The sequence below is a fragment of the Bidens hawaiensis genome, unplaced genomic scaffold (genome assembly GCF_021521415.1).
Source record: "Bidens hawaiensis isolate Kalapana, Puna unplaced genomic scaffold, B.hawaiensis_p1.1 tig00030905_1, whole genome shotgun sequence".
Taxonomy (NCBI): Eukaryota; Viridiplantae; Streptophyta; class Magnoliopsida; order Asterales; family Asteraceae; genus Bidens; species Bidens hawaiensis.
Genome location: NW_027495182.1, coordinates 650 through 72738, shown reverse-complemented (window position 1 = coordinate 72738; position 72089 = coordinate 650). Strand labels below are relative to the sequence as shown.

The window sequence follows — 72089 nt, the reverse complement described above, 5'->3', positions numbered from 1 at the left end:
GAACATCATGATTTTGAACAGGCGGGCTTGAAATAGGGGCATTGATAGAACTATCATCTGTTTGAGCTGACAAAAGTAACTATTGTGTTAGATCATGATTACAAAAGCACATTTATCACAATAATGATCTGAATCTTTGACTAAAAACAATTTAAGAGGCTGTGTGCTTTCAATATACATGCAACTTTTGATTCCTTTTACCAGTTCTTTTTTTAGCTAAAAGTTTTTAGTTGCCCCGTTTGAGATATAATCGACCCAAATCAACTGATTAATAAGTATATGGGAATGATGGGATGAAACAGTCACTTCAAATCAGAATAAAATGACTTCTGAAAACAAAGTTTATCCATCATTTTATACATTAATATAATGATGAATACAATATATTAAAATATAATCTAAATCATGCATTATGAAAAAAATTCAATAACTCTCAACCAAATTTTTTTCAGCCCATTTGACTTGTTTAAATAGTAGATCATTTTTTTTATCCAACTCGTTTGACCTGTTTAAGATAGAACACAACCAAAGTAACGATTCATACGTACATGTGTCAAATTGCATACAAAACTAAGAATTAAAATTTTAAAATGTTTATTTATTTTTTGAATGGCACTTAAGAATAGAACCAATAGCTTAAATCATCAAAGCTCCATAGAGGTGTTTTAAACTTTTAATTCAAACAGGTTAATTCGGCTAGAGTATCTCAAACGGGTCAAATTTAAACAAATAGCACCTCTAATAATCATCTTTGAACAATTAAATGTTGAAAGAATAACTTAACTTCATATATTGCAATATAGAAGACACAAAATTAGCAAGAAATGAGTCAAAACAATAAAAACCTGAATGAAAACATATGTTTTCTGATTCCCCTATTGTAGTAATATCAACATTTTCTTCGAGTGGACTGGATGACACAGCCTTCTCTGTTGCATCTTCAACCTGCCAAGCCAGCAGATGAGACAATTATTGTCAAGCTGTCAATTTTATGTCACTTCTCGAAACTAGAAGTGAGCCAGGTGGCACAGTGGCAATGTCAACTTGTTTATATAGAAACAAGTCAACACAGGCTGTAGTTATCAACAATTAGTCAAAAAAGTAGCAAAGGTTAATAAGCAAAATTTTAGGTCAAAAGTCGCCTAATGTGTATTTAAATACCTAGAACACCCTTGATTGTTTTTATTGAACTGAATATTTTGAGAATATAGTTTTTGTAATCATAAGTAATATGTTAACTATTTACACACAAAAAAGAGTGATATTATGTAATACATCAACCCAAATAAAAATATTCATTTGGATCAAACTTTGACTTCTCAAAAGTCAAAACCATTGTTGTGACTTGTGAAGCAGGTAAATGGAACTTACATTCTCCTCTATTTCTTGTTCACAGTGCATATTATCAGTAATGTCTTCAACATTTAAGTTAAGATTTGTAGAACATGCTGCTTTCTCTACCATATCTTCAGCCTGCATTTTTCAGAATCCATGGTATTTAACGCAGGCCTTGTAAACTATAAGAACAAGACGAAAATATGCAGCTTTCTTACTAAACGAAAACATAAATTGATTAATAATATAACCTAAACATTGATCCTTGAAAAGCCTTAAACCAATCAAATAGAAAACCAAGTAAAACCAATATCTAAATCCCAAAACACCACTCCTAAAATAAAACTCCAGAAATAAACAACCCCAAAATAAAGTACTTAACTAAACTGGCACAATTAAATTAAATAAAATAACAAAAGAATAAACAGATGAACAAAATGTCGCACACAAATGACATGCTATCACCTTAACTGAAAAAACTCAGAAATACCAAACATAAACCCGCTAATTAACCCCAAAGAAAAAGATAATGACTTTCAATCAATATTAACCCACTAACTAGATAAACAAGACGAGAATGCCCTTCATTTAATCAACCAGCTAAATTACCAAAATAGCACTGACCCAAATCGGGCTTCAGCCCCGTGCACACACCCATTTTTGAAGGTGACCCGTTTCACACTGGATCACATGTGAACACAATGATTAAGTCCAACAGAATATAGTAGAGGTAAGAAAATGCGAGTTATAATGTAACATCCTAAAATTTTAATGTTGAATAAAGAAAGTTATGTTTAGTGATTTCGCGTTATTGATTAATTAATATCGTGTAAGGAGCGGATCATGGACTTAGATTAATTGAGATGGGTTAAATGAGAATGGGCCTTAGGTCCATGGGCTTAAGGGATATAAATATCCCCTAAACCCTAAAACATCACTCATTCCATCTTATTCCCTAACACTCCAAAACACACCCACACCACACACACCGCCGGCGGCCGAGGGAGAGGAACGAGCGTGATCCGAGGGAGAGTGAGCGATTAGTTGTGATTAAACAAGTTAAACGAGATCCAAACAAGCACATAGTATGATTCTTGATCTTTGAAGTTTAAAGATCCAAGCTTTATAGTGTTTATACGACCGAAAACGGTTGGGGAGCGTAGTGGGTGATATCGAACCATAACAAGGGTGTTAAAATCGCCAAAAATGCTTGATAGAAACCAAACAGCGGCTGAACTGGGCAACTTCGCCTTCAAAGCGATAACTTCGCCTTCAAAGCGATAACTTCGCCTGAGGCCAAGTTCGCCTAACTGGTAACTTCGCCTGAGGCCAAGTTCGCCTAATTGATAACTTCGCTTACAGCTAAGTTCGCCTAACTGGTAACTTCGCCTGAGGCCAAGTTCGCCTAATTGATAACTTCGCTTACGGCCAAGTTCGCCTAACTGGTAACTTCGCCTAAAGCTAAGTTCGCTTAAGGTTTAACTTCGCTTAAAGCTAAGTTCGCCTAAAGTTTAACTTCGCTTAAAGTCAAGTTCGATTAGGAAATAAATTAAAAACCTAATGAAAAATGAGTTAAGACAGCTCGACCCCAGCCAGGGGCTCTGCCCCTTGGACCCTGCTAGGGGCTGCCGCCCCTAGACCCCGCTGCCAGGGGCGCTGCCCCCGGACCCCCGTTCGTTGTGGGTAGTAATTAAGACTAGAAAGATGATATGAGTAGTAATAGTTAATTGATATGTATACTTGTTATACAGTCAGTCGTGCACAACTGAAGAAAGGGATTACGATTAACGGTGAACGTAACCGTGTTCAGGTGAGTTCTAGCCCCATTTATGTGTCATGCTTTCGGGGCTGTGTGCATACTCGATATGTTTGTTAATACGCTTATTCTAAGAGAGAAGTGTATGCCTTATGTGAATGATGTGATATGCATGAATGATTGCTTGATGGTACGTGAACGATCTTCGGATATTGCACGTACTGTCAGGTTGTAACGCTATGTATAAGGTAAGTATGATATGTATGCTTATGTGTATGAACGTAATAAAGTTAATAAAAGAAGGAAATGATGGTTGTATGGTTGTATGGTTACGAAAAGGGTACCGAGCCCTAATAATACTCGAGGTATGATGTATGGTTGTATGGTAACGAAGAGGGAATCGAACCCTACTAATATTCGAGAACTAGGGAACCGAACCCTACTAATATTCGAGGAAAGAGGGACCAGACCCTTATAATATCTGTGATGTTAGGGACCAGACCCTTATAATATCTGTGATGTTAGGGACCAGACCCTTATAATATCTGTGAGGTTATAGGGCGAAAGGCTCTTTAAAACGTAGGATTTTGTATGTAAAGAAAATATGAATGAAAGTATGAAAGTATGAATGAAAGTATGAATGAAAGAATATAAGTTTATGTGTATTGTATAGTGTATGATTAACTAGAACTCACTCAGCGTAGCTGACTTTTAGTATGCACGCAGGTGAGTAGAATGAGGCAGCTCGCTTGAGGAGACACGTGGCACTGAATAAGAGGCTGGCATCGGAAGACTCAAGACGTTTATGTTAAATGTTTCGATTATTTTGAAAGACAAAATGATGTTTTAAGACAAGACGTGTTTTGTTATAAAATGTTTTATGAAAGTTTTTATATTCCGCGAAAGTTTTAATGAACTCTGATTTGTACGAACTGTGTTTATGAGTAAATCCGACGCTAAAGTAGGGCTACCGGGTTCGGGGCCTTACACATAACATATTGCGATGGATTGGCAATTTGGCATTTTCTACAAATATTTAGTGTCTTAACATGATTAAAAAAATCTATATCAACAAAATAGTAAAATGATTGAAACAAATTTTATGCATTAATAATACAACTGGGATGACTTGACCTGTTTCGACCTATTTGACCTGAAACAACGATCTATATATAACTGAGTCAAAATAGCAATACTTAGAATAATATATGAGAAACCTTACATTCTTTTGCATGTCCGCATCCGTTTCTTTCATATTATGCTGCTCACAGTCTGAGAGATCTTCCACACTGGCAGAAACTGGAAGTTCCTTGTCCATGCTGACATAAACTGGAAACTCAGTGTCCTTGCTGGCATGAGTTGAGGGTCTGCTAGTGATTTCAGAAGTTGTGGTAGCAGGAAAAAAATCAATATCACGGGGCAAAAAGGGATCATTTGAGTCGGTTTCATGGGATTTTGAAATAACTTTTCCAAATGCTGAAATTCCCTGTAATGGACTTTTAGATGGTGTAGGGGAAGATATGCAATTAAAGGGCTTGTCGGGTAATTTCTTTTGTTTCTCAATTGTGTTTTCTTTTAAATTATCTGATAAAGAACATGTATCAGGCAACATGTGCTGGTTTTTTAGAAAGTTGACTGAAGGCAAAATGTTAACTGTAGGATTATCATGGAAGTCAGGAAGATGTAAATCGTTTATAGCAACATGTTTGATATTCAAACGATCTTTCAAATAGAACGATGTCTCGTTTCCATCTAAATCAGCAATGTTTGACATTAAATCATCAAAAAGCTTGTTGACTCTGTCCTCAGCCTTAGTTATTGATCCTGTTCACACAACAAACAAAATGAACTTTAACTATATTATTTAATTTCCCAAATTAACTAGAAAATATACCATAATATTATAATCTCAAGTTAACATTTTAACAAGCTTTTACTATTTAATTTGTTTTATCTGTACATGATAAATCCAATAACTTTTCTTAATGGAGAGATGAGTTTATACTAGGTCTTTCTGTATAGGCAAGTAAACGAACTGAACGTTCAGTTCATTTACTTGCCTATACAGAAAGATCGAGTATAAACTCACTGAACGTTCAGTTCGTTTACTTGCCTATACAGAAAGACCGAGTATAAACTCATCTCTCGATTAAGAAAAGTCGTTGGATTTATCATGTAACTGTTCGTGAACCATTCGGTGGGAAGTTCGTTTATGTTCATTTATTTGATAAACGAATGAACAAAAACACGTCTCGTTTGTTCATTTGCGTTCGTTTACGTTCGTTTATGTTGGCTCTTTAATATATACATTTAAATTTTTACACCCGTTATAATTTAGTCTTGTTTTATTAACATTTTAGGCCGAACACATGTTCACATTTAATTTTGCTGGTTTTAAATCAGTTATGTTCATGCATCTATGCTTGGTTATGTCCATTCGTTTTACGTTAGTGAACAGGTCATTAATATTAACAAACGAACACAAACATGCTCAGTTTTTCTAAGAATAACAGAACAAGAAAACCCCTTTCGTTTAACTGTTCGTGTTCGGTTGTTTGTTCGGATAAAGTTAAACGAACAAACATGAACATGCTTTGTTTGTGTTTATTCGGTCCGTTTACATGCTCATGTCTGTATAGTATACAATGTAAAAAGTTCACATAACTTATTCCACTCATGTAGGTCAGCCAAACATCATAAAGAAAGCTGATTACATAATCGTTTGAAATTATTGTGATGATGTCAAATTCATGGTGCATTCAGTTATAAAACTTCAAAAGCATAAAAGCTCACCAGCGACTTCTTTTTCATTAGATTGGCAGTTGGGAGTGGCAGATTGCTGGGTGTCTTGTATAGGTTGAGTTTCAGTAGTGTCTTGCAGTGTTTCTTGAGAAAGCAATGTATCATTTTCAGGCTGACTGGAGTATACATGATGCTGATAACTTATCTTTCTCCTAAAGTATGAATTTAATGTTACACCATAAGAAACTTATAAAGCAACACAATTTAGTGAAAAAAAGATTAGGCTCAGTAATCAATAATACCGTGGTATTTCGGGACGACGTTGCCTAGTAGTAGTAGGTATTTTGGATTCATTTGGGTCTTCACCTCTCAGCCTCTTCAATTCTTTGTTGGTGTCTAAAAATTAATTTCAAAATTGTACAGATTAGCAGTGTGACATAACCAAATATTATAGAATCACAGAGATTAGTGAAGAATAATGTACTTTCAAACTTCTCATAGGCTGCAAAAAAGTTTTCAGGGTCAAGTAGCTGATCCATTTTAAAAGTTGGTTCTACGATTGTAGAAGGCTGGCTGTCAATAGTATTGCACATTAAACCAACTCCAGATTATATGTGTGTGTGACTAGTTATACAATAGCAATAGCTTCTAGATATGATAATTGTATAACTAGTCTAATAGTGTGTGCATAGAACTAACTGAACTGCAAGATACTATACCTGGTCTGCTAATGATAGCAGCATACTTTGAAACTGACAGAATTCAGAAATAGTAGCAAACTTTAATATCATTTACCATTATCAAAAAAACAAAAACCAGGCAAATTGTCTTGCTCTTTTTGGTTGAAAAACTGGCATGTTTATATGAATGATTAAGTGGTTAACAAAATAGAAAAGAGGTTATTAGTTATTACGCTGCTACATTTGGTGAAACAGTGGGATGTTTCTATGATTTGTAGCAAAAAGCAAACACATTATTATTACAGAATTTTCCGGCATACGCATAAGCTACTATTACAGTGTCGCTTACAATTTTCATAGTACGCTACTATAACTGTCAATAACGTAAGATTCTAAAACATATAGATATTTAAAGGATTAACCTTATTAGTGTGAGAGCACAACAAAGTAGTGTGTAAGTTTTACCTTGTATCAGGCTTCATTGAGAACTTAGCACGCTTCCGGGCCAAAGCTGGTCTATTCTTTTGAGGGTTTTCATTCTCCTTCATATTGGGCTCAAAATTGTCCTGTGTGTTTGGCAATTCTGAACCACCCGCTATAATTGATTTTGCTTCCTCAAAATGCTTATCAAGGTTTTGTGGTGCCTTAAAAACAGAGACAGACACTATCAATTTCAAATAACATTGTAATTCATACTACATTGTACATTCTGCAGCAGTTGCATTTTCACTTCCCTTGTGTTATTTAGTAGTCCCTACTCCCTAGTCCCTCCTTATCAAAATAATAGCAAAACGATTTTAAAACTTGTTAAAAACCTTCAACCAGTCAGCATTGACTTAAAAATTTCATGTATAACTTAAGTGACACGTTAAATGCTTTAATCTTCTATTAACTAACTTATGTATTGAACTACATTAATAACATGGTTAGGGACTGATACAGAATATTTTGTTTAATAGCCGTATATACAATAAGATCCTGCTTTTTTCTTTATTTTTACACCATCTCACCCTCTCAATTCCACATAACGAAATCTTAAAAAAAAGAGCATTTCATACGCAATTAGATTATTTTTGTCAACTGGAAGTTAAAATACACTCACTATACACTAAATGTCAAAGTAAAGGCACGTAAAGAGTAGAAATAGAATAATTAGTTGGCTAAAGTGTTAAACTATACATCTAAAGATGCCCTAGCTGTTTCTTCTAAGAATGTATAAACCATAAATAAAAATGAACTAAAATAGCACTTGTAAGGTCAGCATATGGCATTTTGCAGTGATATATATCTTAACCAAACCCAGATAAAAGCTTAGCTTGTTCTCAGAGTGTTACTATATGTAAATTTAACTCTTCAATCTCTAATAATGTCTACTGAGCATAACAATTAAAGAAAAACACAAGTGTGTGTGTGTGTGTGAATGTATGCCTAAATACACTCCTATATACATGCATACTGTAGGATAATTACTTGAAGTTAAAAGGTACTCATTATAAACTACATGTCGAAGCAAAAAAACTTATGTAAACTGTAGGATAATTAGTCGGCTAAAGTGCTAAACTAAATGTCTAAATATGCCGTAACCGTTGCTTCTGAGGATGTAATGATGCATAAAGCATAAATAAAAAATTAACTTAAAAAAAGCACTTGTAAGGTCAGCATACGGCATCTCGCGATGATACATATCTGTAAACAATCAAACACAGATAAACTAAAGTTTAGCTTGTTCTCGGATTGTAGTTGTTCAAGCTCTAATGCCTATTAAACTTAACAATCAGAGCAAAAAACATGTCTATACATATCTGTGTAACTTAAGCATGTATGAATGTATGCATAAATACACGCCAATACATCTCTACACATACATATACATCCGTATACTAGCTGTATGATACAAATCAACGTATGTCTACTCATTATAACAATATAATCACGTATAAACTGTGAGCCCTAAAACTCCGAGCAAAACACTTGAAACAAAACTAATCTGATTCTGCACAGCAATTTGTACAAATTATCAGTAAGCAGAAGATGAAATTGGAAACATAAGGTTAGCATTTACCAATGAAGTCATATGGTGGTGAATTGCTTGGAGATCGTTGGATTTTAAGGAGGCGTTGGAATGACGGAACCTATTAGGGTGTAGAGAGAGAATAGGCTGCCGTTGAAATGGATCAACAGGTTTGGAGGTATGCGCTTCAGCCATTTGTGTGATGTGATCAATCTGAAACCCTAGATCGTAGATGTAGGAATTGGGGGTTTGAAATTGGGGATTTGGTAAGGGAGATACGATTTCAACTTTTATCCAAGTTTCTTCCCATTTTGCCCCCCTACACACCTTGAATTTGAATTTTCTTTTTACCTGCTAAATTCATAATATCGGGATCCACCTATCTTTCGTTTCGAAGAAAACCCTTATCCAAGGCCAACGTTCGTGAACACTCGCCGAATACAAGACAGTGCGGCGAGATAAAAACCCGTTCAGTTCAGGAACCAACTAGTGAACTTCACCTACTCAACTAGTCTCTTATCATCACCCGATGCCGGCATAACTAAATAATGGGGGCATGAAGCCAGGAATCAAACCTGGGTCACATGAAATACCAAGTTTCTTCCTTAACACTCCACCAACAGCTCATTGGTGGTCATAGTCTGATTAAGTTGGTATTGACAAGAATTTAGACTGTTTTTATTTTTTTAAACGGCAGATTTCTTTTAAATCTATGTCGTATACGGGCAATACCTTTCCCTTCCAAGTTCCAAACGCAGTTGTTTAAGCGTAATATTCTTTATGTTTACATTTTTTAACCGATTTGCATTATTATAACTAAACAAACTCTGGCTTGACTTAGTCTGTTTTCGTCTGTGGAATAAGTTTTGTTTTAAAAATAAAAAATAATTGAAAAAAAAAACAAAACCATCTATGCAATAAAATTAAATAAAAATAAATGTGAAAGAAAGAGAAAAAACACAGCTATAAATAGTTAGATTTGGGAGTGAGAGCAAACGTGTAATTTTCAAAACAGCATGTGAAGTTTTTAATAAAAGTTAGATCATCCATAATAATAAATTTTTACATGGTGTTTTTATGTGTTTGTTCATCTTGCTAATTATTACCTATTATAAGTGTGATTTTTGTGATACATTTTTAAGAGTTGTTTTTTTTTTCAAGTACAAGCAAAAACACCCATTTTTGTTGGTGGTGGGCAATGTGGGGTAAGGTAGGGTATTGAATTAAAAAAATTGTTAATTTGTTTTTTTATATTTTACATGATTGTATTGAAAATTAATTTATAATATTTTATATACATTCATAGTTGGAGGAGTAGCTCCCTATTGAGTTTTGCATTGAATTTTCTAACCGAAATCTTTGGTTTTTAAAAATTATAATAATATATTTATAATTAGTAACATATTATGAAAAACTAGTCATCTGATTTTCCCTCTCAATCCACTATATATACAGCTTCTATCCTTCATAATCAATAGTTGATAATTTAAAATTAATTAAAATTTTTAAATTTTAATTATTATAATTTTTCCTCCATTAAAATATTTAAAAGATTTTTATATATTTTGATGAAATAAAAGATAGATAATTAAAAAATAAATGTAAAAGTTGGTGACGATGTAACAATGCTCTTGGGTGTTTTTAGGATTGCTTATTGTGTAGATTTCAGGGATTTTTAAAGAACTGTGTTTTTATAATGTGACAGCTAACTAAACATGTTTATTGTGTTTTTCAGAGTCCTTATTGTAGATGCTCTTGGTGTAAATGGTATAAGTTTTACAAAAAGTAAAAGCGTACAATTTTATATGAGCATAAGTAAAGGATGTATTTAGTAATTTTGTTTTTTTTCACCGTTATAACAACAACAACAACAACAACAACAATATAAAATGATAAAGATGATTCAATGCATATACATAACTAGAGTCAAAAAAAGTGAAAAGAAATATATAAATAATAAAAGTTAAACGACTGGTATAATTTCCACAGTCGGTTTCAAGTTATAAATCAGACAGAGTTTGCAAATCAATAAACCGCCAAAATAGAGTTGTTTCAATGTCAAAACGACACACTTGCTTTACTTTGGAAGGCTGAATTGCTTTCGACGGTTTATGAATACCTAACGAGGAATATGAACAGCATAGCAAATCAAATAAATGTACTAAATCTAAGTAAGTTATTTGGTTGGTTTTAAATTTAGTATTCAACTGTCTAGTTTGAAGAACTTTGAAAAAAGATCATTTACTTCTCCTTATCATATTGTATTTTGAAACCGACTATATCTAAATTAGTCGTTATGTAACGGTATAATATATGAGAAAACTGAAAAGAGAGGCTAAGAAAGTGTCAATAAGATTATTATCTTATTTGACAATTTAAAAAATGTTTTATAAGCTAACAAATTAAACTATCTTGTTCTACTTATACTAATTTAGTCAAAAGATGTAAGGTGATAAAAACGTCTTCTATTTTTCTAGTAATAGTTTTAACCTATAATATGTTGTGCCATCTCTTCAGCCAAGTGTGTTTATTTTAAAGATGTCGAAGCACGAAATGGAATCTGACCTGACTCATGACGGAGCTTCCACGGATTTCGAGATGAATGAACCGCATCCTGGTCTGCTGATCCTCTCCTCCGGCTGCTCGCGATCTGCAGTGGCGTTTTGGGGGTGTGGAGGTGACCGCTAAGAGATCTTCAAGATCTCTTGTTCACAGACACAAAAACTGGTGGTGGCACCTACTGAGCATGACCCCATGATAAGGAGGTGAAGACCTCCTTATATAGAGTCTCATGGCCACCATCATGATACCCTAATGGGCCTAGCCCAATTAGGGCTACCTCCACAAACCTCCTCAGCCCAATAACAAATGTATTAGCCCATATAATAAAACAAACCAAATATAATAAATTTAGGATTGTAAACCGGGTTTAATACCATACCCCTACAAGCCCCCCCAAGTCCAGCGTTGCTCCTGGGCGCGCAAGCGCTTAGGTGGAGCGTTGGACTTTATAAGGTGTTAGGGCGGTTTTTTCCCTTTTATTCGGCCTTATCTTTATTGTCTTGAGTCTGGGAGATTTTCTCCATGATGGTGACGCGTTGTGATCCTTAAGATAATGGTGGTGTCGAGTTATAAGGATAATAAAGCTTTGCGCGCGAGAGGCGTCTTACGAGCTGAGAAATAAAGCCTGCGCGCGAGAGGCGTCTTACAAGCTGGGTAATAAAGCATGCGCGCGAGAGGCGTCTTACAAGCTGAGCAATGAAGCCTGCGCGCGAGTGGCGTCTTACGAGATGAGAATAATAAAGCCTGCGCGCGAGAGGCGTCTTACGAGCTGAAAATAATAAAGCCTGCGCGCGAGAGGCGTCTTACGAGCTGAAAATAATAAAGCCTGCGCGCGAGAGGCGTCTTACGAGCTGAAAATAATAAAGCCTGCGCGCGAGAGGCGTCTTACGAGCTGAAAATAATAAAGCCTGCGCGCGAGAGGCGTCTTACGAGCTAAGAGTAATAACTGAGCTGGCGCGTGAGGCGACTTACGAGCTGTAATAATAACTGAGCTGGCGCGTGAGGCGACTTACGAGCTGTAATAATAACTGAGCTGGCGCGTGAGGCGACTTACGAGCTGTAATAATAACTGAGCTGGCGCGTGAGGCGACTTACAAACTGTAATAATAACAGTAGCCTGCGCGCGAAGCGTCTTACGGGTTGTAATAATAATGTAAACCTGCGCGCGGGGCGTCTTATGGGCTGTAATAATAATGAAAACCTGCGCGCGGGGCGTCTTACGGGCAATGAAAGTAATGATAATAAAAGCTGGCGCGTGGCCGACGGGTTTATGAGGATTCCCAACCTTCAAGTATGGCGGGGAGCCGTATGGGAAATTGAGGATTCCCAACCTTTAAGTATGGCGCGGAGCCGTATGGGAAATTGTGAGGATGCGCGCGCAAGCGTTGCTCCTGGGCGCGCAAGCGCTTAGGTGGAGCGTTGGACTTTATAAGGAATCTGACCTGACTCATGACGGAGCTTCCACGGATTTCGAGATGAATGAACCGCATCCTGGTCTGCTGATCCTCTCCTCCGGCTGCTCGCGATCTGCAGTGGCGTTTTGGGGGTGTGGAGGTGACCGCTAAGAGATCTTCAAGATCTCTTGTTCACAGACACAAAAACTGGTGGTGGCACCTACTGAGCATGACCCATGATAAGGAGGTGAAGACCTCCTTATATAGAGTCTCATGGCCACCATCATGATACCCTAATGGGCCTAGCCCAATTAGGGCTACCTCCACAAACCTCCTCAGCCCAATAACAAATGTATTAGCCCATATAATAAAACAAACCAAATATAATAAATTTAGGATTGTAAACCGGGTTTAATACCATACCCCTACAAAAGAATTTTAAGGACATTTTATCCTCACATAGTCACATATGTAACCGGTGAACAATGGTAATTTATTTGCTAGTAGATAAAAACTTAAGAATACGCCATAATACTATACATTTTAAAATTGAAAAACAAAAAAGAATTAAATAAAGGAATTTGGTTATAAGAAGTAAGGTGTAGAGGTAAGGCTGTTTACATTTTACCCTTTTTAAACCCTATCATCGTTTTGCTATTTGTGGGATTTATTATATATGATGATGATGAATTTGATTATAAGAATTGAGGGGGAAAAAAAACCCTAAGATAATTATGAACCTCTACACATGGATTAAGGTGTTTACTTGGACTTCACATTACATATATGGGTTAGACATTTTATACTTAGGCTACTAAGTATAAAAAACTATGGGCCCCTATAGGATATTGATAATATCTTCAACCATGACTTTAATACCCTAGCAACTATATCATACATAGAGCGACCATCTAAAGTGTCAACTAGTGACCAAACATTTTTGCCAAAAGTAACTGGTTAAAAAGTTTATTGATAAAACTGGGGCGCACACGAGTAGCTACAGACTCATGAATTTTATAAACGTGTCAAATTTTTTCCGTTATGTCTATAAGAGTAATTTTTTTTGTCGAGTTTGCTAATCATTTATCTTTTTGTCAGGATGAGCAGGGTTATTAGAATCTTTCAAAGTTTTTAGTGTATATGTTGAACTTTTTTTATGATTTGGTGCATATGGGTTTGACACCTACCCTCAATACCCAACCTGTTATTTTTTTGGTAAAATAAAGAGGATAAGATACGGGGGACATGATTACCATTTACCAATCCAAACAAATGTCTTACGTCTTATGATCCGAACCTACTCAGCTGTCACCTTGTATCCTTAAAAATTCTTAAAAATCCTAAGGTTATGTGTAGTGGATGAGCTATAAAATGGGGGGACCTTTGACACGTGGCCAGGGGGACGATATGTAGCCCAGGGGGTGGTGTTGCAACAAATCGCCCCACCCTCCAATACTTGATCGCCACGTCAGCATGTCCATCACACAACCCGGCGGCAAATACATGGCGCCCCCTCCCTCTTGTCACCCCTCTTATCGTCCCCGCCGAGGGGGGGGGGGTGTTCTCACCCATGTCGCCTATAACCAATCCCAGTTCTATTTATATCAAAGTAAAAATTTTCTTAAAATGATATAAAACAATAACTTTACATTGTTATGTCGACACAGGAGCAGGTCTTTATTTAGCCAGTAAATATGTTATTCCCGGAGAACTTTGGGAAAACACTCCTAAAGACATCAAAGTAACGATAGCAAATGAAGAAACAATAAAATTAAACAAGGTTTGCAGAAACCTTATAGTTTATTTTTCTTCTTTAGTTTTAGATTCTTTATAATAAAAACATGTTCTTTAATATTCGGAAAATATTTATCTCTTAGATTCTCATTTTCATCAAATCTTTGTTCACATTCTTTATCACTTAATGACATTAGTTGAACTAGTTTATTTATTTGTTCAGCTGAGCAAGTTTCAAGCTGATTATCAACGATTTGTTCTAATCTTTGAGAAATAGTACTCATTTTTCAATGTTTTGCTTTTGCTTTAAAAGTTTGTCACATGGGTACATCTTCAAAAGGTTGCACATGGGTGCATGTTTCAATTGTCGTTAAGTTTTAAGTTGATGTGACATATTTTTTAAATGAATACTTAAAACTTGATATCTTTGAAGTATAACAGTATAACAATTAATTTCAAAGATTAATAAAGTAGAAAAATTATCTACTAACAAAAATCTAGAGGCTATAGCCGCAAAGAACATCAAGGATGTCTTGTAAGAAAATCAAGACCTAAGTCGCCCACATTTGCCACCAACTATACCTTGCCTAACATATCATTAAAAACCATCAATTCCAATTCCAACAATACAAATTTCGATTTAAATAATTAGTATAAGCAAATAAACAATATATATATAAAAAAAAAGAAATTGCGTTACATAAAATTCAAAAGTAAAGCTAGATTGAAATAAACAAGCATTTAAAAAATAAACATAAATACTCTTGATTTTCCCATAAGTGTTTCACCAAATTGCCACGGATAGTAAGATGAGGCACTTCCCTACGTAAATTTCTAAACCTTTGGAGCCGTGCTGCACATGCGGGCACAACTCCGTGATTGTAACTTGGTGGATCATCCTCATGAGCTTGTTGTTGGAGCATCATTTGTTGTTTTTTGAAAGTTTGGTAAAGAAATTTAATTGTTATTGAAAACATATATTCAACCAAATATAAGTATGGATAGACAGAGAGTAACATGAATATGTAGATTTGATACCCATTTTATAACCAAAACTTGTCAACCAAAAACTCATAACAAAAATGCAAGTCCACTTGAAGCCAACGAGTCATAAAAAAAGTACAAAACACTATCTAAATCACAAGCCCACTTGAAGCCAACGAGTCGTGCCGACCATCTTGAAGAGACGAACGAGAAATTTCTTCTACTTTTCCTTCATTTAGAAGAAAAACCCGTTCTGCCATTAGAACGGTTTCCAAACGATGTGCAATAACAATAACCTACAATAACAAAATATGAAAATATAATAATGACAACAGCAATATTATTATTATTAATTAATTAATAGTTGTTCTTACCGTTCTATCTTTCATTAATCGTTGCAAAGCTTGTCGAACTAACATCTCGGACCGCGTGTCAAGGGCTGAAGTTGCTTCATCTAGGACTAAAACAGAAGGATTTTGATATAGAGCTCTTGCAATAGCCAATCTGCATGCATTCATATCATCAAAATAATTAATAACAAAACATGTATTATATATTTAGGCCGAGCGTTAAGTATGGTACCTTTGCCTTTGACCGCCACTTAACAGTGAGCCTCTTGGTCCAATATTTGTTGCATATCCTACGGATAGTGTTTCAATGAATTCAGCTGCATTTGCAATTTGTGCTGCATGTTTGACTTTTTCCATATCAATTTTAGTCAACAGATCTCTGTATCCAATGTTTTCAGCGATTGTCCCTGAGAAAAGTGTCTAAATCACAATTCATTTGTTAGAAAACCCAAAACTACATGCTTATATTAATTTCACAAGTTAATTATGCTATTATTCATACGGGTCGATAACAACACAAAATAACAGAAACACCATAAAACTTGTATTCTTATGTTCAATATAATTTTTTTAAAATACATTTCAAATTATTTGGTTGCTTACCGTATCTTGAGTGACGAGCCCGACATGTGTCCTTAAACTTTCCAAAGAGAGAGACTGAATGTTATGATTATCAATGAGAATATCACCTGTTAAAAATAATATATCATGTTAAAGAGATAAGACATAACCGAATCGACTCATAATTAAGTAAACAAGTCAAAGTTTGTGACCTTTGACTATTGCATAGTTATCAAATGCGTTAGGCACACTCAAGGCGTATAGGTCTCACCTGGGGCCTAGGCGCAAAAAAAGCGAGGGCCTAGGGAAAAATAAGCGCACTTAAATAAAAAATATGTTATGCATATGAAAAATAATACTATTCTTCAAATAAAATAAACAAAAGCGATTATATAACATTTAAACGTTCTAAAATTATCAAGATTTAAATGTAATTCCAAAACTTGAATAACAAAATGTATCCAATATAACGCCTTTGACTTCTCCTAGATCTATGCTTCAATAGCACCCCTTGTGTTTCTTTCGCTAGGCTTTTATGTTCTCATGTTCTTGGCATAGACAACGCCGAAGCACTCACCTAGAAACTAGAAGCGCATTTATTGAGCCTCGCCTGAAAAATGGGCCTAGGCGCAAGAATCGAGGGCTTTAATAACTATGGACTATTGACTTTGACTTTTGTTAGTTTTGACGTTGCGGATGGCTTACCAGATAACGGATCATACAGGCGAAGAAGTAACTTTACAAGGGTGGTTTTTCCTCCACCCGAGGGCCCCACAAGAGCAACTGTTTCTCCAGCTTTTATATAAAGATCCAAATTGTTTAAAATAAGAGGCGCACTATCACCATATCCAAACGACACTTCACAGAATTTTACTTCTCCTGCAACAGACTCTACATGAACTTCATTTATTTCCTTAATTACCTATGCACAAGTAATACACAATCATTAACGAATAAGTTAACTAATTAAACAGTAAAGTAGAACTGCTGATGTGGCACTTGTTGATGCCATCAGATGCCACGTATGCAAAAAATGCTTATGTAGAAAGAAATTTAAACATTTATTTATTTCAAAAACCGATCTTTTTATAAAAATTCATATCTAAAAACAATTGATTCCACATGACATGGGGAAAGAAAATTTAAAACTTATTTGTTTCAAAACGCAAAACCTGATCTTTTTATACAAAAGTTTATCTATTTCAAAAACTGATATTGTTATAAATATTTAAATATAGAATAAGAGATGCCACATGGCATATGCATATACACTAAAATGACAAATAACACGTCACATCAACGACTTTAATTTTATAAAATAAGTAAAAAAATAACGACTTTATAACAACGCCATTTGAAACTACAATTGGTAATAAGATGCAGCTTGGTTGCTAAAACCCGGTGATAAAATGTAAGCTTGCCATTTAGTTTATATTTTGTGGATTTTTCCCTTTTATTAACTAGGTTACGCACGTGACATTTAACAATATTTACCTTGGGTTCAAAACTTGATAGTTGAAACAAGCGTTCAATAGCAGGCTCTCCTTGTTTTAGCTCATTGTACGCTTTTCCCACATCCTGCGTATTTCTTAAATTCAGGATAATGAATTTATAAAGCAATGAAAGAAAATTATGAAAACAATAAGTCAGATAACTACCTGAATTGGTTCAATTAAGAGAACCAAAGAAGTTATGAATGAAATTACACTTGAAAAATCAGTTGCAGCCACCGATGAGCCAATAAAGATTGCAAGTAGCACCGCGAATAGAGTTAATTGCACTATTTGTGGGACCAACGTCTTCATTCTTTTTTTATTTAATCGTTTATATAAGTCATCATGTGCAAGTCTACTGAATCTCATACACTCGCTGTATTCGGCGTTGCTTGCCTTCACAAATAGGGCAGCTGGCAGAACCTTAATCACAACACTTGTAATTAATGATAAACAAAATAAGTTTGATCAATATTCGAGAGGTTACTGGTTCATGAAGCATACCTCATTCAAATAAGCTGAAAGAGCAGCAATACTTAAATTGGCTTTATTTGATACTTCGCGAAGCTCTTCACCAAAATATGCACTTACCATTGCCATTAAAGAAAGCACCTACAAATATTAAACTTATTACTAAAGTACTTAATAAACAGAAATACATAATGCTATAGAAATATAAAGGACGATATTCAAATAATGGCCACTTAAGTTTTGTCACTTAACCCAATCCAATAACAAATAATGGTATGCAAAAGATTAAAACAAATTTATTTGGTTGAAAACCAAACTGGGTCAGGAGTAGAGGTAGCAATTTTGATCCATTTAGTCATTTACATATATACGAGTCGAATCGGGTTATGTTCTAACTTTTAACTCTACAGGTCAAATAGTTAACATCAAAATACTGACTTAAGAGGAAACGGGTTGAACACGTCAAAGAAGTCAAAATCAATCATATGTATTCTAATGCATAAAGCTGCCTATATCATTTTAGTTAAAAAGAATGAGAATATCATTAAATGAAGTAATTTTGTAGCCATACTTTAAACGCTGACAACTATTATAAAAAGATTAAGAATTTTGTAACAACTAACAACAAATAAGAAAAGCTTCTGCACACATTCAAGATACCAACTTAAAAGAAAACGGGTTGAACACATCAAACGGGCCAAAGTCGATCATTTTGAACAAAAGAATTTAAATATTATCAAATGCTTTAAATACTTGCCGCACTGAAAACTATTTATATAACGATTAAAACTTTGTACAACAAAGTACAAACAAAGAGAAGCTTCTGCGTACCAAGGCAGAAACCAACGAAAGAACAGGGCTGATAACCATCATCTGAGTCGCCATTGCTAATAACTGCAGTGAACTGGGTACAACTGTCTGCATACAGATACAAGAACAACTCAAAAAGATATTTAGAGCAGTATATGTGCCTCACTCACAGACTCCTTTTTCACATGTTATTACGCAAAACAAAAAACAAATATAAAAAGTATGCATTCATAACAATAATGTGTTCGTGTTCGTTTATGTTTGTTTGTTGATTTCTAAACAAACAAAAACGGACGTAAAAGGACACACACATACATAAACAAGCACCAATCAAAAGAGAATGTGATATCCAACTTAAGTCTAAGAACCAATCATTATTACATCTAACATTTCAAAAGTAAACAAAGGTATCTAAGCAAAGGGATTTATAAAATGTTAAAATCAAATTGATTTTAAATTAATATTAGTAAGAGATAAATTTGAATGAATAATCAAACGAACGGGTATTCACAAACGCTGGTGAAAGAACTCGACATGTGTTCACATTTGATCGTTTAATTAAATGAACAAAAAAATGTGCTCATGTCCGTTCGTTTAGTAAATTACAATTTCCCTCCAAACAATTCATTGAACATCCAGTTCATTTACAGGTCAGCACGGGTCGGCTCGTGGCTTGCTTGTTTGGCTGGTCCAAACTTTAAAATTTTGGATGACCTATTTATTTTAAACAAAAGTGTTGTTTTATTTACCGCATTATTCGTATGTTTAAAATATTATTTTGTGTGTTTTTAATTATATATTAATACATGTAAAATAAATAAATAAATAAATAAATAAATAAACGAGTCCTTATGGCTTGCCGAGCTGAGTTGAGCTCAAGATTTCAACTCATAAAAATAAACGAGCCAAGCCTGAGCCCAACTTACCACACGAACTCTTAAGTATCATAGACATGAAAAAGTTTTGAACCAAGTACCAACATTCAAAAGAGCAAAGACAGTATCAGCAACATCAGAAGCCTCAGCAGTGATCCTATACGCCACATCCCCAACCGACATCCCCGAGCCGCCTTCAAAGAACCCCAATTCCCTCTGCAACACCCTCTCGAACACACGGACCCTCACTCGATACACGGCCCGCAGTGCCGCTTCCCAAATCAACGACTGCTGGAGGTAATTGGACACCAGCCGGATCAAAAGCAAACCCCCAATCACCAAACCCTCATGCCGCAAGTGTTGGACACTTGTGACGGCGGACAGTTTGCCCAGTTTGGGGACGAGTCTGGATAGGGAGTAGACGGAGACGGCACCGCAGAGCCAGCCGGTGAGGATGGGCTTCCATTCGGATTGGATGTAGGGTTTGATTGAATTGGTGCAATGGATTGGACTGAATTTGAGATGGGTGGGTTTGGTGAGAGTTATTCGGGTCGGGTTTAAGGGTTTGAATTTGGGGAATTGAGATGGTGATGGGATTAGTAAAAGGATCATTGCGATTGTGAAGGTGAAGGTGGTGGTTTTGATGAAGGAATAATAATAATATTATGGTTGAAGGGAACCATTGCCTACGATTCCGGCGATACATCGACTGCGAGAAAAAACGGGCCTCGGGATAATCTGGCGGGGAAGGAGGAAACCATTTCAATTTTCATCCACTAGAATTGTTTTTTTTTTGTTTAGCGGCGTTTTTCAGGGTTTATGAGTGTCGAGATTTCAATTGTCTCTGGTTATTTGATGTTTCTTGAACCGACTACCACTCCTAGGCTAAGCAGTTATTGCGGGAAAAATATCGGATAATTGTTAATGATCAAAATCTGAGATATCGGTTATCACGGTGATATACCGGTGGGGTATCGGTAATTTTAATATCATGTAAAATTCATATATCTAGCAATTTAAAACTAAAAATTCAGCTCTAATCACTAACAAATTAACCTTTTGCAACTTGCAAAACACTAACAATCGTAGCAAGTGATAAATGATTAAGACTTAAAACACTAGCATTGAACATTAAAAATAGATAATTAAGACTTAAAACAACGATATCGAGAATACCGGTCAATATCGCGTACCGGTATTTTATCAAAGGACCAATAACTGATATATCGGCAATATCGACTGCATAGCTCCTAGGATAAGCTAGAGGGCCCGTGGTGAAATGGAATTGTTTAATTGCATGAAATGGAATGAATTTGAACGGTCATATGAAACTGATGGAATGTTTATTATTATAAACATCTATGAAAGAGAAAAGGATTTTAGTATATCGGTACCAAGACTATGAAAGATAGATTTAGGAATAAGTTCATAATTTAGCTGTTCTAGAAGCTTGTGATTTGTTGTTGATCCTCCTTTAAAGTAGGAAAGAGAAAAGGCCTAAACATGTTTGTTTAAATATCATAGGATATGAAGTGGTATATGATAAGTTGATATCAGAATGATTAGATGATGTTACAAAGTTTCGTACGAATCATGATTCCTGCACTTTGAATGGTATATGTGCATTTTGAATTGTATACAAAGTTATGAATGTTGCAAGTTCCAAGTCACAAATTAGAGTTATGAATTTTCTAAGATTCATCAATTGTACAAAATTCGGCTGCACATGCGTGATTGTAAGTTTCGGGTTGTAAATTAACGAATGCCATCCAACACACATAAAACTTGGGGAATAAGTATTGCCATTGTTAGGATCTCAAATAGGCCTTGAAGGGACTTCATGTTATGAATGTTGATTTATGTTTATAAAATCAATGAATAAATATATGGGTCAATCCACTTCTTTTTTTTGTTTTTGCTAATTAATACTACACCTATCTGATGCAACATTGTATTTTTCTATAGTTTTTTATATAAATCCAAATACACAACTATGATGTTTATTTTTGTAAATTTTAACACAAACTTACGTGTAACTAAATATGAATACTCTTATATGCAACTATTTTAAAACAAATATTTGATTAATATAAAGAGGAAAATAAACACATTGTAATGATATATTCAAATTTATATAAAATATTATATATTAAAAACTATAAAAAAATAATAAAATTGGACTTTATATAAAAAACTAAAATAGAGAACCTGCACACCATGGAATGCCCAGCTTCGGGAGCTAACAAAACACGGATACTACATTAGGCTGGTTTTGCAAGTGTTCTGCGTTTTCCACTTGTCCTCGTGTAGTCATGCAGGATTAATTGATACCAGGTTGGCTTATTTGGCTTTAGAGAAGATGAAATGCGGGTTCAAACTAGGATTAATGCCAATGAAACCTGACAGTAAAGTTTGGGTAGCTCCTTTGGGTGCTTGCAAGATTCATAAAAAACGTCGACTTAGCCGAATATGCTTTTGACCGTGTGATTAAGCTTCAACCCACGGAAATTGGTTATAATTGTGAAATAACTTAGACACACAAATCAACATAGGATGTTTACTGCATACCAGTTACAATAAAAGCGGGCCACAAGATCTCAACTCATCAAACTCAAACAACAGCACCAAATCAGCTGGTAAATTCTCAGAATTACATAAACTTTTATGTTGTTTAGTATACAAAAATCTGCATATTATTCATATGTTTGAAAACAACAGTTTCATCTAATACCAAGACCTTTCATCAACCTATTATAAGTAGCAATATCATGTATAAACTCTTCATCCAACATCTCATCCACTATAGCTTTCCCCTCTTTCTTATTCTTTTCTTTCGAATATCCCGATACTAATATGCTATAACTTACTTCATCAAGACGCACCCCTTTTTCAGAACCCAACAACCTTAACTTATTCGCATCCGATGTTCTTCCCGAATTACAAAGATCACCAAGAACACAGTTAAAAGTCACACTATCGGGAACCATATTATGTTTAAGCATCTTATCCATTAACATATGCCCCGATTCAATGTTCTTAATCCTCCTTAAACCTTCAATCAAGATAGTACAAGTGACGGAACTTGGAGCATTTCCATTCTCCCATAACTCGTCTACTAGCAATCTTGCTTTAATCACATTACCTTGGTCACAAAGAGTCTCGATTAAGCTAAAATAATCAAACTTTATTGGTAAAACTCGTTTTCTTGAAAGATCAAGAACGAGATCACGAGATCACAAGCTTCTGAAACTCTGCGTTCTTTAATAAGCCTGTCGACCAAAATCTCACACGTTAAACTCGATAAACCGCATCCCAATTCGATCATCTCAAACGCCATTCCTATTCCTTCCTTGAACTTTCTTTCTCTAAAGAATCCCTTGATTAAAGTATTAAAAGTGACCACATTTGGAACACAACCTTTCACTCTCATTTCCTTAAACACCTCTAACGCTAACTCGAATCTCGAACTGCGAAAATACCCGTTAATCAATATGTTGAAAGTGATCACATCGGGCTTGACTCGATCTTTAACCATTCTGGCGTAAAACTCCAAACCCTTTTCGAACTTGCCATATTTAATAAAACTATGAATCACTGTATTGTATACAGCCACATTAGGTTTGCCATCAATTAGTCTGAGCATTTTATCAAAAATCTGGTGTGCATCATCCAGCCTACCGACGTTACAAAACGCAGTTATCGCAAAACGGAAGATGGGGTCGGTACGACTACAGGAAAATATGCCGTCTGAGCACGGGCAAGGGTTGGAAACGATGAAATCAATGACGGATGACAATGAATCCAAACGGTGAGTGATGGCAAGGGTTTTGACCATCCATTCGTAAGTGGAGTGGTCGTGGCGGAAGGAGTCGAGGGTGGCGGCATGGCGGAAGATGTGGAGGTCAAGGTGTGCGAATTTGGGATGGTGGTGGAGGTGGTTTTTGAGGAATGAGAGGAGTTCGTTAGGGGTGAGGTTGTTTTTGAGGTGAGTGTTGATGAAACTGGTGAGTTCAGATTGAGTAGTTGAGCTGGAGGAGGTGAGTGTGAGGGTTGGAGAAGGGGTGAGTGACGTGTCTATTGGAGGTGGTGGAGGTAGAAAGTTGGTGGTAGTCGATGGTGGTGGGCGGTGAAGTTGTGGTGGTTTTAGGAGTTTCCTATTATTCATTTCTTCCAAAGAGAAATCTATTGAATTCTCTTAATCATAGTCTTTATATCCAAACAATGGTGAATGAAAAAAATGTTGTTGAATGACAAAGATTATCATTTATGGCCAAAACTTCTCTCGGTTACTAACTTCCTTTGTTGCTTAGCATATGCAAATGATAATTTAAGTCTCGTTTAGGTTTTTTTTTCTTACAATCCTGCAAAAAAAAGTGGTGAAAACTAAGTATCAAGTTCTAGTTATAATGTTATATATATGATAGAATGTTTAGGTGATCAAATGTCTTGCCATTTGTTACAGTTTCCCATTCTTTTAGCAGTCTAAACCATTCCGTCTTTGAGAGATTTATAGCTAAAATGATTAAATCAACAAAACAACCAAAAACACACAGATAGTCTATTATTAAAACAAAAAAGTAATAACAAGAACAATTAGAAACAGTCTCAAAATGTAGATCCAAAAAAGCCCAAAGTAGTTGCTATTTAAGCCCTACCTCAACAGAAGCATATGCTAAAGGAATTTAATACCAAGAGCTATGCCTTCAATTGCACTAAAAATATACATATTAATGTAAAAAAAAAAAAAGTTACATCCTTCACTAGTATGTCTGCTATACGAAGAAGGTGTTTGGGATTCCTTATTTTGCATCCTTATAACTTTTTTCATAAGTTATAACATTGTAACTTATTAACTTATCCTCTCACAATAACACACAGTACCAAACACCTTTTAACTTTTTCAAAAGTTAATAAGTCATAAGTTGCTTAAAATAAGCAATCCCAAACACCCCCGAAATGAAGAAATTAATAATTTGTACTTGCCTAGATGATGTGCAACTGAAGCAAATTAAAAATCTAGACCTTAATTGACATGTTTGCTTAGTTGAAATTTTGAAGATTTAAAAACAAGTTCAAAAGAATATGATCTATATTACCATTTACCACAATATCTATCTAGGTGAAGTAAATTTCTGTTAAGCATTTCATCAAACAACTGGTGTGCATAAGAGATAAATAGCTTTCAAGCATTTCATCAAACAAGTGGTGTGCATAATATAATATAATAATCAATCAATCACGATCAGTAATTCTATACACACAAAATGCACAATCTTATCGATGAAATCAGCAGAGGAAAATAAAAGTATTTCAGGACTGAAATGCGACGTACAAAAAGGCGTCGATAAGGCGTTCCGGTGCGACGGAGAAGGGTATATGGGATTCTTCCAAGTACGAGCAGCGAGGGTATCCTTGGAATAAACTATACATCCGGACGGAGGGGACATGAAGAGAGCTTTTTTCGGTTATTTACGAGCAGTATAGTATCTTATACGAGTTCGTATAGACACCATGTCAATATGCACTTTGACAGGAGATTTATAATTCATTTCTGGTTTATTCGAGTGAGACCGGGTCTCTAGATTTCCTTGCTTCACCCATGTAAGATTTGTTTGTTGCTTTGTAAGATTATATCGAAAGTTGTTTGACATAGTGTTATATTGAGATACTAGATTTTATCCCCCGTATTACGGGGGTTGTTTTATATTATTCGTTTTTAATATTTATATATATATATATATATATATATCTATATACTTGGATTTTAATTTTATTTATTGTAAGAAAGTTAATAATTAATATACTTGAGGTTTGATGATAATATCGTTTCACAAATAAATGGAGGGAGCAACTACATCGCGACACGTAGGATTTTTGGGTCTTCATTTATATATATTATTATATAGATAAGCCTAAAACATGATAGATTTGTGTAATGATTTATGATTTTCTACCTAAAGTTGTTTGACTTATTGTAATATTGGGATTTAAGAATCTAGTGAAAATAATATAAATAGGTGCTTAAGTTTTTCAAAATTTATCATTCTTGTTCTTTCTTAGCCTCTTTTCTTTTATTATTTAGATCATGCAGTAGTTTTGTAAGTTTTAAACAAATGGAGTTTTTTACATCGATCTTTGACGATAATTACCAAGAAAGTAATTTTATTGAAATTGTGGAGTTACCGGTGGTGATAATTCAAGCAACACATCCATTTTTTCAACCAATAAGGTAGAATCATAAAGTATTCTTATTTAACTATTTTTTTAAATCGTATACGCTACCTTTGCTAACAAATAATTTTCATTCTAGCTATTTATATCTCTCAATGAATTGAAGAAGTGTTGCTACACGAGTCATATAACCTTATACGACTCGTATAGGGGCTTGACACAAAATGACATAATTATGCTCCTATAGAACTCGTTTTGGTTAAACAACTAGTAAATTGCTAACCAGATGCAATATGATTATAATAGTTTGCACAATGTGGAGCTATATAGATAGAGTTTTCTGTTCCAACATACTCTTCATTCGTCGCCATCAACTCATCCGATGGTTACTAGAAGCAAGGCTGGTATTGCCAAGCCTAAACATATAGAATTAAGCAAGGCAACTAGAAAAATGAAGGGTTTTAAGTCGGCTTCTAAATACAAACATTAGTGTGACGCCATGACCAAAGAATTAACAACCCTTCATCCAAATAATATGTGGATCCTTGTTCCTCGTTCGTCACATGCCAATGTCGTTGGCTTAAAATGGTCATATCATACTAAATATCATGTTACTAGTTCTATCGATCAATACAAAGGATGTCTTGTGGCTCAATGTAAAACACAAATAGGTTTTGATTTCTCACAAGCGTTGTCAAAGCTTCGTGAAAGCAACCCTCACCTATGCTGTGCTTTCTCTTGGGGTGACAAAACGACAATGGAACCTACAACTTGAAGGAAAAAATGTGTTTTTAAATGGTAATCTTTGGGTAATAGTACACATGAAGCAAGTTATGTTGACAATCATAATCCATTTTCTATGTCATATCAACAAGGTTCTCTACGGCCTTAAACAAGACCAATGGCTGGTTTTGGTAGATACGCCCAGGCTTTACATGCAGTCAAGCGGACACATCCCTCTTTAGTCTTCAACGCGGTTCATGTTTCTTGTACTTATTGGTGTACGCTGATGATATCATTCTAACCTGAGATCATGTGCAATCTTACATGTTTGTACTTATTTGTTAATCACTTTCAATTGGTAAAACGGATCACGAGTCATGTCAAAGTTACACTATGTTGCCGGTTACATTTTTCGTATCCAACAAAGTCTACAATTCTATGATACTTTGATGCAGATTGGACATCTTCATAAAAAACACCACCGAGACCGCTTTGAATCATCTAGTGATAAATCACAAGTTCGTCCACCACCTGATTGCTTTTTTTTTGGGGGGGGGGGGGGGGTGGGGGTATTGGAGACCACCAATGGATTTTATTATTTAGTCAAAGTTGTCATGATCTTCCATTGTAAATCTTCTATATAATTAAGTTGTTACCATTGCACTAATATATATATATATATACACACACACTCTTACTTCTCATCAAGACATTTGTGTGGTCAAATTTATTTTACCTAACGCTAACAACACATTGGGCACATATGACTAGAAGCCAAAACACTGAAAAGATAATTAAAATCAACTAAAAATTGGGCCACACCAGTCCTATATGGTCCAATATACAATTAAGCTTCAAAATCACATGTCCAATATTCAATTGAGCAACTCCTTTAATAAATTATAAAGATGACATGACATATAGGTGGGGTGGGTAAAACTAAAAACCAAACCTAAGGCTGAGGGGTGTGGGGCTTCAACGGGGGTGCTAGAGCCCCTCCGCTCGCACCCCCAGGCGCTAACACCACACCACCGGGGCGCTAACCGGGGCGCTAACGGGGAGCTAGCGCGGAAAAACATGCAGGCGCAAGCTGGTTAGCGGGAGAAGAGAGAGAAAAGCACGGGATTTGATGGTTTTTTGACCGTTGGGAGCCGACCAAACCCAAAAAAAAAAAATATTTTTCTTATATAATTATACCCCATTAAAGCCCCCATTAAAGCCCCCCATACTAGGGCCGGGGGCTCCAACGGGGGCTCCAACACCCCCCTTATCCAGTTTCTCTCTTTGCCACACGTCATAATATTATTGGTTGGAGCCCCCATTAAAGCCCCCCACACCCCTCAGCCTAACGGCTGCTGTTGGTTAAAAACCACAAGTCACAACCACAAACTACCATCATCCTTGTATCTGGTCATTCATGTCACATCCTTATTTATCCTATGTTACAAGACACTTAGATCAAGCAGGCAAAACAATGTCAGAGCCACCAAAAAAACAAGATATGTCAGACCATGATGATCACCGTTATGTCCAAAGTCACAGGGATGATGACTGTTGTCTCTATAACTGGTTAGTATATATATATGCCTTCTCAACTGTTTCTTATTATCTGTTCATAAACTGTTTTATCTGATTTTTATTATTATTACTTCAAGTCACAATAATCTGTTTTTAGCTGTTATTTATTTATAAACATGGTTGATATTTATTGATGTAGTACATAATGTTCTGCTGTTGTTGCTTCCCCAAGAAAGGTGAAGGGTGTTGTTTGCACCTTGCTTGTTTTTGCAAGTAGTCACACATATAGCTGAGCTGAACTGTTTATTTATTAATTATTGTTTCTTTCTGCCTGCAAACACCAATCTTTTGTATCTGTTATTTGTTCTGAGTTATAAGTTTTCCCCTAACTCTGATACAGTTGCCATGTCTAATTTGTGGTAGATGTATGTATGTGTCTAGAGGTGACTCTGCAAACTGTTTTTGGTTTTTAGAAAATAAAAGAATAACGATTCCATTAATATGATTACATATTATATAATCTACTATTAGAACAATAATTACGAGGTTCTATACATTATCCTATTATTTATGCTACATGTAGGGTTTTATATATACAATAGTAGTAGTTACATGTATCTAGCAAGCAAGTATTGGATTTCTTCCTTGATCAATTTCAACGACGAGGGTGCTTTTAGAATCGGATCCCTTCGGTCCTTCCGTGTAGAGTGTAGGCAGGTACGCCTTGTATGCTGGTAAATACCTTGATACAAAATCCAACACCTGCAACTCGGGTCAGCAAAAAAAAAAGTCATTTTATTGTACCAATATAGTTTATATAAGGGTTTATGGCAGAAGACAGTTTTTGCGATAACAGAAATAGCAAAATAAATCGTTTATCTTTTCAATTTTAAAAACTTGAAAACCACAAGAAAATGGTTAAAACAGTGTTTATTTGTCTCTACCGATATTCTAAAAGATGTACAAACAAAATTTGTTTATTTATAGAACCTACACGAAACGTTTAAAAATGAAAAGAACACATGAACATTAGGTAAATGGTTTTGATGTGCATAGCATAGACATTTAAATGCAAGAAGTAAAGTTTTTAATACCTCCTCATCAGTCATCCCTGGGTTTCCAGCATCTCTCATTTGAATCTCCGCCTGCAAGATTTTCCCAAAATAACATACCCTAATGGAATTATAAAAGGACGTAGGGAAGTATTAAGGCGATAGCAAACCTGTAACCGCCATTCGTACACGCAACTCGGGTCTTCAATTTTGATAACAATCCATGAGTCCACTAACTTGTCCCATGCATCATAGTAAGCCTCTAGATTTTTATTCACTATTTCTAGCTGCAGAAGAATTTTCAGGTAATGTTATAATTTCCAAAAAAAAAAAGGCTATATAGTTGTGTGATTTCACTGGCCTAACCTGCGGGTCAACAGCTTTGACGGCTTCAGAAGGAACAGGCTTAAAACCAAGCATCCAACCCTCAAACAAAACTACCTAAATGATGAGAGCATAGATATGGCGCGTGAAAAATGTAAAATGATAATTCAGCATAATAAATGTTTTTATACATTTAAGAAATCCAATTACTATTAATGAAGTTTTACTTACTGATAGAGGTCCTTCAACCTCAGGCCATACTGAAGGGTCATCTCTGTCACCTCTCCCATTGTAGGCGGACTGCATTTAGGAGGATATCAAAGTTAAAAGTGGATAGCTGTACATTTAAACCAAGTTATTTCTGAATGGGTCTAACAGGTAAAATTTTTAAAAAAGATAAACTAAATGAAAACAGGCCGAAATTTCCCAAAGTGTATTTTCAACATTGTAGGGGTCGGCATTTGGGTTCGGGTTGGCGGGTTGGTGACTAAACTGTTAATGGATATCAGTTAGCATATTATAAACAGATATTAGAACAGAGAATTGGGAGAAATAGACTTATATTTCACACACTGAACTATAGCATAGATTATATATTTATACTAGATGAAAACTAATATAATACTATACAAGTTGCAACATTATTGGGGGCACCTGCAGAGATAACTTGCTACTACACTCTATATCCAAATTAATCAATTCTTTTTATATTATATTCTCCAACACTCCCCCTCAAGCTGAGGCATATATGTTAATCATGCCCAGCTTGTTACAAATATAGTTGATTTTGCTTCCGGGTAAGGCTTTGGTGAATACGTCTGCTAGCTGATCTCCACTCCATACGTGGGGGGATTTAATTGTTCCATCTTCAAGTTTTTCTCAAGTAAAGTGACAATCACTTTCTATATGCTTGGTTCTTTCGTGGAACACTGGATTGTTTGCAATATGAATTGCTGCTTGATTATCGCACCATAGGTTCATTGGTTGTGATTGCTTAAACCCAATTTCGCTGAGAAGATTCCGAACCCAGACTAGTTCACAAGTAGTCTGCGCCATAGCTCTATATTCTGATTCTGCACTTGAACGAGATACAACACTTTGTTTCTTGCTTTTCCACGACACTAGATTGCCTCCCACAAGAACACAATAGCCGGTGGTAGAGCGCCTGCTTGTTGGGTCACCATTATAATCAGCATCAGTAAATCCTTCTATTGTATGATGACCATTGTTTTGATATAAGATTCCACGACCTGGAGCGCCCTTCAGATATCTAAGAATGTGACACACAGCTTCCCAATGTGAGGTTCTAGAGAACGACATGAACTGGCTAACCACACTTACAGGAAAAGCAATATCTGGCCTAGTAATAGTAAGATAGTTCAACTTGCCAATGATTCTTCTATACTTCTCGGGATTTGCCAGAAGATCGCCTTCATCTGCTTTCAACTTTGCATTTGGTATCATTGGCGCATCACAAGTCTTTGCTTCAATCATTCCAGATTCTTTTAATACATCTAAGCAATATTTTCGCTGATTTAAACATATTCCCTTACTGCAACGAGAGACTTCGATCCCTAGAAAGTATTTTAGTGTTCCTAGATCTTTTGTTTGAAACTGTGTTCCAAGGAACCCTTTCAATTTCTTTATACCGATTTCATCATTCCCAGTGATTACTATATCATCTACGTATACCACTAGAAGAATACACCCTGATTTGGAAGATTTAAAGAACACTGAGTGGTCATATGAACTTCTCTTTAACCCAAATTCAGTAACCACGGTACTGAACTTTCCAAACCATGCACGCGGAGATTGTTTTAGTCCATACAGAGATTTCTTTAATCTACACACTTTGCCTGACTCCCCATGAGCAACAAACCCAGGTGGTTGCTCAATATAGACTTCTTCCTTTAAATCTCCGTGTAAGAATGCATTTTTAACGTCAAGCTGATATAATCTCCAGTCATATGTTGCAGCTAAAGAGATGAACAAACGGACAGATGATAGCTTGGCTACAGGAGAAAATGTTTCTGAATAATCCAAACCATATGTTTGAGCATAGCCTTTTGCTACTAACCGAGCTTTTAATCGTGCGAGAGAACCATCGGGATTAACTTTAACAGTATATACCCATTTTCAGCCAATTGCCCTTTTGTTGACTGGTAAATTTACAAGGGACCAGGTATCATTCCCTTCGAGGGCTTCCATTTCTTCAATCATAGCTTTACGCCAACCAGGGTGATCAAGTGCTTCACTTACAGTTTTGGGAGTCGAAATGGAATCGACTGTTGCCACGAATGCCTGGGAGGCTCGAGATAATTTGTCATATGAGACAAATGAAGCAATGGGGGTACGTACATGCACGCTTACCTTTTCGAAGGGCAATTGGAAGATCGGTATTAGGTTCGCTTTCAGAAGATTCATTTGGTGAATCTGTCGGCGAATCAGTTGGTTTGGGAACAGAATCAGATATTGATTTGCTTTGCCTTTGATATACTTGAATAACAGGTTGGTTGGGTTTGGAAGGCTGTTGTAAGACAGCTGGCTGCTCGACACTTTGGGAATGGACAGACTCGAATGTTTGGGGCTGAACAGATTTTGGTTGGACAAACTCAGGTGTTTGAGACTGAGCAGATTCTGATTGGGCATGATTGGGCAGACTCGGATGTTTGGGAGTGAGCAGACTCTGGTTGGGCAGGACTGTTAATTGGTTGAGATGGTGGCAACACAGTTTGAGGATAGGATAGAAAATTGTCATCAATGAGAATAGCATCTTCCTTGGATGGATGACTACGTGGTATGGTAAAGAAAGGAACATTTTCATGAAACGTTATATCCCGAAATACTAGGTATCGCTGAAGAGCAGGAGAAAAGCATTTGTAACCTTTTTGTAAACGACTATAGCCAACAAAGACACATCTAAGGGATTTTGGATCTAATTGGGTGAGATGTGGACGGGCATCCCGAACATAACAAGTGCTTCCGAATATCTGAGGAGGAACGGGATGCAAAGGTTTTGTAGGAAACAGGACAGAGTATGGAATATCCTCATTAAGAACGACTGATGGCATGCGATTTATAAGAAAGCATGCTGTGGAGACCGCATCTGCCCAAAATGATTTAAAATGATTTTGGAACATTCATTTGAAATAACAGAGCTCTAGTTACTTCAAGGAGGTGTCTGTTTTTACATTCAGCCACTCCGTTTTGGGCAGGTGTATCTACACATGAGGTTTCATGAAGTATCCCATTTCGCAAGAAATAAGATTGAAATGGTTCCGATAGATATTCTTTAGCATTGTCGCTTTGTAATGTACGAATTGATGCATTAAACTGTGTTTTAACTTCAGCATGTAAGTTGCAAAAATGAGAAAATACTTCAGAGCGATATTTCATAACATATATCCAGGTTACACGAGAATAGTCATCAACAAACGTTACAAAATACTTGAAACCTAGTTTAGAAGTAATAGGACAAGGATCCCAAACATCAGAATGGACCAACTCGAAAGGGGACGTAGCCCGCTTATTGACTCGAGGACTTAGAGGTACACGTTGGTGTTTAGCAAACTGACATGACTCACATTGCAAAGATGACAAACTAGAAAACTGGGGACATAATGTCTTCAGACTTTGGATAGAGGGATGACCTAACCGACAGTGTGCTTGTAATGGTGATGAGCTTGGACAAGCTAGAGAGTAGGGTGTCTGTGTTTCAAGTATATACAGGCCATCTGATTCACTTCCTTTACCAATTATCCGTTTTGTCGACAGATCCTGAAAAATACAAAAACCAGGATAAAATAAAGCACTACAATTCTGGTCACGAGTGATTTTACTGACCGATAGTAAATTGAATGGGAAATTAGGTAAATTTAAAATTGATGACAGATGAATTGAGGGAGTAACATTTGCACTTCCTGAACCGAGAACTTTTGGAGTTGTTCCATCAGCAATGGTGACGTGAGATGATTGTGAATGATTATGAAAATTTGAAAGGAGTTTGTGATTACCAGTCATGAGTTCAGAAGTTCCAGAATCAATGACCCATTTGAAAGTAGTAGTAGATTTACCTGCCTCAGCAAATGTGGCAGTTGGATTTGTGTTGGGCGGAGTCATGTTGGGCTGATCGACAACTTGCTCATCTTCTGAGTTGCCTTCATTATTGTTTGCTGCTAGATGAGCGGAAGAGTTTCTCGCGTTTCGAGCTAGTCTTTTCTTACAATTGTACTTGGTATGCCCAAACTCATGACAGTAATTGCATTCAACATTTCCATTGCTGTTTGCGGGAGTATAATCTCTTTGACCAGGGTTATAATTGTTGTAACCACCACGTGAGTTACTTTGATAGCTGCCTCGTGGACTACTGTGATAACCACCTCTTGAGCTCTCACGAAATCCTCCTCTGAATCCTCCTCGGCTGACCAGTGCACTGTTATGAGCTGATGGATTTGGAGGTGGAATGCTTTCATGACGTAGCATTCGAGCAAATGTTTCTTGGAGAGATGGAATTGTTGATTCATTTAGAAGCTGAGATCGAATAGCATCAAATTCCGGTCGTAAACCGGTCAGAAAACTCATCACCGCTATTTGTTCTCGTTGGGCTTGCATTACACGTACATCAGTGCTGAGGGGTAAAAATGTGTTTAGTTCCTCATATGTTTTCTTGAATCCCATCACATACGCCGTTAGGGATTGATCAAGTTGCTCCCCCCTATAGAAGGACTTGCAAACATTGTATATTCTAGACATATTGCTCTGTCCAGAATATAGAAATTCCAAGTAGTCCATCAGTTCTTTGACATATTCACAATGATTGATGAGTGACAGAACAAACACATCAATAGAGTTCCTGATTTGCAGGAACAACCGAGCGTCATTTTGCAACCATTGGTCTTGAGTTTCATCTGTTGGAGGATCAGAGGTGAGATGAGAGGCTTTCCCGATGCTACGTAGATAGAGACGAATGGTCTTGCTCCATTTGAAGAAATTGGTGCCATCGAGTTTGTTGTCAGTTAGCCGAGTTGGTAGAGATGACACATCTGCAAGATTGGGAACAACAACAGAACTAGTGATCTTTTCAGAGTCATCTTTGGTTTTACCAGAGTTAGACATATTTTTGACCAGAAATCTGAATTCAAATGTTAACAAGAAAATAGGAATAAATGAGAATCTGGAAATAAACAAGAATCTGTTAGCTGAGAGGTCTGACGCGTCCTCACGCGCCGACGAGTATGGCGACAGTGGTGGCGGCGTGTGGATTGTTTTCTGGCGGTGACATTTTCAAGAGCTGCAATTCAGAGGTAGGTGAAGGTGATAGTGGAGGTGAGATGAACCGGTGACTTGTGAAAACAGGATTTTATGTTTTATCTTGAATACGAGCTGGCTGGTTAAGAACAGATCGATTCAGATGGCTGTGGCTCTGATACCATGTTAATAGATATCAGTTAGCATATTATAAACAGATATTAGAACAGAGAATTGGGAGAAACAGACTTATATTTCACACACTGAACTATAGCATAGATTACATATTTATACTAGATGAAAACTAATATAATACTATACAAGTTGCAACATTATTGGGGGCACCAGCAGAGATAACTTGCTACTACACTCTATATCCAAATTAATCAATTCTTTTTATATTATATTCTCCAACATAAACCAAACACCAGATATCTAGATTGTGTTGGAAAACTCAAACCCAAAACCCATGTAACCTGGGCACGATCAGCGTAACCTATTTAAAACAGAATGAACAGTAGGCAAGTCGACCCGTTTATCTGCAACCAAGCCGAACATTACCAGTTTGTTAAACAGGTCACCTCGTTCACGACCCGAACCTGCTTACACCAAATGCTAACCCGCATATTTTTATGTCGCATTAGGAATTGCCAATCCTATCTCCATTAGAGAGGTTCACTAATAGACCGAAATTCGATCGAACTGAATTTGAATAACAAATTCGAAAATTGCGGGTAATTCGAATTGAATATTTATTCGAAATGAATTTCTAATTCAAATTTAAATACCTCGAACCGATTCTATTCAAATAACCAAAATTCACATTATATGCATTTATTTTTGTATAATATAAGGACTTTCGAGTTCTGTCTAAGTTTTTCTGATATTATATATAAGTAGATATTAGTTTAGGATATTTTTTCGACAATTTTGAAAAATATTTATATTGAAACAATATAGCTTTTATAATCATATTGCGTCAACCCAGTTTGACCCGACCCGTCTCGAGTACAAAACTAACCGTTTTAACTTGTTACTAAACCACCCCCATTTTGTATTTAGAATCAGTACTTAGAAAGAATGGCACAAAGTAATAAGAAGATATGTATAAATGATGTGTACTTACTTTATCATATCTAGGCAGCTTCATCTTCATACCTGGACAAATTTTGTGCTTTAAAATTTAGTTCAAAATTTGTGATTAAGCAGAAGATAGGATGCACATGTGTAAGGTGGCAATTTCAGGCCATTTTTCTTACGAATGGGTCAATTTGTTTTGTTCTATGTTTTTCGTGTAAAAGATTAGCTAAAAAAGTGTTTGCAGGTCAAGTCAACCTGACCCAAACCCGTTACCCAACCCGCTCGACCGGCCCATTTGACCACCTCTACGAATGTAGGACTAAATGTTTGTCGGCCAAACCTTCTTTAGACAATTTTCTCAGAGCTGCTAGTGTTTCAACAGAAAGAGAAAGATCATAGCTTCCAGCATTTCCACGAAACTGCAGGTACAGAAAAAACACTATTTACTTACACCGGGCCATCAATCTTGTTATGTTGTAAGTACTGCTTTTAAAATGTGACAAGGATATTTAACCTCTAAAAGAGCATTCCCAGGATTGTTTTCTCTCAATTTAGCCTAATGTAAAATATATTCAGTCAGTATGAAATATTCGCATTCCTTTCTTGTGGTTAATAGAGATTGTTAGTTAAAACAATTTTCAACAATTACCTGATCATCATATGTTAAATAGAAATCGTCTATGGAAATAGTTGCAGACTTCCTGATACGTAAAACATGTTACAAATTCTTAACTTTCACAAGATTATTATGAATTCATGACCATAAAAAATGCATTATTACTCTGCACTTTACCTCCCTGAAGTTCGAAAAAGATAGTCGAGAGCAAAGACTAGTGTAGTCTTCCCACAACCTTGTGGAGCACTAAAGCCAATCCGCATAACAACAAAAGATGTCACCTAGCAGTTTATTCTGCATGTGCACGCACACACATATGTATATGTAGGGAGAGGTTCGTTACATAAACATTAAAGATCATGATAACAAAAAGAGCAAACCTAAATCGGTTAATTTTTTATTAATGGTTTATTATTTTTTAAAATTTTTTACTTCTTTCGTACAAATGTCTATGCTATGTAAATAAAAAAACCATTAATTAGTTCATTCATATATTTTTTTAACTTTTAAATGTTTACCAACACATGTGTAGGTTCTATCAATAAACGAGATTTGTTCATATTTAGGCGACAACCCATTTCATTTTTAGGCGAGTTTAAAAACTTGAAGCATTTATTGTCATGTATATTAGTTAACAAAATAAACAAGAACAGGACAATGACAAGATTAGAAAAAGACCACCAAAGGAGGGATGTCATCTCCATCTTTAAACTTAGACCTATGATCAGATATCTGCTTTTCACACCACAGGAAGACTGGGATATAATAGTGATAAATTCTAGCTTTCTGGGGCGTTGTCAGGTATAAATCATTGAGTTTAAACAATTTACACACGTGAGAACCGTTCTCTAACCACTTGTCTATCGACTCAGCTACTGTTTCTGGGGTGAACCCGAGTTTGTCCATAAGGGGGCCTGCGCATATGATTTCAAAGAGGTCCTTCACAGATGAAACTTCTGCAGGTATAGGTGGAAACACCGAATGTATTGGACCATGAATCCTTTTGTTGTTGGCTATAATATCACTATGAGCTGAGTTATCTTGCATCCATGAACATCCATGCCCTATAAAATGCAAAAATCCAAAACAAGAACTTACTAATATGGCCTGTATGCTATGACGAAATACATATATGAGCCTATATAAGGTGTTATACGAGCTGTCATAACTCATACGGGTCTCTATAACTTTACTGAAACTACCTACGCCTACGGAATTACGGATGTGACAATGGTGTGTCGTGTCAAAAAAACACACCACTGTCACGTATTACTTGTATGACTCATATAATGCGAAAGTTTGCTTTATACGGGCACTATAATGTGATAGGTCTGTGGTGTCTTCAAAGTAATATGACTTGTATAATATGACAGGCATGTTGGGGTGCAAATTGGGGGTGGTTAGGGAAGTAAATGAGCCAAGCCAGCTCGTAAGGTACTCGAGACTGGCTCGTTAGAAGCTTGAAGTGACCCGAGCATAAACGAGCTCAGAGCCTTTGAATAAGTTTGTTTAACAAACAAGCACGAACACGAGCTTCATATATCAAGGTTGAGCTGGCTCGTGAGCCTAAATTAACCTATTATATAGGTAATTTTATTTGGTGTATTAAATAAACATTAATTGTTAAATTTTGCAACACCACCACCACCAACAACAACAACAACCTCCTCCCCTCTTCAGTTCTCTCTCTCTCTAACTTGCAACTGTCGGTGATGCGGTTGTCGGATGGCAGGGGTTTAAGTTGAAGGCGGCATCTGCGGTTCAGGTGAGATGATGGTGGTTGTACGTGGTGGCGTTGGTGGCCGGAGTGGTGGTTGCAGGCGGTGGTTGATGGGAGGTTGTGGAGTTGCAGTGGAGGAAATGAGAGGGGTTGGGGTTGAAGATGGAGATGAAAGGTGGGTCCCAGTTCTATTATTATTATTATTTTATTATATTAAGGGGAATTAGTTAATTTATATTGACGGGTGTTTGGGATTGCGTATTTTTACCAACTTATAATTTATTAACTTAACGAAAAGAAATACGATATTTGCGATTGTTTTTTATGTGAGAGTAAAAGCTAATAAAGTGTTTGCGATTACATTTTTGTAACTTATTAACTTATTAAAAAGTCACAAGAAGAACGTAAAATAAGGAATCCCAAACACCTCTTTAACTGAAAAGTTTAACAACGTTGTTTAACTGAATAATTTGAAGGATCATACAAGAGTTCTCACATATAAGAGCATAGATTTAAAGCAACATATCATGTCATGTAGTCTCCTGATCTTTGCAACTAGCCTAATATCTCATATAATAAAAGCTCGATCATTTTCACTAGTTAATCGCTCAATTCAAAACTCAACTAATCATAATTCATAAATTCATGAATAGTTAATTGCAAACACTCTGCATGTAAACGTACATAATAACTGGTCAATTGAATTTTGTGAAGCATGCATAATTAAGTCGAATAACAAATTAACCGTGAATTATAAGGATTGAAAAAGTGTCCGTACGTACCTGATTTGGAGGAATGGAAATTAATATTAGCCAACCGCGAAGTGATTCGATGTAACCTGTTGGACGCATGATTCAAACTCCGGTCATGTGCGGTGGCGGATATTGACGGCCGATGCATAACATCCATAAAAACCGCCATTGTTCGATCGATATATCAGAGAGAGAGTGAAGGTTTAATTTAAGAAACGGATTGAGATTGAGATTATCATGTATTTGGCTTTTTGTGGCCTCCGTTCGATGTCACACGCAGACAAATATAGTTAACGAAGGAAGGAAGCGAAACCGCTCAATTTGATTGATTGGTGTAGCTGTCTGTCTTCACGTACGTGCTTGTCAAAGGTCAGGACACAAAATATTTATTTATTTATTTATTTATTTTATACGGTCCTTAAATTAAAACCACAACCCTTGAATACTGCTATTATTTTTTTTTTAATATATTTTATACAAACATTTTGATTACTATATATTTTTCAAATGCAGATAAGCTTTCCATTTCATATATCTTTACAACATACCTTTTAATGACCAATAAATTATTCATTTCACACTAGCCAGCCAAGTCCATCATACACTCAAATAAGAAAAGTTTTTATTTATTTATTTATTTAGCTTTTATTAAGAGAAAATTCTTAAAATAGTCCGTTTTAGAGAGATGTTCCAAAATAGCCTTTTTTTTTCAAGAATTTGTACTTGGAAGACATATTGGAAAAATATATAAATTATGAGAGAACATGCCAAATACTTAAAAATATATAGGGAGCAGACCAAATATAAGAAAATGTTGATGGAAAAGTCCAAATTATTTCAAAATATTGAGGGAGCAACTGAGCAAGTCATATTTTTTCTTAACTTTTCTTCTCAAAATACATTCTTTCAAGACTGTTTTTTTATATTTTCTACCTAGGCTGTACATATTTTTAAATTCTAGGAAAATGGGCTTGTTAATATTCATTTTGGGAGACGCATTTTAGAGACATTGTTCTTAAGAGACGAGATTACTGTATTTCCTTCCTTGTTCGTCCAGATCTTGTAGTTCTTCATCTTCTTCAGATATATTTTCAATCTCAGTCATCAAATCATCCGATCAATTTATGAATGTCACTCGAATACGATTTATATCAGATTTGAATATTTTAATTTATAGACTACAGGGACGCATGAAGCATTCTTATTTTTTTTCTTTAACACTCAGGTGATAATGACATGAGTAGTGCTTTTCTCTTTTACATAAGAAGTGTTACAAATTTTGTTTAGAAATTATACTAGGACAATGAGTAAACTATCATTTTCGTCCTTATGGTTTGGCAAATAATGCAAATTTAGTTCAAAAGGTTTATTTTTTGCATATGGACCCTTCACGTTTTCCAATTCTTGCCAATTACTTCCAAATCACCAACCCCGCTAAATTTAATCGTTAAGTCAGGGGTATACATGTCTTTTCACTATTTCTTTATTATATGAGTAATTGCCAAAATCATCCCTGAGGTTTGATCACATTTGCGAATTTCGTCCAAAAATATTTTTTTCGCAAGTAGACCCTCGATTTTTCCCAACCGTTATTATTATTATTATTATTATTATTATTATTATTATTATTATTATTATTATGTGTTTGTTCGATGACATATATAACATCTCACGATTCCTATGTTTGAATCCAATATAGTATCCGTTTGTTTATTCTTTTTTATTTTTAGTCATATAAAGGGTTTAGCTCAGTGTAATAATAATAATAATAATAATCATAATAATAATAATAATTTAAACAAGCATGTAAAAGGACAGTAACACCGCTGAGTTAACGTTGAATTTGGACCGAGTTAACAATTTGGACGAAATTGACAATGGTTAGGAAAATTACTCATATGACTACTTGCGAAAAAAAATATTTTTGGATAAATTCGCAAATGTGACCAAACCTCAGGGACGATTTTGGCAATTTACTCATATAATAAAGAAAGAGTGAAAAGACATCTCTACTCCTGACTTAACGATTAAATTTAACAGGGTTGGTGATTTAGATGTAATTGGCAATAATTAGAAAACGTTGAGGGTCCGTATGCAAAAAATAAATTTTTTAGACTAAATTCGCATTATGTGCCAAACCACAAGGACGAAAATGACACTTTACTCTAGGACAATTAAAAATCATTGATTGCTTGAAAGATATAATAACAACCTGTTAAGAGTCTGTACATACTATATATTCAACATTTGAAAATAACAAATTCAGCAGTTTCTTAAAATAAATTTTACGCTGTGTTTTCGAGTTCATATGAGAAGAGAAAGGAAAAGAAAGGAAAACTTTTCCTTTCCTTTCATTTCCATTCTTTTCCACATCTTCTCTATTTTTTAATTCCTTTTCTTTCTCTCCGATTCTTTCCAATTTAGAAAAAAAGTATTTGTTCTTGTTTTCTTTCTTCTTTCTCTTCAATTCCATTCATTTCGTTCCTTTAATTAATCTAAGGAACACAACATTTTATTCAATTTCCTTCCTTTCCGTTCTAAAGAAAACTTGGGAACACAACTATTATTTTATTCAATTTCAATTCCTTTCCTCTCTTTAATGAGACTCAGGAACACAGCGTAATGTACATGTCACCAACAATCCACCAAAAAGATAATAAAAAATATTACATGGGCAAATTTATAAAAAAGAACCCGTATGTTTGAAACCATTACATGCAGGGAGTTTACATGTGATGTCCATTTATACAAGATTTATACCATATTAATAAATTGATATATTCAAATCTGGTATAAATTTTTTGAGGGACATTCATAAATTGATCGGATGATTTGATTATTGAAATTGAAAATATATATGAAGAAGATGAAGAACTATAAGATCTGGACGAACAAGGAAGGAAATACAATAATCTCGTCTCCTAAGAACAAATGTTTTTGAAACGCGTCTCCCAAGACGAATTTTAAAAAGCTCATTTTCCTAGAATTTGAAAATATGTACGGCCAGGTAGAAACATAAAAAACAGTATTGGGAGACTGCATATTGAGAAAAAAAAGTTAAGAGAAAATAGGCCAGCTCCCTCAAAATTTTGCAATAATTTGGACTTTTCCATCAACATTTTCTCACATTTGGTCTACTCCCTACATATTTTTAAGTTTTTGGCCTGCTCCCTCATAATTTATATCTTCTCCTAATGTGTCTCCCAAGTACAAATTCTTAAAATAATCAACAAAAAAAGGCTATTTTGGGACTTCTGCCTCTAAAAGAGACTATTTTGGTAATTTTCCTTTTTTTTTAATATCGATTATTATTATATATTATTATTGATAAAATAGAGGGAGAAAAAACTTATGTAGGAAAATATATAAAAAAGATGCATGACACTCATCCTTAAGTTGTGTTTCCGAGTTAATTTATGAAAAAAAAAGTAAGGAAAATAAAGTTTTCTCTTCTTATCTTTTCTTTTGTCATCTCTTTCTCTTCAATTTTCTTCCATCCTCTCCTTTTCTTTCTTTTAATGAAACTTGGGAACACATGTTTTAAATTTTCCTTTCTTTTCCTTTATTAAATGAAACTCGGGAACACACATATTTTGTTCATCCCTCATTTTCATTCCTTTTCCTTCTTTAAATGAGACTCGGGAACACAGTGGTGATGAGACCTTGGGAGGCTTCATATCATCTCTAGTAGTCCTGAAATAGTGAGGCGATGTGTAACACCCCGACCAAAGGCGGATTATACATCGGGGCGCCACATATTGTTTCATTACTCGTGACACTATTGGGTGTCAATATTTAATAAATATATTCATTCACGCATGCGCAACGTATACATAAGATATAAATAAACCAACATAAATCAATATATTATAAATCAAAATATTCGAACAGCAATAACTTGTCTTGATACATTTTAATCTAGGTCCAAAAGTAAAAACGTCCTATGTGTCCACAATCTCCAAAACAGCTACTGCAAACCTGAACATGTGTTAAAATAAACGTCAAACACTTGCGTGTTGGTGAGAAATCAAGTTTAATACAATACATAGATAACAATAAATCTGCGCGCAACATGTGTATGTCTGGGTTTCAACAAGGGTGTAATCAGATCGGGACCAACTCTAAGAGACAAGACTGCCAGTGCTCACAATTGAGCTCACAAACAAGACTAACTGTGCAAGTGTAACAAAAGAGAAAATCATAAACGATAGTTCTCCCGTGTTCATCTAATGGTACCATGAAAACTGCGGAATAGACCGACAAGACGGTTAATGATCCACACATACAAATAACAGCCAAGTCTACGTCCTCAACACATGGGATACTGCGCGACTAAAGTTCATAAACAAGTTTAAGACTCTAAGTTTGTATGAACACATGAACATCCCAAAACATTAAAAGCAAAAAGGGATTAGGTACGAGATTACTCACTTGATAAACGATGCGGTGTAAGATAAAGCAAGAACCAACTTTAAACAAGCACAAGTTAACCTATAAATAAGATTATTGTTTTAACGATCGGTTTCAAGTCTTGATTACAAGTTAGCATAATTAATAAGTTATTATATATAATATATTACCGGAAAACAGGGCAGAGGAGAGGAGAAAACGGAGGCAGAGAGGGAGGCGGCAGAGAGAGCAAGGAGGAGGTCAGGAGAGAGTAAGTGTTTTGTGTGTGTAGTGTTAGGAAAAATAATACTATTATTTATAGAGAAACCCTAGGAGACATAAATCCAGAAAAAAAGGAAAAGATTCCAAGACAAACAGAACAAGACAAAACAAAAGATAACAAAAGATATCAAAAGATATGGCAGCTGCAGGGGGCAAGATAAAGCTGACAGGGAACAGTAAAAAGGCATGGGCGGGTCAGATAAAGGTACTGGTCAAGCATGGCAAAAGCAGATCTCAAAAGATAATGTCAGTCACTTTTTCTACCAACCAATGGGGTTGGTACGCATGCTGCGCCGAAAGTAACTATTCAGACATTAGATAGGTTAGGTCAACAGCTCAGAAGAAAAGACATTACAAAAGCAAACGGCTAGAATAAACAGAAGACTAGACTAAAGGGTCAAGCGCGAGAAGGCTGAGTGCGCGAGCGCGAAGGCTGGCACAACAAACCTTAGCGTGCTGCGGGAAGAATCACAAATCCTTAGCGCGCTGCGTGAAGAACCTGGAATTCTAAGCGCATCGCGGGAAGAACATGCATTCTTAGCGCGCTGCGAGAAGAGTTCGTCTCGCGTATCGCTGAAACAGGTGGTCTTCACGCAGGATTCCTTGTAAGGGGTCTGGCGCGTGGAGCTGCGCAGACAACCTTAGGCGGGAAGGAACAAAGGACAAGCAAAGAGTTGAAAGAGGGAAACAAGGCGTAAGGGCGGGACGGCGACAAGAGGGAAAAGAAGGCGGAAAGAGAGAAGGAAGAGGGAGGGGACGGCGGAAAGAAAGAGAGAGAGAGAGGCGGGAAGGAAAATATATATTATTATTAAAAAAATAAAATATAAGTATAAATAAATATTAAATCATAAAAGAAAGAGATCGGATAAGAGAAACGGGTACCTGGGTCGGGTCGGATCGGGGCAGATGTCACAGTCTCCCCTACTTTAAGAAATTTCGTCCCGAAATTTATCTCGAAGTAGGTTGCGCAGAGAACAGGTGCGGGTACTTGATCTTCATTTGATCTTCCCTTTCCCATGTAAACTCGGCTCCGCGCTTGGACTCCCAGCGAACTTTAACAATAGGGATACGACTGCGCTTGGTTTGCTTAACCTCGCGATCCATAATCTCAACAGGCTTCTCAACGAAATGCATAGTTTCATCAACTTGAACTTCATCAAGTGGAATGTGAAGGTTCTCGTCAGCTAAACACTTCTTGAGATTGGATACATGGAACGTTAGATGCACATTACTGAGCGCGGGCGGCAGGTCAAGTCTGTAGGCAACTTTTCCCACACGCGCGAGAATCTTGAATGGTCCAACATAACGAGGAGCAAGCTTACCTTTCTTCCCAAAGCGGACAACACCCTTCCAGGGCGACACCTTGAGGAGAACAAGATCACCAACTTGAAATTCGAGAGGCTTTCGCCTACGATCTGCGTAACTCTTCTGTCGGCTTCTGGCAGTCAGCAGATGATCACGGATCTTGGCGATTTTATCGGTTGTCTCTTGAACAAGTTCGGGTCCTGTGATTTGAGCTTCTCCCACCTCGCTCCAACAAATCGGGGAGCGGCACTTACGACCGTAAAGTGCTTCAAATGGGGCCATACCGATACTGGAATGATAGCTGTTATTATAAGAGAACTCGATCAAAGGCAGGTGTGAATCCCAATTACCTCCAAAATCAAGAACACAAGATCGGAGCATATCCTCAAGAGTTTGAATAGTTCGCTCAGACTGACCGTCAGTCTGAGGATGATATGCCGTACTCATGTCCAAGCGAGTTCCTAGCGCAGATTGGAGAGATTTCCAAAAGCGAGATATAAAACGGCCATCGCGATCGGATATGATGCTCAAAGGAGTACCATGGCGGCAGACAATTTCCTTGACATAAAGCTGCGCGAGTTGCTCAACACGGTAGTTTTCACGAATGGGCAGAAAGTGAGCAGACTTAGTCAAACGATCCACTATTACCCAAATGCTATCATGTTTGCTTGCTGTCAAAGGTAACTTGGTAATAAAGTCCATCGCTATACTTTCCCATTTCCACGTAGGAATTTCTGGTTGTTCGAGCAAACCAGATGGGCGTTGGTGTTCAGCTTTCACTTTAGAACAAGTCAGACATTTAGCTACGAACACAGCAATATCCTTTTTCATACCGGGCCACCAATAAGTAATGCGCAAATCCTTGTACATTTTATCGGCGCCAGGATGAACGGAATACCGAGATTTGTGTGCTTCACTCAGGATATCAGCGCGAAGATTCTCATCAAAGGGAATCCAGATGCGGTTAAGATAGCAGAGAATTCCACTCAGATTAGGGACAAAGAGTGCTTCCGCGCCACACGCTAACTCGGCGCGAAGGTTACCATTATTGATGGATGCGCGCTGCGCGTCACGAATACGCGATTCAAGGTTGCTTTGAATCGGCGCGAAGTGAAGCTGGGTGCGCGGCAAGATACAGTTAAGCTGACAGGGTTTTCGGCTGAGCGCATCGGCTACCACATTAGCCTTACCAGGATGATACCGGATCTCACAATCGTAATCGCTGATGAGTTCGTTCCATCGGCGTTGTCTCATGTTAAGTTCCTTTTGATCAAAGATATGCTGAAGGCTTTTATGGTCAGTGTAGAGGATACACTTAGTACCATAAAGGTAGTGTCTCCAGATCTTCAAGGCAAATACAACTGCACCAAGTTCGAGATCGTGAGTTGTATAATTCTTTTCATGAACCTTGAGTTGCCTTGATGCGTAAGCGATAACCTTGCCTCGTTGCATAAGAACACAACCGAGACCTTGGTTGGATGCATCGCAATACACGACAAAATCATCATTACCCTCAGGTAGCGCAAGAACAGGAGCTTCACACAACAAACGCTTGAGCGTTAGAAAGGCTTCTTCTTGCTTCGAGCCCCAAATATACGGTTTACCTTTGTGCGTTAGAGCTGTTAAAGGCAAAGCGATCTTCGAGAAGTTCGAAATGAATCGCCGGTAGTAACCAGCTAAGCCCAGAAAGGAACGGATCTCAGAAGGAGAGGATGGCGTAATCCAGTTCTTGATTGCTTCAATCTTGGATGGGTCGACATGAATACCCATCTTGTTTACAACGTGACCAAGAAACTGTACTTCATCAGACCAGAATTCACACTTGGAAAGCTTAGCATAGAGCTGCTCGGTTCGGAGCTTTTGCAATACCAATCGGAGATGTTGCTCATGCTCGGCCTTGGTCTTAGAATACACCAGAACATCATCGATAAACACAATCACGAATTTATCCAAGAAAGGCCTACACACCCGATTCATTAGATCCATGAAAACGGCGGGTGCGTTGGTTAAACCGAAGGACATGACCAAGAATTCAAAATGGCCATAACGAGTTCGAAAAGCAGTCTTCGGAACATCTTCATCGCGGATGCGCAACTGGTGATAGCCAGAGCGGAGATCAATCTTCGAGAAACAAGAGGCACCTTGGAGTTGATCAAAGAGGTCGTCAATACGCGGTAAGGGATACCGGTTTTTAATGGTGAGTTTGTTCAACTCGCGGTAATCAATACACATGCGAAACGATCCATATTTCTTTTTAACGAACAACACCGGAGCACCCCAGGGCGAAGAGCTAGGGCGGATGAATCCTTTAGCAGTCAACTCTTGAAGTTGGCTTGCCAATTCTTGCATCTCAGCGGGCGCAAGACGGTAAGGAGATTTAGCTACGGGGGAAGCACCAGGGACAAGATCAATACGGAACTCGACTTCACGAGCGGGAGGGATACCAGGAAGATCATCAGGAAAAACTTCAGGGAAATCACGCACAACAGGGATATCGCGAAGCTTCTTCTCTTCAGCAGGTTTAACCACATGGGCTAGAAATGCAACACACCTTTTCCGCATGAGCCTACGGGCTTCGGCGCAAGACATAAGTTTAAGACCACTGGAGGGTTTTTCGCCGTAAATATGAAGATCACCATTTTCTCGAGGAATGCGAATCATCTTCTTGGCGCAAATAACTTCGGCGCGATTCTTTGAGAGCCAGTCCATACCAATAATAACATCAAAGCTTCCAAGAGGCATGGGGATGAGGTCAATCAGAAAATCGTTTTCGTTAAGGTTAAGCGTGCAATCTTTAATCACCGAGTTAATTAAAACAGTTTCACCGTTAGCCAATTCAACTGAAAAATCTTCTTTTAAATCGTTGCGCGGTCGCGCAAGCTTCTGCTCGAAGGCGCGAGAGATAAAACTTCGATCGGCGCCAGTATCAAAAAGTACAGAAGCATAAAATCCGTTAAGTAAAAATGTACCATTAACTACGTCATTATTCGCTTGCGCTTGGTGCGCGGTTATGTTAAAAGCTCGTCCACGCGTCACTTGGTTTGAAATGTGGTTCACCGGATTCGCTTGTGTGATTTGCACTTGTAGTCTCGGGCACGCGTTCCGGAAATGACTGGGATCACCGCAGTTAAAGCACGATCTGGGTCGTGGGTTTTGGTAGATTGATTGTGGGTTCTGCGGGTAGACTGGTGGTGTTGGCGCAATTGGATTGGCGGGAAGGACTCTACAGTTCTCAGCAGTGTGACCAGTACGGCCACATCGGTTACAAAGTCGACACGGGGTTTGGGTTGGGTGGTGAAATCTACAGGTTGGGCAAAAGGGATGGTTTCCTGTGTAAGGTTTCTTAGTTGGCGGGGCAGGGAGTGCTGGATTGGTTAGGGCATAGTTGTGAACTACAGGGGGAGTTGGGTAAGCTGACAGAGGGTTAGGCGCGTAAACTGGGGGTTGGTATGCGGGTTGCTGGACAATGGGCGGGTTGGTAAGCGCATAGGCCTTGCGCCTGCGCTTGAGGTTGTTACGGTTTGAGGGTTCAGGTTTGGTTTCTGTTGGTTCAGGGACAGTCTTGGTGAGTTTGGTCTTTTCTGTTCCCCGCAGGAACAGGGTTCCCGCTCTGACATGGTTGTCGCTGAGCACAGCGGCCAATTCGATGGCGTCAGAGAGGGTAACTGGGTTTCTGGCCCATACAGAATCTTGAATTTCCATGGGGAGACCCCCAAGGAATTTCTCTATGGCTCGGCGGGAAGGGGTAACAAGGTGAGGGACCAGCAAGCTTAGCTCGTGGAAGCGCGTCGCGTACTCGCGCGCTTCACCGCTGTATTGCTTAAGATTCCAAAATTCCTCCTCCAGGCGCTTAACTTCGTTGGGAGGGCAGAATTCTCGCGTAAGAATTTCCTTAAATTCCTCCCAGAGCATGCTGGAAGCAGCTTCTGCGCCACGCGCATGAGCTACTCCATTCCACCACGTAAGCGCTCTGGATTCCAGGACACTGGAAGCATATAGGGTTCGTCTGTCTGAGGGGCATTGGGTGTGGAGGAAAGTGTTTTCTATTTTCTCAAGCCACTGGAGCATCACGGTGGCTCCTTCAAGACCTGTGAACTTTGGAGGGTTACCCGCGTTAAAGGACTTAATGTTATAACTCGAGGTGTTGTTTTGGCTCAAGGCTTGGGCTATCGCGGCGGCCATTTCCTGGGAACGTTGCTGTCTACGCATGCGCGAGGCTTCTCTTCTCTGAAATCGGCGAGATAGCGGAGGCATTCTATAAAAGTTTTAATTTTGGTTAATGTCTTAGCGCAAAGTATAATCTTATAAAGCTTGGTTTCACGGAGTCAGTTACAGTCAAGAGTTAAAGTAAAATAAATGATCCTAAATGCAGACTTAATAAAGGTAACAAATTCGAATCAAGAATCGACAATTCATGTATCACCATGACTTTCCGAATTCCCAATTTAAAATGTACGAGCAAACGAGTATTGGAGATTGACGATTCATGTATCACCATGACTTTTCAATCCTCAATATAAAACATACAAGAAAATGAGTATTGGAGGTTGACAATTCATGTATCACCATGACTTTTCAAGTCTCCAACCTCAGAACATAATCGTAATTGAAAATCAACTATTCATGTATCACCATGACTTTTCGGATCTTCAAATCCCAACAAACGAATAGGCAAGAAAAATCAATAAAAATCGAAATTCAGCAAAAATCGAAATATCGCGAAATAAAACATAAAATCATATACTGCGCAAGTGCGAGCATATTCATAAATAACGAGTAATTAACAATAAGCGTGCAAACATGAGATTTCTCTCATGCGCGAGAAGGGACTCTTAGGTATTCTAGGCCGTTACGTCTAACCACCTATCCTAAAGTCAACGAGCTCTGATACCAATCTGTAACACCCCGACCAAAGGCGGATTATACATCGGGGCGCCACATATTGTTTCATTACTCGTGACACTATTGGGTGTCAATATTTAATAAATATATTCATTCACGCATGCGCAACGTATACATAAGATATAAATAAACCAACATAAATCAATATATTATAAATCAAAATATTCGAACAGCAATAACTTGTCTTGATACATTTTAATCTAGGTCCAAAAGTAAAAACGTCCTATGTGTCCACAATCTCCAAAACAGCTACTGCAAACCTGAACATGTGTTAAAATAAACGTCAAACACTTGCGTGTTGGTGAGAAATCAAGTTTAATACAATACATAGATAACAATAAATCTGCGCGCAACATGTGTATGTCTGGGTTTCAACAAGGGTGTAATCAGATCGGGACCAACTCTAAGAGACAAGACTGCCAGTGCTCACAATTGAGCTCACAAACAAGACTAACTGTGCAAGTGTAACAAAAGAGAAAATCATAAACGATAGTTCTCCCGTGTTCATCTAATGGTACCATGAAAACTGCGGAATAGACCGACAAGACGGTTAATGATCCACACATACAAATAACAGCCAAGTCTACGTCCTCAACACATGGGATACTGCGCGACTAAAGTTCATAAACAAGTTTAAGACTCTAAGTTTGTATGAACACATGAACATCCCAAAACATTAAAAGCAAAAAGGGATTAGGTACGAGATTACTCACTTGATAAACGATGCGGTGTAAGATAAAGCAAGAACCAACTTTAAACAAGCACAAGTTAACCTATAAATAAGATTATTGTTTTAACGATCGGTTTCAAGTCTTGATTACAAGTTAGCATAATTAATAAGTTATTATATATAATATATTACCGGAAAACAGGGCAGAGGAGAGGAGAAAACGGAGGCAGAGAGGGAGGCGGCAGAGAGAGCAAGGAGGAGGTCAGGAGAGAGTAAGTGTTTTGTGTGTGTAGTGTTAGGAAAAATAATACTATTATTTATAGAGAAACCCTAGGAGACATAAATCCAGAAAAAAAGGAAAAGATTCCAAGACAAACAGAACAAGACAAAACAAAAGATAACAAAAGATATCAAAAGATATGGCAGCTGCAGGGGGCAAGATAAAGCTGACAGGGAACAGTAAAAAGGCATGGGCGGGTCAGATAAAGGTACTGGTCAAGCATGGCAAAAGCAGATCTCAAAAGATAATGTCAGTCACTTTTTCTACCAACCAATGGGGTTGGTACGCATGCTGCGCCGAAAGTAACTATTCAGACATTAGATAGGTTAGGTCAACAGCTCAGAAGAAAAGACATTACAAAAGCAAACGGCTAGAATAAACAGAAGACTAGACTAAAGGGTCAAGCGCGAGAAGGCTGAGTGCGCGAGCGCGAAGGCTGGCACAACAAACGTTAGCGTGCTGCGGGAAGAATCACAAATCCTTAGCGCGCTGCGTGAAGAACCTGGAATTCTAAGCGCATCGCGGGAAGAACATGCATTCTTAGCGCGCTGCGAGAAGAGTTCGTCTCGCGTATCGCTGAAACAGGTGGTCTTCACGCAGGATTCCTTGTAAGGGGTCTGGCGCGTGGAGCTGCGCAGACAACCTTAGGCGGGAAGGAACAAAGGACAAGCAAAGAGTTGAAAGAGGGAAACAAGGCGTAAGGGCGGGACGGCGACAAGAGGGAAAAGAAGGCGGAAAGAGAGAAGGAAGAGGGAGGGGACGGCGGAAAGAAAGAGAGAGAGAGAGGCGGGAAGGAAAATATATATTATTATTAAAAAAATAAAATATAAGTATAAATAAATATTAAATCATAAAAGAAAGAGATCGGATAAGAGAAACGGGTACCTGGGTCGGGTCGGATCGGGGCAGATGTCACACGATGTTCCTACTCTCACCCTTCCAGATTGCGCAGGCCTGCATCAACCATTTGCTTCCTCTCTGAATCGGACGGGAGATACATCATTTCATCCTGATTCACGCACTTCACCTCACCACCTCCATATCATGCACCATGCCTGCTCTTGCATGTATACCGTACGTTAGAGGTGCCTAAATTGGGTTTTTTCAAATACCCGGTTCCGGGTATGACTGGTATTGAAAAATCAGGTATTGGCAATGCTCGGGTCAGGTTCAGGTCTGGGTATTTGTGTCTAAAAACCATATCCTATATATGCATCGGATAAAAATGGGTTTTTCGGGGGTGTAGATTGAAATTTTTAAGGGGTCACACCTTTTAGGTGTATTTTTCAGGTATTTTTCGAGTAATTTTGGGTATTTGAAAAACCCGATTTTGGGTATTGGAAAAACCCGGTTCCATATATGGAACCGGTTTCGGTTTTCAGGTATTGCTAGTTCGGGTACAGGTTTTGGTACTCAAATGCATACCCCATCCGTACGCTACGGGTAGGGTCGGCTACGTGTTCAGGTATTAAAAACTCGGTTCCGGGTTTTTTCAGGTCCGGTTCCGAATTCGGGTTTTTTTCACCTATACCGTACGTCCGTTCAACTTATACATAAAATGAAATAATTTATTTCTTTTTCATAATGTAGGATATGCGATTGAGCAATTTTACGAATTTATTTTATCTCTTGAATGGCGAATCTTCAGTTCTTATATTTTAAAATAAATATATATTTACGACGAATTCACACACTTAAATTTTATATTTTCCTGATTTTCTTAACTAGTAGTAAGGGTTCGTTTATATTAAAATAAAGACGTACTGTTTATTCAAATTAAAATCTTTTGTCTTCTTTATCTATCTAAGATTTCTAGCATACTAGCACCACTACCACATGCTCTATCAAAACTTTGTGAACCACTATTATACACTCCATTGAAACCGTCCATAGACGTTTTTTTTAAATATATCTACACTAGATTATGGTAATTATCATATTGGTATGTTTTAAATAAGTGATAAGTGATTTTAAATGGGTAGTTTGGATTATGTTTTAAGCAAGACGGTATGATTATTAAAATTTAGGTTTTATGATCAAATACATTTTATTCTGTTGGACTTGGTCTGTCAAAGACACATATTATAATTGATGTGACTAGTACGTTATGATCCAAGTCGGGTCATACCCAATAACAAGCTGAACAGACACCAATTATATTTGTTTATATATGATATGATCATAAATAAATAAAAATTGACACTTAAGTTATTTTGAAAGGGTTTCTAAATACAATATACTTGTGAAATGAATAAATCATATGGATGATTTATATTCTGAGAAAAGACATTACATAATGTTATTTAAGATGGTTGAATAACAATATGTAACACTTATCAATTTGCATGTTGATTGAAATGTGTTATGTTACAATTTTACAAAATGAAATACATAACATAAGAAGTTTTATGTTATAAAACTTGTTTAAAAAAAAATAATATATTTGAAGTGGGAATGAGGGTGCCCCCCCCCCCCCTCTCTTTCTCTCTTCAATTTTATATTATTATTTTCAAGCTAGTGGAAACATGCAAGCTTAATGATTGGGGACTTGTGTGGTGCATTTGAATGACCATTTTTCCTATCTTCTTTTGTACACAACACAACACAAGTAACAAAAAATCTCTATTCTCTTTTTCTCTCTTGGAAATTCGGCCAAGAACAAGGAGGCAAGAAAGAAGGTGATTTTCAAGTGTAAATTCTAGCTACAAAGGTGTATTGTCGGATGCTCGGGGTATGCTAGCTTGAGGAGCTTCCATATTCAAGTTCTTGCTTTCAATCACTTCTTCCTTCACCCGGTTTTGGTTTACTTGAAAGGTAGTTTAACATGCATGAATTTATAATGACACGCATGTGATTATTAGTATGTATTCGTATATGGATCCGGGATTGGGTTTTGCATGTATAAGATTGGTTTTATACACCTTAAATTAACAAGATTTAAAACTTTTATCCGCTGTGTTTTTCATAAAATTAGTGTTTTATGACTTTGATAATCTTGTTAAAATCCAACATATTCTTAACATGAAAACAGTGAGAACCAATTTGTTGTTATTATTAGGTTTGTTTTTATAATTGTTTGCTGTTATTTATTGTTGTATTTGTTGATTTCTGATTATGAGATGTTATAAGTATTTGTTGATTTACGTTCTGTTGATATTATCATATTTTTTTCTTATGTTGTTATAAGTATTTGTTGTTATTATTTTGTTGCTGTTTCTGATTCTTTTGTTGTTATTAGGTTTTTTTTTCTTTGTTATTATAAAATATTGCTTTTGTAGATTGGTATTATAGTTGATATTATTTCTCACATTATCATTTTTGATAGATTGATATTGTTTCTTACGTTCTTATGTTAAGATTATCTTGTACTCATTCCCCTATATGGTATATGAAAAAAGTGATTATATTTGTTTCGTCAAGAGAGAAGTTACTGTTTTAGAACAACTGGTTAAAACATGCTTCAAAACATCATTTGTAAATCATACTGTTAAAAAGGTTATAATTACTAGAATGGTTCAAATAAGGTTCTAATTATCGAAATAAATAATGTATGCTATTCAATTTTTTTTTAAATTGAAAAAAAAAGACCTTTAGAATTTGAGAAATATTTTCAAAGAAAATTAACCAGAAATACAAGTGGGCTAAAGAGTGGGTTTTTTTAGTCTCGTTATTTAAACAAGTGGGCTAAAGAGTGGGTTTTTTTGGTCTCGTTATTTAAACAAGTAGGCTAATTTGGAACACAAAACATCTTAAACAAGTGGGTTAGATTTAGAATGGGCTTTTAAATGGAATAACAGAAAGCTGTTATACATAGCGATTTCCCATACGGATTCTGTCAAACCGGATCCAAACCGGTTTTTAACGACTAAAGTCACAACCCGGTCAATGAACTGGTTTTTTTCGTCAATGAAAATCTGTTTGCTAGTAGTGAGTGTATGCATAATGCATCTGTATTGGTCTTTATGTATTTGTCACTAGCAGTTCACTAGCTTCTAAAATTTTACATTTATCTCTTCAAAAAATATTATATTTATAAACATGCAAAAAGTATTTTTAATGAGAAAAAAAAAAAGAAAAGAAAAAACAACACACACACAAAATAATCGAATGGAGTGTCTCAAACGGTTGTAATTTCGTGCAATAATCATCAATTTGTTTTAGTATTTTCTTAAATAAAAACAAAATTTTTTTTTCTGGTCAACAAAATACAAACATCCTTTTTACAATGCAGCTTGAGTAATTCTAATATATATGATTTGTTTAGGTTCTATATAATTAACTAGCACTAGAGTCCGAAACAAGAAAAAAAACCCATTTTTTTAAATTCATGATTTGTTGTCGTACTTTATTGTATGGAGGTTCATATGATGCATAATTCTAGCATATAAGACAATATTGATACAAACAAATCTTAATTTTCTTTTTAAACCTACATAAATAAATATTCGGAGAAGATTTGAGCAAGTGCAATAGGTTCGCATATCTAAACCCTAACGTCCGATACTTTTTAGTTAGGGGGAGCAAGTTTCGGGCGAGATGAGAAACCCAATAGAAAGGTGCGGACCGACCAAAACTAGCTCGAAAGCAATGTTTTTAAACCCGGACCGGATCGACCGGTTCAACCGGGACCCGCTATGAACTCTGGTCCGGTTCACCTTATATATAACCAACCATGATTGATGTTTAAATAGCTGAAAAAGGGTTATACAAGGTGAACCGCCAGTTTAACTGACCTTTAATCCGTTTAAGTAGCTGAAACATAAATCCTAAATAGATCCATTGTAGTGACAATGAATATCCTATTTAAAAAATATGGCTTCCTAGTGAACCTAGTTTCTTCATTGCATCAAATTAATTTAATATGTATTCAACTATGTAACTACAATTTATATATATGTAAAAAAAGTGAAAAAAAGCTTGCCAACCTGTAGGTTCTATTGTTATGAAGAATTTTTTAATTTTTTTTTAAATTAAAGCATGCATATAAACTTGTTGGGAACATACAAGGTAAAAAAACTAGAATACCAAAGATCAAAGATTAAATATGGAGTTAAAATAGAATTTATTTAGGATAAATATGTAAAATGAGATCTTGATGATGAGATATTTGAGGATATTTGAAATTATGGGATGAGACAAAAAGACATTAATGACTTTATATTCAAGAAAATACTAATGGTATGTGTGTATATATATTATATACACACACATACATATACATAATATTTAAGACGTTATTCGGGTCAATGTCCGGTCTGACCTCCCAGGCCGGTTTGACCTGTGATCCGGTAAGACGTCCGGGTCAATATCTGGGCCGGGTCTGAAAACGGCCGAAAGTACTTAGACATCTCCAGTCCAACAACAACAACCATACTTATTAAATCCCATCAATAGTTAGCTGTCGGTAGGATCTGGGAATGATAGGATATAAGCAAGCCTTACCTCTATTCCTAAAGGATACAGAGGCTGCGTCTAAAACACACAGTGACACAACAGACCAAAACCTAGAACCAAAGTATATAAAGAAAAGCTACCAATAAAACAATAAATGATAGAAAAAGAAAAAAAACTAGATGCAAATAACATTAGAGAATAATATACAAACATAAATACGGGTAGACAATCGCATGTAAAGTCCACATAAACTTTAGAAAAAAAAACAAACTAAGCCTCTAAGTCATAACTAAGCTATAATTAACCTCTCCCCGAAAAGTCGTTAAATTTAATCTTACGTCTCCATGAACTTCTATCTTGGACCATGTATTCAGAGAGGTGCAAATCTACCAAGACATGTTTAATCCGCTCATGCTAAGTCAATTTGGTTCTGCCTCTATTCCTCCTCCCCTCCACAATTAGGGTCTGCTTGGTGTGCCGTAATGGAATGGATGAGGAAAAGAAATGGACGTGAGAATGGAATGGACAAAGAAATAAAATGGATCATTACCATTTCATTGTCGTGTTTGGTTATCATATAGAAATAGAATGATCATCCCTTTATTATTATTACTACTACTGCTGCTGCCCGCTGCCCGTTGCCGATGCCCACTGTCGCTGCCCGCACCACCACCACCGCCCCCACCACCACTAATAATAATAATAATAATAATAATAAATATTATCAATAATGTGAATATTCATTTAAACTTATTTTTACGAGTCGTGCGTTTCAGCGAGATCATTAAACCAAATAAAAATAATTATAAAAATGTTGAATCACGAATGTGCGTCGTAAAGCGTTAACTCGCCGAATAATAATAATAATAATAATAATAATAACAACAATATTTATAATACAATAATAACTCAAATATAGTAAGAGTTATCTTATAACATACAAAATAATAATGATAATATAATAAAATTAATAATAATAGCATAATAACCTTGTCGATGTATTATTATTATTATAATAATTGCTGATTTCATTTCTTGAAGGAATAGAAAAACAATACATATTTCTAAAAGAATGAAAATCCTATATTTGTAAGAAATTTCATTCATTATAAAATGGTTCATTCTATTACCACATGACAATTAAATATGTTTTTTTTATTTCGTTGTAATGACTTATTCTATTCCGTCTTCTATTCCTTTATACCAATCGCTACCTAAGGATTTTCACTATTCTAACGGGCTTTGTTGTCTGCCCACTCTTCACATGCCCAAACCATCTTAATATCGCCTCCTTAATCTTATATGATATTATATACTAGCTGCTCCTAATCTTATCTCTAGTTCACACCTTTTAAATCAATGATATCTTTTATATCAAGTCGTTTTGACCCCAACAAATTTTGCTTTAAAACAATTTTGAACTTAACTCGTTTTGACATATCATCCGAACCTGCCGAACCATCCCGTTTTGCGGGAGTTGATATTTATAGAGTGTGACTACCACCACATATATATATATATAATATATCCAAATTAGGCCATCTATAAGATGGCAAGCACAAGAGGAGAAAATGCATGTCCAAACAAACACCTTTATAATATATTTTGGAATTTGGCGTCCTTCATAGATTGTGTGTATCTTTTTATAGTCGTTATAAAAATTCCTATCATAGACAAAAATGGACGAATTATAAAAACATTTGTCTTTGCTCTATAAAGTTGAACAAACATATATAGTGTGCATGAGTCAATTCCATTGTAAAAGCTATACGTTCATATACAAGATAAAGACAAAGGACATGTGTTCTGACAATATCGGAACCTTATTCCGGTTTCAAGAAAGATATCATAGTCGACATTATATTAAATGACGATTGGTGGTAGGGACCCGGCAAATGAAGCATAAACAAAGAGACAAATGGTGTCCAATGGTCATTATTGACCTTAAAGAAACAACCATTGAAGATAATATATGGGATCATTCTTGGAACATTAGTTCAATACGTGTACTATGTTTGAAAAGTCATTATACACTGTATAAGAAACATTGAATTGGTCATGTTTTCTATTTTGTCCTCTTGATATAAAATAATATAATAGGGTTACAAAACATGCATATTATAATAAAACTAGTGAGATTTTAGACGCGGCGGAAACCTGTTAATCAATTCGTAACGTTACGATACTGACAACAACTATATCAACAGAAAGAAAAAACAAATAGATATTGAAAAAAATCCCCAAAATAGCCATGTTGTCTTCCCCATTTCCAACTTTAGCTATCAATTAGTCAAAATCCCCAAAATAACCATCGAGAATGCTGTTTAACGAGTTTCGTCGGATCTGACGGTTCTTTAACGAGTTACAAATGAGGAGGTCAACATGGCTATTTAGAGTTTTTCCCAATGGTATTGCTATGTGTTGTACATTGAATGAAAACAATAAAAAAGAATACGGTACACTCATATACATGGTTGAATATTAGGTGGAGCGGGGATAGGCGACTGCTTAGTGATGCGTGGGTAAAAGAATGTGCTTTTAATGTCTAATATCGTGTGTTTTAGCTATTTATATATATCGAAAACAATTACTTTGAAATCTTTTATGATTGCAAGTGTGTTGGTGCTTAATGGAGCTAAATGGAAGCTATTGGGATGATATTTGAATGTTAAAACGAAGATGAACAAGGCCGGTAGTCAAGATATGTAGAAACAATGAAGAAGACAACACAGGCCGCAAATTGTGCTGTCAAGGCCGCAATTTGTGGTCCTGTTTGATAGGAAGGGCCACAAGTAGGTGCGCAGATCATGCAGTTTTGGTTAGGGATGCGCATTTGGTACTTGGTACCGGTACCGACCCGGTATCGATACTACCGATTTGGTACCGTCGGTACCGAATCGGTACCAAAGTTTTGAGTTTCGGGATCGGTACGGTACCGGTATTTCCCGAATTTTTACCTTCAATACAGGTACCGTCCCGGTACCGAACCAAATATTTCAGTACCGGTACCGGTACCAAGATTTAGCGATTTTCGGGATCGGTATTTTCGGTACCGGTACCGGTACAGTACCGAATTCATCCCTAGTTTTGGTAAAGGAGGCTGCAAGTTGCGGTCATATGAACACAAATTGCGGCATAGTTCGTAAAAAGACGCGGATTTTAGGTTTTTGCCTCAATTTATAAACATAACCTTAGGGTTACGAAAAGAAAACTTCTCCCAGCTGCTTTGGGGTATTAGGAAGCCATTTTTCACCATCCTAACACCTACTAATCACCACAATCATCCATGCTTTCATCCTTTCACACCATAATCAAGCTACTTAAGATGAAGATGCAAGGCTAAAACTTATGTGACCATCACCAGGAGTAGGGTTGTGTTTGTAAGTAAGACCTTTTGTATTTTGAATATTTGCATTGGAACTAGAGTTGATTAGTTATTCGATTGATTAATATTTTGCGTTTGTTTGTGCTTTCAACAGTTTTTCGTAATTAAATGTTTTGTGATTTTATCAGTTAATTGATTTGTGGTCATCAACTTTTAGGATTAGGTTCTTAGAGTCATTGACTCGTTTATCTTTAGCCATTAAATCACTTACATTTATCAAACCCTAAAATTGTAATCAATTAAGTTATTATTCAACTTAATCAATTGTTTGAATTAATTTCTGAAGATCAGCAAAGTCAAATATCTAGTCTTTTGATTATAGGTGTAATCACACGAGCTTTACAAATATAATTAAACCCTAAAAATAATGTATTAAAGTGTGAAAATGATGGAGGATTAGTCCTCCTTTTATAGTGAAATTATAAAGTTGTTATGTCTTATGATATTTATGAAAATTAATTATATTTAATATAATTAAAAACAAATATTAAAATAGTTTAACGGGTTTTCAAAGTGTTTTTTAACTATTTCAATCAATTTTATTTAATTAAAACATTATATGATTTTTAATTAGTTAAATAACATATGAAAAGATGACGACGACGACGACGATGATGATGATGACGATAGTTTCTAATTCATGTGAATTGCATTGGATATGTACATGATTAGATGATTTTGGTTATCAATGCTACAAAGGTAGTGAAAAATATAATTGAATAGAAATGATTACATAATTAAAATGGGAACTATGAATAAGTTCAAAATTGACGAATGCCACATAACATACTTGAAACGAAACTTGAAATTAATATATATATATATATATATATATATATATATATATATATATATATATCGGGTTAGGTTAAAATAAAAACCCACTTGAGTTATGAAAACTCTAGAAACTCATTTTCAACCACATGTTTTTAATTAAAGATTAAATCTTGTGGTCCACAATTAAAGTTAATAAAAAATGTAAAAGTTTATTTACATTTTCTCTTTCCTGAAAACATATATAAAAATTACTAAAAAAATGTAAAAATAAATAGCAAAACATTTTTTTTTATGTTTTCGATGTTTTGTATTAAATGTAACAACATATATTACATGTAACAAAAAAAAAACAATGTTACATAGGGTTTTCACGGGTTTTCTCAACTCAAGAGGGTTTTCAAACTATACTTCTCATATATATATATATATATATATATATATGTGTATAAACAAACCCAATAATTCAAAATGGGTCGGGTTTTCAGATTTGAAAATTAACAAATGTTACATATAGAGAGAAAGGAGGGGAGTCTGAAGGCTTAATAATTCAGCATTCACACAATTCGCCGCGGATACGTCTATCCACGGCTGTACGAGGTTACGACTGATTTGATTATCGCAGGTTGTCGGGTACCTTATCTACTGCGTATCAACCTATCCCCAGCGGATAGAGTATATGTAACACCTCGGCTTAAGCGGAAACGACCGAGTGTGACGTACAGATTATTCAAACACACGTAACACTATTGGGTGGCAATAATAACATTAATTCATTTAAGCATTAAATAACACAATGTTTGAAGGTAACAATACAAATCAAAAATACAATCAAATATGATAATTTTGTTTATTAAATAACCTATGATTCTAGGTGTCTTCTCGTCTTCAGCCTCTAATGACAGTACCCTGTAGCACATATATAAAATATGGTTAACTAACTTAATAGTTGGTGAGTTCCCACAAGTTTGAATAAATACATAAAAACCTTGCAATTCCATGAAACTTGTGATAATTAAACCACTTCGCATGCAATGTCCTTTCTAGTTGGCAACAGCCAACGTACTTAGATCGGGGGTCCCTTTTCCACTCATAACAAAATGGTCCTGAGTGCAAAGGAAGGCGTATGATCATACTTATTAAGACAACCACTTGCTGAGCACATAATCAAGTAAGCACATATAACACACAAGTCCACGATATGAATTGCAGTTTAATAGCTGAGTATAAAATCGATTTGCGTTTAATATGATATATATGCTACCCCCAAAAGTAAAAGCGTTAAAAAGGGGGTGTAAGAAACTCACCTTAAAGATTGAGGCGAAAGGGATATGAGTAACTTGAAAACGTTGAAAATGACCACAACCGAACACGTCACGTAAGCCGAAGCAAGCGACCCGCACTAACTAAATTGAGTGAAAACTAGATTTAATCAATAATCGTACGGGGTTGGTTATTGCATACCTTGTAAGGTGTTATTTTATATTTTTGATTATTATATTATTATTTATGCTTTAATGATAAATCGGTTATTAGTACGATTTAAGCACTTTAATGGCGAGAAAACGAAGTTTATATGTTCGAAAAGCTTGAACTATTGATTATAAGTTATAATTATAATTATTGCATTGACGAAACGATTTCTAGAAATTTAAAGTTTACTTTACGTTTATTAAACAATTTTTAATAATGACTTCACGAAAACGAGAAACTTGATTTTTAAATGTAAAATGGTGAGATATATTTTATAGTTAATTTACATAATTTTTATTTAATTTAAAAAGGGTTTTATAAATTTATTTTGATTTTTAAATGATTAAAATGATTTAATTGATACTAATAGGCTGAAAATAAATAATATATATATAAAAAAGTGACTGACCCGGGTTTCGAACTAGGGTCTTGATATATATATATATATATATATATATATATATATATATATATATTAACAGTTTTTGAATTATATTGATTGTTAATATATAAAAAAATATATGTATGTTTTAAAACCGTCTGACTCGGATTTTGAACCCGGGTCCCGCGTATAGCACGAGTATAGTCTAACCAGTGAACCAAAAGCTTAATTCGTTTACATTATGAAAACAATTATATATATGACAATTAAATTTCATCGTCTTCATCTTCATCTTCAAGAACATAAACCCTAATTTATCAATTGGGGTCTGTTCCATGTTCGTTATAATTAGCTTGGGGTTTCTGTTTATTGATTGATCGACATTAAAAAGCACATAACAGTTACCTTAATATGTTTTGTTTTGCCCAAGATTAAGGTCGTTGGAAAAATTAATAAAGAAGCTCCCAATTACAGAAAATCAGTGTATTAGTGGCGGATTAAGAGGAGTGAACGAGTTGTTAGGAGCTTAGGCATCTATTTATACTAGGTGGAGGAGTGTATACGCGTTCATACCATTAATTTGATTACCCGGATTTTCCGGCGAACATTACGGACAAGATTAAAGGTGTTATACGCAATTAAACGGTTGGTTAGGATATATTATTGACGAATATTGAGTTTTATATAGTTTTATTTGGTTAAAATATGTTATAAGGGGGTGTTGACGGCGGCCGGAGCCGTTTTTCCGGTGGCCGAAAAACCGGGCCGGAAAAACGGGGGGGGGGGGGGGGGAGTTGGGTTTAATATATTATTTAATTAATAGAATTTACACATTCAGCCCCTAGATTTTCCTAAAGTTTTAAGTTGTAAATTAAATATGAAAGTTTCATTTCAAACCTTGAACTTTATAATTTGAATTATATGGTTTTCGTTCTTGGAATATTTTACGCGCTTAACCCGTACGGCTCGTTTAACGTTTAAGGCTCGGAAAATTTATAAACAATTGAATATCAACGAACATTTAACATAAATGTTGGGAACACTTTATTAATGATAAATAATACATCGAAATGACCCAACCGGTCGAGTTTACAAATACAAATAAGAATCGAAAATTGACGGATGTCACAGTACATCATAAAGGGACCAAAAAAAAGACAAAACCTCTCTATCCACCGTGTATAGGTCTATCCGCGGTGGATTGAGAGGGTGTCTGCCAAATTCCTTGGGTGTCCATAACAAGACCCAAGAACCTTTAAGAAAACGTTTTTATGTATATACAGGTTTTGATAAATGGACTTTTCAACAAATATTTCTTTCGAACATGGCAAACGCAATTGTGTTCCTGAACATATATGATTTTAATATACATGAAAAGAATGATGTTTACATTTTTATTTACGGCGTTTTAATTTATGTTCACCTCGTATTAGTTTATAATTTTGGATGCTTATATCAAATTTCGTATGTTCGTGTAATTCTGTTTACTATGTTTTAGTTTATATGCACCGTGTTTTAGTTCATAATTTAGGTGTCATATTCGTATTGTTCCTAGGTGTGTATAATTCTGTTTACTTTGTTTTAGTTATGTTTATTGTGTTTTAGTTTATAATTTAAGCTCATGTTCATATATTTCTTAATAGCTAATAACCGTATTTTGCTTAGATGTGCAGTTTATTATTGGATTGGTTAGTCACAGTTTACCTAAATCAGAAGATTTGTGTTTTTTAAAAATTTGAGTTCATCATGGCTAAAAACTAGGTTAGTATTTGGTACACATAAATGACAAGTGGAATGAAATGAATCATTATGAGAGAATGAAAAAAAGATGTTTGGTTGATCAATGAAATGAAATCAATGATTACACAAAAAATCTCATTCCATCAAAGTCATTCAGTCCCACCCTTTTTTTCCTTCTTTCACCTTATTTTCTCGGCACTATCAACCTAACCACCACCACTGCTGCCGCCATTTCCACCACCTAACCATCACCACCTGACCGCCACCACTAACTTGACCTCCACCACCATAGCCACTACCACCTGACTGTCGCCACCACCATCATCGTTACCGCACCTCCATCGCCACCACCACTCCCCCCCTAACTGCAACCACCGTCACAATTCCATTTTTTTGGTCATTTTCTTTATTTTAAGGTAGGGGTATTTTGTCATTTGTAACTCACTTTTGCTTCTTTTTTGTATATGTCAAACAAATTAAAGTAATGATTCATTCCATTCCAATAGATTGACTAAACTAGACAAGGGAATGGTAATAATCCATTCCATTCCATTCCATTCCATTCCCTCTTCATTACCAATACCAAATAAAAACGAGGGCTCTATTTTGATTAAGGGTAATGTAACAGGGGGGAAATGAAATGGAGGATGGAATGAAATGGACAAGGAAATTAAATGGATCATTATCATTCATTTGTCTTGTTTGGTTAACTTATGGGAAGGAATAAATTCTTGTTTTATGTTGTTTGGTAGCCAAAAAAAAAGCGAAATAGAAATGATAAATATACCTCTATCTAAAATATAAAAAATTTACCGAAATAAAAAATGGCAACGACGATGGTTGTGGTCATGCCGATGGAAACGGTTATGTTGGTAGCGGTGGCGACGCTGGTAGTGGTGGTCAGGTAGCGATGGTGGTGGTGGTGGTCAGGTTGTGATGGCGGTGACAATGGTGGTGGAAGTGATGATGGTTAAGTGGTGGCGGTGGTTAAGCGATGTTGGCAATCAAGTGGTGGTAATGGTAGCGGTGGTGACAATGGTGGTTGTGGGGGTGATGGTGGTTGTCAAGTGGTATTGTCGAGAAAGTATGGTGAAAGAGGAATAGACCGCAAGAAAAGGAGATGGAAAGAAATGGTTTTGATGAAATGAGATTCCTTGTCCAATCGTTAATTCCATCAAATAACAAATCAAACACCCGTTTCCTTGTTTCCTTACAATAACTCATTTCATTCATCCTCTCATTTTGTAAGACCCCGAATCCCAGGAACCCCACAGTTGGTATTCATGCTAAATACTTAATGAAATAGTTGAACTTGAAAACCGTTTCTTCCATTAAAACGAACATATCAGAGTGTCAATTTAGCGGAAAACATGAAAAATGAAACAAGTTCCCGAAACCCGGGAATTTTGCCCAAAACCAAATTAAGTATAACTTTTATAAGTCCTTTGAAATAAAATGTTCATAAACAATTCTTCATTCCAGTATGCCCTTCACCGTCCAAGTAACTCCGTGCACGTCCAAGCGATAAGGCATCCTCTTCCTAACCTGAAACTCACACTAACATGCACACAAAGTCAGCTTAAGCTGAGTGAGTTCAAGTTTATATAAGTAACAAAAGTCTTAATAATCATTCCAACGGTTCTAAAACGGTAAACGGAAATATATCGGTTAGGTCACCACATTCCATAAATAATCATCTTTACGTATGAGCATCTCTATACGTGCATTCCTATAAATATATATATATATATATATATATATATATATATATATATATATATATATATATATATATATATATATATATATATATATATATAACATTCAATAATAACATTCAGGGCCGAGAAAACGTACAACCCAAACACGTAACATTCAGCGCATGCAAACACAAAGTAGGCATACGCAACATTCAGTAGTCGAGACGACTACAACATTCAATAATAACATTCAGGGCCGAGAGAACGTACAACCTAAACACGTAACATTCAGCGCATGCAAACACAAAGTAGGCATACGCAACATTCAGTAGTCGAGACGACTACAACATTCGCCAAATATTGGCCATTCTAATATATATATATATATATATATGTATATATATACATACATACATTCTTTAACATTCCAAGGCCTACCAATACTAGCAAGCCTATGTAAAATCATTTAAAACATTTCATCAAGCAAAATCGCTTAGGTGTGCATGCTAGCCAAAACATAAAAAGATTTAAACGGGGCATCAAGAACTCACCTGAAATCGATCGAACACCTGCAACGAGCTAGGAAATCCCTAAGTGTACACTCACAAGTAAGGGCTTGTAAATAGTACACAACGCGTTACTAAACTAGACCGTAAGAACACTCTTGCCTAATGGGCCGTTCAAGCCAACACTTTGGCCCAAGGCCCAACACGTTGGCCCAAGGCCCAACCCATACCCAATTACTTTACCTTAGCCCCTAAACCTTTCAACTAACCAAATTCACCGGTTAAGCCTAAAACGAACTTATTGATTAATAACGAGTAAAACGTGTAGATTTTAGCATGCGAAGATGCATTTAATTACATAGGATAAACTTTGAAAGAAATTATTAAACTTTTACCAGACTTTAATAAATATCTTAGATTTATAAAAATATTTTTATTATATTTTTCTGTTGGACACAAAAATTATAAAAATTCCTCCAACACAGCAAGGTACGTGCAGCTATTTCAGTGCGCAACAAAATGGTTTTATTTTTATAAAATTCATTACCGAACCAAATTAAACGATTCCAATTGGGTTTGGTTCCTAACTCAAAATACTAACTTCCAGAAGTGGAACCAACCAATTTGGACCTGTCAAAAAAAGGTTATGACGTCGGGAAGACAGACCATAATCCGTCATCCCACATCAGCTTTGACACTCGATTTTATAAATTCATAAAAACCATTCAAATCTCGTCCAAAAATTACGTATTATACCTTTCTGGAAACTAGACTCAAAGTAGAACATCATGGAATCAAGAATTGATCAAAAGAAATGGATTATCATCGCATTACAGACCCTACAATAAACGTACACGAATCTGTCAGCAAACTGTTATCATCAAAACTCAACCTTAACGACCAATAAGCGCGTTAATATGATCAATTAAGGTGTAAAAGACATGGGGAATCATAAAACCGACCTTGAATTGAAGTTTTCACGGCTGAAACTTGGCTGGGCAGAAGAAAAATGAGCAGGGGGGGTTCTCCTTGCGATCGGCGCCGCTAAAGGGGTTAGGGTTAGGTTAATCCAAGTTTTATGATATAAATTAGATGTTACGCATTAGCCCTCGAAGTTTAAGGGATGTGGTAACTTGGGGAAAAATGTTAGATAAATTAACGTACCGGGAAGATGGTCGGGTCAACGAAAGATGCCAAACAAATCCCAAGAAGACATACATACTGTACAGGCAGGAAATCTTTAAACCGATAATTAGCGGGCGTTACACATTGCATACTAAACGCCACCTAGGTGTTATGAATGCTGTCGTTGCTGTGAGTCCATTTTACCCTTACAAAACACTATAAACGTTTTAACATTTTTTTTATATATTAACTCGACATGAATGCCATGATTTGACGTGGTACAAAATTTGTCCTGGAAAGTGACGCATGGCAAAATAATGACCAAATCAACTATTTGATTGTATACTTAGACATCCCTTAGTGTTTGGTTTAAGATATTATTACTTTTTGGTTGTCGGCATTCCCCTGTTGAGGACAAAAGAGAAAATATAGATAAATAAGAGGGGAATTTGAAAACAATAACATATGTGATAAGATTAATCTTAATTCTTTCGTTTTGTTGATGTGACTGGAAAAATCACATTTTGTATCTCACAAGCATGACAAAGCTTTGCCAATCTTTAATTCTAACGATCTAAAACAATTGTGCACGACTCATATATCTCATAACAAGTCTAGGAATTTTATAATTTAGTAGATTCTGACAATATCTGCATTAAGAAATAGATACATGGTGCACAATTCATCTATTACAAATCAACTGAAAACCACCTACATCACTGATTTGGTTTTTATACTCTGAGCAACTATTATAGGAAATGATTAGTTTTTGTTGAACTTACTCAACTCGTGAACCACATTACCTGTCGGCATGCCTGATTTTGGTGGCAACCGAAACCGAAATGAGACTTCATACTATAAAAATGTGAAGTGGGTTTTATTCTTTTGAGACATGTTATTAACTATTTAGGTAAATGAAAAATTAAATAAATCTATATAATCACAAGCTAAAACACTTGTTGCCTCCACTCCATATACAAATATGCATTCATAGTGAAGTTTATACCTCAAAAAATTATATTTTTATTAAAAATGAAGTCAAGCTTAAAAAGGACACTTTTGATCATAACAATGTTTATTTTGATCATAACAAGTACATACAACACATATAAAGAACAGTGTGTTTAATATTAAACTACTAGCTAGCATCCATTATTTTAATATGTTTTGGATAAAATGATAATCCAATAAGATCATATTTTTATAACAAAATAAATATATTATTTATTTTAAGTTGATCATGCCACCATCCTATATTTAGACTATTTGATACTTCATAATTCACCAATTTCTTCATTATAACCATATCAACATTTTATCAGATTCAACTCTATTCTATCAAGAAAATACTCTATAGTGGTGTGCATGGATCAGTTTGTGACGGTTTTAGGCTAAACACATAACCATAACTGATATGTTGGTGAATAGATAACCATAATCATAACATATCTGTTATGACGATTTCGGTAATCGGTTTAGAAGGTTATATCAAGTTGGTTTTGGGTTGGTTAACGTTTTCCAAAACAATATAATTGAGCCTAAAAGTTTGATGCCAAATATTTTAAAAAAAAAACTACATGACATAATCTATTAAATAATATTATGGATAATACCAATTCCATATTTAGAAAAAAAACCGACAATATATAATTTAACAATGAAATATAAATTAATTTTGATAACAAACATTGAATCTAAAGCATCAAAATGGTATAACCAGACTACATGTTTAGTGAAAGTTAATCTCAAACATATAGTTGGTTAAATTATGGGTCTGTTCGGTTATGGCGGTTTTGAATTATCTTTAACCAATTTCGACCCACATTTGGCGGTTTACAAAAATTCATTACACTGATCCACCAGTTATGCCGGTTATCGGTTAAAATCAGGTTCATTTATGACAGTTATAGTTCGGTTAACGGTTATTGTGGTTAAGCTTCTCGCCATAATCTATACTATATATAATACACTATTGATGGGCAAATTAAGACACCTATTTTTTTTAAGTAATTTACAACTTAATGCATAAGGTACACCTTATATAGCATGTAAGATATGAACAAATTTGCCCATTAAAAAATATGCCTACAAATAGTTACAGTATTGCCCCCTCAACATACTCAACTTTTGTAAATTTAAGAAATAGTTAAACTTTGGACCTTCATATTTACTCATATATTCCTTTTAATGTAAATGTAATCAACTTCCCACCAATGATTTTTCAATGACCGTAACCTTTTCATACGTTAATATTTTTTAAAAAATGCACCATAAATGTCACACCCCAACCTACGGTGGAATATGCCGGGGCGCGAAATAATTGTGTCATAGCTCAAAAGACACTAAAGTGTAATTCGCATGCCAGTATCTAAATTATTTATTTCATATAATTTAAGTACGTAAAAACACAAACATTATCTCAAGTAAATATCATTACAAATGAAAAATATTTAATATTCTTCTTTATTCGTCATGCATCCTAAAGTCCCATGTATTCTTAAATCTTTTGCTTCATCCAATATAGCTACATGCGTAATGCGTGAAAATATATAGTTTGTTAACATAAAGTTGAGCAAGTAATCACAGTTTTTGAATACATATAATATAAAAAATGACAATTCCTTGCGATAAATATGAACTACTACAACTTAGCATAACAATAATATAAAAATGTCTTTTCACTCGAATCACATAGATAACGAGCTACTCCGACGGCATATGATCATACTAATGAGGACGAGGATGAGATACCAATAATCATAACTCAAAATAAACACATAGTCACATTAGCTGTCACACCCCGTCTTCGGGCCTAGGCGTGTGACCCATAGTTAGTACCTCTTTTGTCAATTTATCAAAGTTTGCAGCAGAAAATGTTATTTTTAAAATATTTACTTTCATAACATAGGGAATTAAATACCCTTGTTTGTTTTACAAAATTACTTGTTTAATATATATATGCCTCAATACAAAATTTGCTGAGCCACCAGCTGTAAACTATGCCTAGTGTTCTTCTATCTTCATTGGCATATCTATCACTATTCCTTACTCCTGATTACCTGAAAACAGTTTCAAAATACGTCAGCCATATGCTAGTGAATACGCTGACTCAATAAAACATTTTCACAATTCGTAATGACACAACACCAATAGTGTTCAACAACTCAGTGGGTCTCAATCCCATCTCATCGGAACTAAACATACGCACAAACCACATAATCGGACTTCACTCGCCCTAGAGACAGTCACTTGCCTCATGGTTAGTATGTCTGTAATGTGCCCACTACAGTACATATATGTAAGGATCCAGACACATGTGTATTTTAGCCTGAGTATTTAATACTACCTTGTATCAAAACGTTTTAGAGGATTTGAACCCACCCTCATGCAAATATTTCCATAACTCTTTTACATATGGATAACAGTCCATAGTTTCAAAGAGTAAATATCTTTTCAAAATATATAGTACATAGACGTATTCACGTCATAAAACATTTCACACTATAAAAAGGTTTGGACGTATTCACCTTTTGTTGATTTCCAGATTTCTCACCAACAGATGATCTTTATCTCGGACCTATAGTACGAGAATAACATTCTATAAAATAACTAGATCTACAATCTAGCTATAGACCTTAAGCCTATTTGCATAACCTTTATCTTGATATTCATTTCATTTTGTAAAACATTTATATGCTACGTTTCTTCATCATGAAGAAACGTATATAATCAAGTTTCTTCTTTCATAAGTAATATCTTTATAAAAATAAAGAGCAACATTTCATCAATAATCTTATCTTATGAAAGCTTATATTTCACTTACTTACTTGATCAAAGTATAGACTATACCCTTGACTAGGGTCTAAGCCATTAAGTAATAATAAAATAATAACTTAAGCAGAATCCCTACCTTACGCGGGTATTTTGATTTGCCTAAGCCTTGTACAAGTAGCACTTTTACTTAAACCGTCAGAACCTTGTTTCAAACTCGCTTAACCACTCGACGGGAGCGTCAGAACTCAAGTTCATGCACGTTTTACGAGAAATCGGGACCACAGAACTTCACAATGGTCGGGCACATTCCCCAAGGTTATGTATGTGTAAAGAAAGGTGTTTTTGGAATGAGAATGCTTCAAACCCGTAGCCCCCTTTTATAGGCAAAGTTTTGACCACCATCGCGTAGCGCGATGGGGTTTTCCCCTGGCCATCGCGTAGCGCGACGTCGCAATCCACCAGAGGTTGCCACATGTTGACACGTGGTTGATCCGGTTACTTAACTGGGTCATCGCGTAGCGCGATACCCCCTTCCTTCTAGACCATCGCGTAGCGCGACGCCCCTTTTTCTAAACTCATGGGAAATTGCATTGTGTAGCGCGATGATCTAGTCTGTATACCCGTCGCGTAGCGCGATGGGTTTGGAAATTAGAATTTTTTTTTTAGTCCTTTTATTTTATAAATTTGTCAAATTTGGATCAAAATTTATGGGTGTTACATTAGCACGTATAACTAATTGAGCACTATCATATAAACACAAATAATATTGTAGTATGAGATAAAATAGTTGAGTTTGTGAACGCATAATGCCCCCAAAATGTAAACCGGTAAAAAGGGAGATGTGAATTACTTACCTTTAGTGTATTTTGAGCTATGATACATGGCAACCTCAGCCCCAAGTGCTTTCTTTTTGCTATTCCCTCAAAATGTGAACGCATTTTATTGTCTTTAATTTGGATATGGTAGAATGTCGTACGGCTCATAGAAATTATCAATTTCCTTTTATAGGGATCATAGATCTCTCAATTCAAAGGGCGAGCACCGAAA

General features: G+C 35.9%; 3 protein-coding genes and 1 pseudogene across 3 annotated transcripts in view; all 4 read right to left on the bottom strand.

The window, feature by feature from the left end:
- The window catches only part of LOC143581391 (uncharacterized), a 9914-nt gene extending 1219 nt beyond the window's left edge, over nt 1-8695 (bottom strand). Inside the window, exons 1-9 of the mRNA XM_077064194.1 lie at nt 8576-8695; nt 6979-7157; nt 6318-6406; nt 6136-6229; nt 5885-6045; nt 4314-4915; nt 1372-1473; nt 846-945; nt 1-66 (exon numbers count right to left, since the gene is read on the bottom strand). The exon at nt 1-66 is cut by the window's left edge and continues 17 nt beyond it. Of these exons, the coding sequence (XP_076920309.1) occupies nt 1-66; nt 846-945; nt 1372-1473; nt 4314-4915; nt 5885-6045; nt 6136-6229; nt 6318-6406; nt 6979-7157; nt 8576-8587 (1405 nt within the window). The 5' untranslated portion in view covers nt 8588-8695. The remainder of the gene's footprint in view (nt 67-845; nt 946-1371; nt 1474-4313; nt 4916-5884; nt 6046-6135; nt 6230-6317; nt 6407-6978; nt 7158-8575) is intronic.
- Nucleotides 8696-15255: 6560 nt separating this feature from the next.
- LOC143581390 (ABC transporter B family member 29, chloroplastic-like) lies at nt 15256-20370 on the bottom strand. The gene is made up of 10 exons (XM_077064193.1): nt 19864-20370; nt 18905-18991; nt 18107-18214; nt 17768-18025; nt 17604-17687; nt 16815-17031; nt 16152-16237; nt 15781-15968; nt 15573-15702; nt 15256-15494 (listed from the first exon to the last, which is right to left on the bottom strand). The coding sequence occupies exons 1-10, from the start codon at nt 20368-20370 to the stop codon at nt 15348-15350; spliced, it is 1812 nt and encodes a 603-aa protein (XP_076920308.1). The 3' UTR covers nt 15256-15347.
- Nucleotides 20371-22458: 2088 nt separating this feature from the next.
- Nucleotides 22459-23923, bottom strand: LOC143581388 (uncharacterized; annotated as a pseudogene).
- Nucleotides 23924-28670: 4747 nt separating this feature from the next.
- LOC143581389 (D-glycerate 3-kinase, chloroplastic-like) lies at nt 28671-37611 on the bottom strand. Its single transcript, XM_077064192.1, has 11 exons — nt 37169-37611; nt 36667-36747; nt 36523-36574; nt 36388-36429; nt 36214-36292; nt 35920-35951; nt 29778-29846; nt 29589-29663; nt 29393-29509; nt 29265-29315; nt 28671-28932 (listed from the first exon to the last, which is right to left on the bottom strand). The coding sequence occupies exons 1-11, from the start codon at nt 37534-37536 to the stop codon at nt 28789-28791; spliced, it is 1110 nt and encodes a 369-aa protein (XP_076920307.1). The 5' UTR covers nt 37537-37611; the 3' UTR covers nt 28671-28788.
- Between the last annotated feature and the right edge of the window lie 34478 nt (nt 37612-72089).

Coding starts and splice junctions, on each gene's coding strand:
- LOC143581389 (XM_077064192.1), bottom strand. CDS start 37,536: ATGCAAGATAACTCAGCTCATAGTGATATTATAGCCAACAACAAAAGG. Junction 36,748..37,168: donor GATGACATCCCTCCTTTGGT/GGTCTTTTTCTA, acceptor TGTTGTTATGCG/GATTGGCTTTAGTGCTCCAC. Junction 35,952..36,213: donor GAGAAAATTGTCTAAAGAAG/GTTTGGCCGACA, acceptor AAATTTGTCCAG/GTATGAAGATGAAGCTGCCT.
- LOC143581390 (XM_077064193.1), bottom strand. CDS start 20,370: ATGATCCTTTTACTAATCCCATCACCATCTCAATTCCCCAAATTCAAA. Junction 15,969..16,151: donor GGCTCGTCACTCAAGATACG/GTAAGCAACCAA, acceptor ATTGTGATTTAG/ACACTTTTCTCAGGGACAAT. Junction 15,703..15,780: donor AGTGGCGGTCAAAGGCAAAG/GTACCATACTTA, acceptor GAATGCATGCAG/ATTGGCTATTGCAAGAGCTC.